The 54,647-nt window shown below is 32.9% G+C and overlaps 4 protein-coding genes across 5 annotated transcripts; 2 read left to right on the top strand and 2 right to left on the bottom strand.

Annotated features, from left to right (window-relative positions):
• Positions 1 to 1,521: 1,521 nt before the first annotated feature.
• On the bottom strand, positions 1,522 to 3,357 carry LOC126890294 (heat shock protein 27-like). Its single transcript, XM_050659152.1, has 2 exons — positions 3,239 to 3,357; positions 1,522 to 1,744 (listed from the first exon to the last, which is right to left on the bottom strand). Exons 1-2 carry the CDS (start codon positions 3,355 to 3,357, stop codon positions 1,522 to 1,524), a joined length of 342 nt encoding a protein of 113 aa, XP_050515109.1.
• A 7,294-nt stretch (positions 3,358 to 10,651) lies between these two features.
• On the bottom strand, positions 10,652 to 32,698 carry LOC126889697 (protein lethal(2)essential for life-like). 2 transcript variants are annotated; one of them, XM_050658222.1, is made up of 4 exons: positions 32,480 to 32,698; positions 23,138 to 23,380; positions 15,123 to 15,218; positions 10,652 to 11,075 (listed from the first exon to the last, which is right to left on the bottom strand). In XM_050658222.1, exons 2-4 carry the CDS (start codon positions 23,378 to 23,380, stop codon positions 10,740 to 10,742), a joined length of 675 nt encoding a protein of 224 aa, XP_050514179.1. In that variant the 5' UTR covers positions 32,480 to 32,698; the 3' UTR covers positions 10,652 to 10,739. The 2 variants fall into 2 exon arrangements, with proteins under 2 accessions (XP_050514179.1, XP_050514180.1); XM_050658223.1 differs by lacking the exon at positions 15,123 to 15,218.
• Positions 32,699 to 42,862: 10,164 nt separating this feature from the next.
• On the top strand, positions 42,863 to 43,285 carry LOC126890293 (P-granule-associated novel protein 1-like). The gene has a single exon (XM_050659151.1). The coding sequence runs from the start codon at positions 42,863 to 42,865 to the stop codon at positions 43,283 to 43,285; it is 423 nt and encodes a 140-aa protein (XP_050515108.1).
• Positions 43,286 to 43,297: 12 nt separating this feature from the next.
• LOC126889695 (decorin-like) lies at positions 43,298 to 44,159 on the top strand. The gene has a single exon (XM_050658221.1). It carries the CDS (start codon positions 43,307 to 43,309, stop codon positions 44,141 to 44,143), a length of 837 nt encoding a protein of 278 aa, XP_050514178.1. The 5' UTR covers positions 43,298 to 43,306; the 3' UTR covers positions 44,144 to 44,159.
• Positions 44,160 to 54,647: the final 10,488 nt, after the last annotated feature.

Here is a 54,647-nt window from a genome sequence, read left to right as displayed (position 1 = left end):
CATTTATTTTAAATTTAAATACTTCTATACAATTTATATATAAATACACATAATATACCTATATATGTACAACATTTATTTCGCCGAAGCGAAATGAAAAGAAGTTTTCACTTCAAAAATTGTTTTTATTCAATAATTCTTGATACTACTCAAGATATTTCGAAGCACGATCAGCTTAATTTTATTTTCCGGTATGTAACTTGCGATGAAAATAATTTATCTTCTAAAGCAGCAGTTGTTGAAAGTTTTTTGGGATTTATTCGCATGTTAGACCAAAGTTCAAAAGGTCTTGTAAATGAAATTTTAAAATTTATACAATCAAAGCACCCTTCCGTACACAACTGCAGAGGAAAGGAGTATGATGGGGCATGGGTTATGAGTGGGGTATATTCAGGCGTACAAAGGCGTATAACTGACATTGAAAAAACAGCTTCCTATGTTCATTGTGCATCCCATAATTTAAACCTAGTGTTGAATGGTGCCGTTGTTGGTGTACAGGAGTTGGTTTTTTTTTAGGATATAATTAAAAAGATTATGTTTTTTTAGTGCAAGTATTAAAAGATAGGATGTGATAAAAGAAACGGCAGAGGTAACGGTCGCCCTTCAACTTTTTGAAAAAACTCGTGATAATCTTCTGCTAGTAATGAGAAATTCGATTTACGAAATTTTAGCAGAAGCAGCAGGAATAGCAGAATAGTGGGGTATTACACCGGAATTTAAAAATAAACGGATAAAACTTATAAAAAAAATTACGATGAGCTCAGCTGTGACGAAAAAATAACTTTTAGCAAAAAAAGTTTTGTAGTTAATGTTTTCAATGTAAATTTAGATATAATATTGCAACAACTTACTAATAGGTTTGTCGGATTACGATACATGTATAAGAGGTTTTCATGTCTATTCATAAACTAATGAAGACTTATTAAAGAAAGGCCAAATATTGTCATTTACTAATACGGGGGCCCACAAAAACTGTCGCGGCGGGGGGCCCGCTATCTTCAGCTACGCCACTGATGCGGACTGATTCTCCGCGACAAATGAATCGGAAGAGCCCAAAGAGGATAGCTCCGCTAGGAGTTTAGATGCCATGATGATGATGACAACATGTCTTGATTTCTTCAGAAAACCGAGGAACTGTTTGGAGGTTGGATGACCAAATAAATTGATCGAACAATTAACGCATATACTGACTTTATTATTTAATTTTGTTAGATTAATGAATATAATAAATGAATCGGTGAGGAGAGAAAGCGGACATGTCCATAAATAGGCTTTTTTGACATTTTCACAGAAATCCATTTGACACAAAGTATTCTTAGTAGGAAGATACATATGTCCGGTTGTCCATGATGAAGAGGATTTGTCTTGATTTGTTCGGATAACCGAAGAACCATATGGATGACCAAATAAATTAATTTAAAAATAAACACAAATTTCTATTTTATTATTTAATTTTGTTAGTTTAAAGAATATAATAAATAAAAAACTAAATTAAATATCAGCCTTATTAGACAAAATCTATTAATTCACTTGTGGTTGGGGAGACTCTACAACGGGTGTTATAGTGCTCTTGGCTGGTATAGTTTGTGTGATGGGTACTACCCTTTCTGAGGCTACAGGTTTTTCGGTTTTCTTTAGTGCGCTTACTGTCAAAACTCCGTCTAAAGACAATGGAGAAACGGCATTTTCGGCATCGTGGGTTTGTGGAAGAACGTATCGTCTGACAAAGTGTCTCATTATCAGAGTCAGGCAAATACGCAAGAGTGCATATGCATATGCATTTGCATATTTTTGTATTTTCTTTTGAATTTTGCATATGGTGGTATATTTAAAAATACGGTGCATATAATAGGTTTTCAAAACGAATTGCGCATGTTTCTTGGAATAAAATACTGCAAATGGAATATTCCAAATAAAAGAAGCTTAAGAAGAAACCAGGTCGATTCTGTATATTCTGCGGTACTGTACTGAGTAAAATAAAATTAGATATAGGAGATAATTATTTTTATGTATGTGTGGATGAAACAATTGACTCTTTTGGACGTTACATCGCACATTTATGAATCGAATCTTTTAAAAATGAGCAAACTTGTAAATCGCATTTAATTGCTTCCAAGCAGTTGGATAAAACCAACGCACTATTTCAAGGTTTTGCAAGACAGTTTAGTTAATTTTTTTCTTCCTTTGGTTGTTCCCAACGAAAAATGTTTGCTTTTTCTTTCAGATGCTGCACCTTACGTGGTTAAGTGGGAAACAATTTGAAACAATTTTTATCCACGTTTAGTACATACAACTTTCCTAGCACATGGTTTAAATAGGGTCGCAGAAGAAATTAGAATTAAATTTCTTCGTGTTAATAATTTAATTTCAAATATGAAAAAAATATTTCTTAAGGCACCTACAAGAACTAAGTTGTATAAAGAACATTTACCGAATCTTCCCCTTCCACCAAAACCTATTGTTAATGGAGAACTTAAGTTCCCCAGTAAGAAAGTTCCCCCTTAAGTAAGAAAAGCCAGTAATAATGGAATTAGCTGACGATTCTTCCGAACCACTTACACTTTCCAAACAATTGCTAAAAAATAAAATAGTACCACAACAACTTTCATACATAAAATCAAACTATGATTTTGTGCCAAGTTGCATCCTTCAGCTACAGGATACAAGTTTATCTTTAACTGAAGTAGTTAAACTAATAAAAACATTTGAACTATCTTGCAAAATTGTTGTGGGCCAAATTGGCAAAGACATTTTAAAAAAATTAAATTCAGTCATTGATAAAAAGACTGCTTTTATATTTCTATATAAGGTTGCAAACGTCTAGGTCTGGTGTTTGATGAAACACTAAATGTAGAGGCTGAAGTTTTAAATAATTTTTAATACGCTCCTATAACTTCGGTGAATATGTTTTTCACATATTGTTTTTTAAATAAATAATCATGTATATATATTTATCTAGTTAAAATAATTGCTTAAAAGTTTTATTTTATTTTATAATATCAAGCTTACAACTAATATTTTATAAAGGTATTATATTTAAACGGTTTAGGAAGTGCACATTTTGTTTAAATAAATGCGTATACACGCATATTTAACACAAATAATGTATGCATATATATGCATATTTGACATAAATAAATGCATATGGATGCATATTTGACAGGAATAATACGCATGTATATGCGCATAGATCTTACTTTTCAGCCTGCATATTGGCCTGACTTTGCTCATTATGTATTCATGTTCGTCTTGTTTTTCTTTGCGGTTATCTTCTACTAAGATGCTGTTGCCGTTGGTTTTTACAGTGATTTCGTTAGGAGCGAATTGTTCTTTGCAACAACTATAGAGGAATATCATTGTTAAACAGCTGTTACAATATATTGAATACTGAAACTAAAATAGGAGACTATCGGCAGGGATTAAGAGAAAGAAGATCAACAATAGACGCAATACACATAGTCCACAGTCAATTACGAAGTGTTACGAACATGATATCGACTTAAAAATCCTTTTCATAGATTTCAAGCAAGCATTTGATAGCCTAATAAGATCCGACCTAATAAAAGACATGAAAACTTAGATATCCCAATTAAACTTCTTACGACAATGGCAATGAAAGGATCGGCAGCAGTAATAATCACAAATGAAGGTATTACCAAAAATATAGAAATAACAACTGGCTTACGATAGGGCGACTCTCTATCAACGTCACTATTTAATGTCGGTATAGAAAGAACAAGTCGGAGCTACCGAAATTAAAGGTACCTTACTATTATAGAATCGACGACGCAACTGTTACAATATATTGAATACTGAAACTAAAATAGGAGACTATCGGCAGGGATTAAGAGAAAGAAGATTAACAATAGACGCAATACACATAGTCACACAGTCAATTACGAAGTGTTACGAACATGATATCGACTTAAAAATCCTTTTCATAGATTTCAAGCAAGCATTTGATAGCCTAATAAGATCCGACCTAATAAAAGACATGAAAAACTTAGATATCCCAATTAAACTTCTTACGACAATGGCAATGAAAGGATCGGCAGCAATAATAATCACAAATGAAGGTATTACCAAAAATATAGAAATAACAACTGGCTTACGATAGGGTGACTCTCTATCAACGTCACTATTTAATGTCGGTGTAGAAGGAACAAGTCGGAGCTAGCTACCGAAATTAATGGTACCTACTATTATAAAATCGACGACGCAACTTGTGGTATACACTAATAGTCTAAAAGCTAGTGAACCCTCCGACTAACGGTCGTCCTGTAAGGCTAGAAATTTTTCTAGTGATAATTCATAGCACACCAAGGCTAAAAACCATGACCTGGCAGGCATCAGCGGTGCACGTGTATCTACCAGGTGAATCGAAAAGTGCAAATTTAGGGGGTAAAATAAACTTTCTCCTGTAAGGTTTAAATTTAAGTATGTGTTTGAGTAAGTCATTTAGAAGAAATGTGTACAATGACAGGCGATTCTGAAGAGCATAAGACCTTGCCACGCGAGGGGAAAGTTCAGGGGTTTTTCCTAAAATTATTCTTTTTGCATCGAACAATTTTTTTTTAAGTTTTTTGAATCATTCCAAGCAGAAAAGGTCTTTAGTGATTTTTCTCTTAAGGTAATAGTTTTTGTTATATAAGCGATTGAAAATTTTGAAAATTGCGAAATCGGCCATTTTTAACCCTAAATCGGACATTTATCTAAAAATTTACAAGTTGCCAAGGTATGTGTATATTCTTTAAACATTGATTGATGAAATCCCAAAGAGTTTTTTGCAATACAATATCGGAAACGCCTTTGTTTTTTAATTGCTAATCAAGCGGGCGCGACACTGTAGTATAAGTGAGGACGTTTGAGTTGGCATAAATTCATTATCTCGAGAATGGGCAAATTTCAAGAGAAATCCTGAGACAGGTCGATTTTTATTTTTAAATTAGGACTTTTTGGCATATATATATAATACTAGTGACGTCATCGATGATTTTTTTAAATGAGAGTAGGGGTTGTGTGATAGCTCATTTGAAAGGTTATTTAATTATTTATTCTCAAATATAAGCATTAACATAATTATTAATACAGGGTGTACAAATTTTTTTTATTAAATTAACTTTGATTAAATTTGACAAATAGAAGTAAAAATTTTTTTGTGCACCCTGTATAAATAATTATGTTAATGTTTATATTACTAAATAGAGAATTAAATAACCTTTCAAATAAGCTATCACTAAAGACTGGATTATATGCAAAATGCATATGCATATATATGCTGCATATTTCTCATGTTTTTCATAAATGCATATGCCTTGCATATTTGGAGATTTAAGAGCATATAAATGCATATTTTGATGGGAATTTACTCTACCCCATTTAAAAATAAGGTATATATTAGTAACATCAACATCCATTAAAATAAAATGTGAAAGTAAATATTTTGCTGTTAAGCTCCTTTGTTGTTGTACCCATAAACATAATGGGCGTTATTTATAGCTGCAGGTATCATTATCCGGATATTTAAGATTTATAGACTTCTCAGAATTTACAAATTACCTAAGTAAATACCGATTATATTTTGAATAACATTACAAATATTACCTGTACTTTCTGCTGGTGTCGGCCAACTATGAATTATTCTGGGAAAACCAACCAAAACGAAATTTTAAGGCAGCGTTGCCAATTTAGCTTATTTTATGCTAGATTTGGCATATTTTTGTGTTGTTTAGCTTATTTATTTCTTGTTTAGCATATTCTAGCATATTAAATAATATAAAAATTATTTAGTAAAAATCGAAAATCTTCTAATTCAGAACAAATTTTTATGTTGGCCTTACAATTACTAAAACAACTTAGGAACTCTCTCACAGGAACTTGAAACTGATATCAGTGAGTCAAATCTGATTCCTAACAAAAAATGTTTAACCATTCACACATACACACACTACATCAGCAAATCCCTTCGCCTTCAATAATGTTTATATTAGTACTTATGTCTGTGGACCATGAGATTACTATTAACTACAGGATCATGTTTCAGCATTTTTTAAAACAAATAATTTATCTGTACTGGGTTATGCTTGCTATAGGGATTTTTTATTAGTTGATAATGGAATACCTACTGTTGAACTGATCATTCCATCATTCTTGTGAGGTTTGGCAAATACTATATTGGTCGAGTTGGCAACACTGTTTTAAGGGTAGGATAGATTATTTTATTTTATGAATGGTTAGTCTTAAATCAATCAATTTTGGAAACTTCGATGAAAATATTAATATGGATCCGTCTCTAATAGCAAAGTTTAAATATGCCCCAATTACATCTTGTGACGTTGAGAGATCTTTTTCTGCCTATAAACAAATATTAACAGATAGAAGACATAATATTAGTTTAGAAAATATGAATCAATATATGATTATTTATTGTAACAATAAAAATATGTAAATTTGTTTTATTGTACTCTTTTTATAATATTAGTTTAGAAAATATGAATCAATATTGTAACAATAAAAATATGTACATTTATTTTATTGTACTCTTATTTATCTTGTGGTCAAAATAAAATATTTTGCCGTTTTATTTGTCACAAAACCTGAAGTTAAAAAAATATATTAAGAAATAATAATACAATTTGGTTTAAATTCAAACCTATTTATTTATTTTTATTATTTTTTATTTATTTATGTATTTAACGTAAACCATAAAATTATTCATATAAAAATAAGTGCATATATAAATGCATATTTGCATGTTAATTGTGCATATTCAGCTTGTTTTAAAATGCATATTGCATGCATATTTTAGACATTTTTTAGTGCATATTTTCCAGTCTCTAGCTATCACACAACCCCTACTCTTATTTAAAAAAATCATCGATTACGTCATCACGCCCAGATGGATGACGTAACTAGTATTATATATATGCCAAAAAGTCCTAATTCAAAAAGAAAAATCGACCTGTCTGAGGATTTCTCTTGGAATTTGCCCATTCTCGAGATAATGAATTTATGCAAACTCAAACGTCCTCACTTATCCTACAGTGTCGCGCCCGCTTGATTAGCAATTAAAAAAACAAAGGGGTTTTTGATATTTTATTGCAAAAAACTCTTCGGGATTTCATCAATCAATGTTTAAAGAATATCTACGTACCTTGACAACATTCAAATTTTTAGATAAATGTCCGATTTAGGGTTAAAAATAGTCGAATTCGCAATTTCTAAAATTTTCAATCGCTTATATAACAAAAACTATTAACTTAACAGAAAAATCACTAAAGACCTTTTCTGTTTGGAATGATTCAAAAAACCTAAAAAAAATTTGTTCGATGCAAAAAGAATAATTTTAGGAAAAACCCCTAATCTTTCCTTTCGCCTGGCAAGGTCTTATGCTCTTCAGAATCGCCTGTCATTGTACACATTTCTTCTAAATGACTCACTCAAACACATACTTAAATTTAAACCTTACAGGAGAAAGTTTATTTTACCCCCTAAATTTGCACTTTTCAATTCACCTGGTAGATACACGTGCACCGCTGATGCCTGCCAGGTCATGGTTTTTAGCCTTGGTGTGCTATGAATTATCAGTAGAAAAAATTCTAGCCTTACAGGACGACCGTTAGTCAAAGGGTTCACTAGCTCTTAGACTATAATGAAATAGCATTGATTAGCAGAAAGGTAAACAGTTTAAAGGAAGAATTTGCGAAGTTGTGCCAGGAAGCATCCAAGAGGGGTTTGGCAATAAATCGAAATACAACAAAACGCCTAATATGCTCAAGAACAAATACAGTTAATGTGATGAGGTTAAATGTTTGACGTATATATGAGTTTGAAAAGGTAGAACACGTTAAATATCTAGGTGTTTCAGTTAATGAATCTTACTATAAAAACACAGCTATCTATGAAATAATAAGTACTGACAAAAAATAGAACCCACTGGAAATATAATATATAAATTCGTTGTCTCTGACGTTGTCCGATGCCTTGTTGCCAATATCTTCTATCATTGCAGCTTTCATCTTCTAATCCTCGTACACTCATTGATCGTCTTACTCCTTGTATTCATGTCGTCCTTGGCCTTCCTCTTTTCCTGTTTTCTGTAGATATCCATTTCATAAATTTCTTTGGCAGTCTTTCCTCCCCCATTCTCTGAACATGTCCGTACCACGTTAATTGTTTCTTCTCAATGCATTCTACAACCGTTTCTTGTAAATTCATTCTTCGCTTTACTTCCTTGTTAATTTCCTCAAAAAAGACAAAATGCATGGTTATAACAGCGGATCCAATAAGATGTAAATTGGAGCTGGAAGGTCAGATAATAGAACAAGTGATGGAGTTTAAATATCTAGGCATCACACTATCTAGCTACGGAAGGCTCGAAACAGAAGTGGAAGATCAAGTGAATAGAGCAAACAGAGCCATAGGTTGCCTGAATGACACAATATGGAGAAATAAAAATATCGGAAAAGAAATGAAAGGCAGAATTTACAAAACAGTCATCAGACCAATAATGACATACGCGGCAGAAACACGACCCGACACAGAGAGGACAAAAAGATTGCTCGAAACAGCTGAGATGAAAACCCTTCGAAAAATCTATGGTAAGACTCTATGGGACAGAGCTAGAAGTACAGATATACGACGGAGATGCAAGATGGATAACATTAATAACTGGGTAAGAAACAGAAGAATAGAATGGAATGACCACATAAGCCGAATGACAACAAATAGGGTAGTCAGGACAGAGAGAGACGGTTCCCCAATAGGAAGACGATCAGTGGGAAGACCACGAAAACGATGGAACGACAACTTACTAGAGGCACATTGAAAAAACAGACAGAGTCATGTCTATACAAAAAGAAGAAGAAGAAGAAGAAGCTTTACTTCCTCATTTCTAACCCGGTCCAATTTCGATGTTCTACTTGCTCTTCTTAGGGCGCCCATCTCAGTAGCTTCTATTTTTCTTTTTTGTTGTTCCTTTATTCTCCATGTTTCGGATTCGTATACCAATGTTCTCTTAATCATGGTGTTGTATATTCTCATTTTTCTTTGTTTCCCTATCTCGGTACTCCACAAAACTCCGTTCAATGATTTAATTATCATTCTTGCTTTATTTATTCTGCTCTTAGTTTCTGCATCGTCAGTACCTTCCTTGTTGAAATTAATTCCCAAATACTTATATTTATCACATCTAGTTATTTTCTGATTATTGTCCAATATCATATCAATTGAATCCTCACCTAGGCATAAATATTGTTTTTTCTACATTCATCTGCAGTCCCTATTTTTCGTATTTTTCCTTCAATTTGCAAGTCATATATTCCAAACCTTCTTTATCGTTTGCACATATTATCTGATCGTCTGAAAACTTAAGGGTGTACAGGCAGGTGTTGTCGTCGATTTGGATGCCCATTTCAATGCATTTTCTTTTCCATACTGTAAGGGCTTTGGCGACATAAATCTTAAACAGACTCGGTGATATGCAACATCCTTGTCGTAGAGCTTTGTTGACTGTAAACAAATCTGTTATTTTCTTTCCTAATTTTACTGCAGATTTCATGACACTGTATAAGTTTTGAACAGCTTTTATGAGAGTAAAGTTAATGTTGGAGTTTTGCAGTACTTTCCATAGTGTCGGTATCGGTAAATTGTCATATGCTTTTTGCAAATGTATAAAAACTAGGTGTATTGGCCTATTGCGTTCTAATTTTTTTTCGATGATTTGTTTTAATGAAAATACATTATCCGTACAGGACCGTCCAGCTCTAAACCCGCATTGTTCTTCTTCTTCGTATCCTGAGTATTCTTGTTCAATCAGTTCTCTTGAAATTTTTGTATATACTCTGCTCATTGTATTTGTTACTGATATTCCGCGACAATTGCTACATTTTAGTTTATTGCCCTTTTTATGAATCGATGATACCTATATAAGCTATTTTCCAGTCACTGGGTAGGTACATTTTCGCCATTGATGTACTTTGTAAATACATATTATAATAATGATGTACTTTGGAAATATAATAACTTCCTCAAAGATAACTCAGAACACTAAACTGAAAGTCTACAGAAAAGCAATTAGACCAGTAATCACATATGGTGCTAAGGTAATGTGCCTGACACAAAAAGATGAAGAATTATTGAGGATCCTCAGAAGAGAAATAATTCGACAAATAGCAGGCCCACTAAACTTAGGTAATAATTAATTTAGAAAACTGATTAACTACGAAGTAAGAAAACTTTTGAAAAGAGAAGACATCGCCAGATTTGTCAAGGCGCAGAAACTCAGATGAATGGGACATATAATAAGGAGAAATTCAGAAGCAATTATGAAGAAATTGCTAAGTGGAGACCTGTATCAAGCAGACTAGGACCTTAAGTTAAGATTGGAGTTAAAGAATAGGTAACCATAAGCAAAAACTGAAACGAATTGAGGAATATTGTAAAAGATGTTAAGTCACACAACCAATTCTAACCCAAATGTTAATGCCGACTGATTCTCCGGTACAAATGAATGGTAAAAGCTCAAAGAGGGTGGCAATCACTCCGCCAGGAGTGTAGAAGACATTATGATGATTATGTGTCTTGATTTCTTCGGATAACCGAAGAACTGTTTGAATGACCAAATAAATTGATCGAAAAATAAACACATGTATTTAATTTATTATTTAATTTTGTTAGTTTAAAGAATATAATAAATAAAAAATTAAATTAATAATATCAGCCTTATTAGTCAAGATCTCTTAGTTCACTTGTGGTTGGGGTTGGGGAGACTCTACAACGGGTGTTACAGTGCTCTTGGCGGGTCCAGTTTGTGTGATAGGTACTACCCTTTCCGAAGCTACAGGTTTTTCGCTTTTCTTTGGTGCGCTTACTGTCAAAACACCATCTGAAGACAATGAGGAAACCACGTTTTCGGCATCGTGGGTTTGTGGAAGAACGTATCGTCTGACAAAGTGTCTCATTATATATCCATGTTCGTCTTGTTTTTCTTCGTGTTTACCTTCTACCAAGATGCTGTTGCCGTTGGTTTTTACAGTGATTTCGTTAGGAGCGAATTGTTGGACGTCTAAAATAACCTAAAATAAAAGAAAGAACTTGTTAGAATTACAGAATGAAAAAATTAATAAAAGATAAATAATATAGTTTGTGTGATCGTCAGTTGAAGTGAAAATTGTTCTCCTGTATTTTCTGTTTGTTTTCTTGATATAATATTAGATTGAGCATTATACATATATATGTAAGTGGGTAAATACGTAAATTTTAATGTACGAACATACACTCACCGGCACAAAATTCCGGGGTCCAAAATTTTTGATTAAGTTTGACAATCTATAACTTTATTATTTGTACACCGATTTTCAAGATTCTTGCATCAGTTTTTAGGTACATGTATTAATGTCGTTTTTTATTATTCTGGTAACAAAATTTTTTTGTTTAGATGGCATTATGCGGGGGTGAATGGGTGAATGGAATCGTTGTATTTTCTCTTAATTTTAAAAAATTCTGTGGAAAAATTTTGAGGGCTGATTTTGTTTCATACTCCTTTTTTATTATCCTGGAAGTATCACTAAGGTTTGTTTTTTTGAATTATCCAAATACCTCTTTTCTTGTAAGAGCTGTAAATAAAAACACTGCTTTGAAGGTTTTTTTAATTAAAAATATCAAACTCACTAAAATTAACAAAACAAAACAAAATTAACAACAAAACCAAACAATTCAATAGCGGGTATGTCCACCTCTTGCAGCAACGACTGCTCGCAATCTGCCATCGAATAAAGATGTGTTATCCTTGCCTCGGAAATAGCCCGATATTCCTCTACCAGGGCCATAACTGTACCAAATTTTCTGGAGGCCTAGGATGACGGCGAATAGCTTTTTTTTAATTTATCCCATAAATACTCAATAGGATTGAGATCTGGGCTGCATGCTGGCCATTCTAATCTTATCAATCCAACCTCTATTTTATGAGTAAATCAGTGTTTTTATTTACAAAAAATGGTACAGCTCTTACAAGATAAGAGATAATCGGATAATTCAAAAAAAAATTTAGTAATGCCTCCGGAATATTATGACAGGACTATGAAATAAAACGAGCCCTTCCATTTTTCCACAGAATGTTTTAAAGTTAGGAGGAAATACAACACTTCCATTCACCCCCGTATAATGCAATGCAAGCAAAATTTTTGTGTTACCGGAATAATACCAAACGATATCAATACATGTACCTACAAACTGGTGCAAGAATCTTGAAAATCAGAGTACAAATAATAAATAATAAAGTTATAAATTATCAAACTTAATCAAAAATTTTGAGTGGCGGAATTGTGTGCCGGTGAGTGTATATTTAAGTTATCAACGACAGTAAAAGTTAATAAGTCTGACAATAATTGGAGAAATACACTTATTATTCTATTTTTCACAAACAAAGTAGCAAATTTCTAGATTATATATTATAGATATAGATAAATCTATATCATAGCAAGAAGAAAGGCTTTTAAGTCTGGTCCAATCGTTTACGGCATTGGAAGCATCAGCAAAAAGAATGGGGTTACACGTTAATACCAGTAAAACAAAGTATATGAAAGTCATGTAAAACAATATGCAAGTAACAAAACCCGAAGATCTAACGGTTGGAACATTAAATACTTTCGAAGGAGTAAGAGAATTCATATATCTATGCTCACAAATAATCAAAGTAACACCAGAAATCAACAAACGTATATCTAGCAAATATAGCATACTATGGATTAAAGAAACTTTTAATATCAAGCATGTTACAAAAAGAACGAAAATATTCATATTAAAGAACTCTTATCAAGCCCGTAATTGCTTAGTCATTCAAACGACTCGTGTACTCGGCAAATACACAATTATTTGCCTACTTGGTAAGTATGCAAGCTTTGCGATTGCGATGATAAGCAGGGCGCTCACAAGACGTGTACAATTTACAAGTACTCCAGCGTGAACATTCGGCTTAAAAACCTTGACAAATGAATTAGTGTGTGAAACTAAATAAATAGTCACAGTAAATGCCAATTACTTGTGCCATTTCTTGCCATTTCGTTTGAGCGCCTTTGCAAGTATAGACCGGTATGTACCTACTTGGCAAGTGTACGAATAAACGTGATCTCTTATTGGATTATTTTTACCGACCAACGAGTGGAAACGGGTGACAAATAATTGTACTAGTAACCCACTTTAGTAGGGGAGGGAAGTACGCTAAATTTGCAGTCACTCAGCGTTATGGGGACCTATTGGGTTGTGATTATTAGGTTCTAAAACCAAAGAAAGTTAAGTTAAGTTTTCCATAAAGTGGGGAATTTCCCATTTTTAATTAAAGTTTTCATTTCCAACAATCGTTTTTTCCGATTATAGCGCCATCTATCCATAATTCGAAAAAATGTCTCGAATAAAAGTTACTTATTTTTACGTAAAGAATCCAAATCTGCAATAAAAATTTGGGGCTCCTATTTAAGATTTTTTCGATCTGATGTTAATGAAATATCGCGGGATTCGAAGGAACGGAAGCTGGTTGTAGAACAGGCTAAGATCCACTAGGGGTTGTAGATCCAATGATGATGATATAGCTATCGATAAAATGATATAAAATATCATCAAAGATATTCAATTGTGTGCTTACCAGAAAATTTTAAATAGAGTAATTTATGATGGTGATATTATATTCGTATAGAAAAAAAGGAAAGGACACATTAAAATATTAAGGATCTGAATTACCGTTCAGAAAAAAATATAAGACTACAGCCTAAAAATAAACCAATGACAAATTAAAAACATGTCTTTTAGTACATTAGCAAAAAGAAAATTAGGCATAATTGCAAAACTAAATTACGAAAATTAGGCAGATGAACTAAAGAATGATTAACTTGAGCTGCATTTAATAAGCAACTTTACGTATTTTAATTTATACATATATATTATACGTAATCAATTGTCAAAACGAACTAATTTGTTAAAACCGGAACTGATTTTTTGTTGTTAGAATAAATCAGTTAATTATATCAGTGTGTCCACGGTTGGGGTGCCCAAGAGGAAAAACTTTGTTATTTTCAATTTTAGCGAAAAATGTCATTCTTCATAAAAAGTTTTGCTTGTTCTAAAACCCCATAAAACGAAATAAAATTCAAGTTTTTCAAATCCTGCTTAATTTTGTAGCTAATTTTATGTAAATCCCTATCAATTTTTGCACTAAGTTCGAAATCGTAACAATAATCTAGTGTTGCCAAACCACAATGTAGCTTAGTAACTGTAAACTCCGATAAATAATTTGCGAGTTGTCATTTTTTTCGACATTGTTAAGCGTTCAATAAAGAATTTAACTTGTGTCAAATTTCATTATTAAAATTATTGGATTAATAATTATTTAATTAATAAATAATTTGATGATTCAAGGAGAACGACAAAGTCTGGCTTCATAATTCAGAGAAGCGAAAGGGTTGTTCTCCCAAGTTATTATTGTTACAATTTCGAACTTAGTTCAAAAATTTATAGGGATTTACATCAAATTGGCTATAAAATTAAGTAGGACTTGAAAAACTTGAATTTTATTTCATTTTAAGGGGTTAGAACAAGCAAAACTTTTTATCAGGAATGACATTTTTCGCTAAAATTGAAAATAAAAAAGTTTTTCCTCTTGGGCACCCCATCCGTGGACACACTATATGGTAGTAGTGTAACGTTTAACCAAAATTGGAGACACATCGAGCTCAAGGTTCACGAATGACGAATATAAATATCAGTAAAATTTCACAACTCGATCTGTATACTATTAAATAATGGAAACTATTATAGACCATTTGTTATTCCCCATAGGGGCCTCCATACGAGGTAGAAGTATGTTCAGTTCCTTATGACTCACCCTATATACTAACGGAAAAATTTTAAAGTCTTGGCTATTGCGATGCCCTGATCACGGTTAAACTTTGATTATTTCCCTGGAGTAATATGCTTTTTGTCCAAAATAAATAAAGAACGCATTATACATAATTCAAATAGGTATTTCTACAATTATGTCGAACCATATATTTCATAAAAAAATATATTTTTTCGTTCAAGTTAAAGCCAGAAAGTAAAAAATTTCATTGGCACTCCTTAACGCCACTGACCTCAAAATCCTGACTTTTCTCCTCCATCCTAATACTTTCGGATTCTAACTGATTACCCAATGTGGTATCTTCATGGTAATTCGAGCTGACCCTCTCCTGCATTACAAGAAAACTTTGCAAGTAGATATTGATAGATATTTCATCACTACTCTGTTTATTAGTAGTGAAACCATATAAGTAATTGTGTGAATTTATTATTTACTGTGTGAGTCTCACGCCTTAATAATATAGAAGAAACGTGGAAAGAAATAAAAGATCACATTTTGACAACAGCATAAAATGTAATAGGATATATAATGAAATAAAAAGGAAAAAAGATGGTAATTCTTTACCATTAGTATAAATGAAAATAGCAACCAGGGAAAAAATCAGCACGAAATAAATGGCTGAAGACACGTAGAGAAGAAGACTTGGAGGAATATATGAGAAAAAAAGAAAGACTCAGGCAAATGCTGTATAAATAAAAATTATGGATTGATTAACTTAGAGAAGAGTTGAAAGTAGTAAACAGGAAACACAAAACAAGAAAAAGCAACAGTTAAGATTGATACCAAGATAAGGAAGAAACATTACAAAGAGCTATCTAAGGTTAAAGAAAGTACCCAGGAATGCACAGAAGAAACATACCTTGATGATAAATTCGACATTGAAAATCCGTCAAATGAGGACTTATTCTTACCCGTGATAAAAAAATCTAAAGCAAAACAAAGCAACATGCTCAGACAAAATCCCAAACGAGGTACTTAGTAAAACTAGGCGGAGAAGAACTGCAAAAAATATATATAACGACCTAATAATAAGGATTTGGGAAGACGAAAGAATGCGAGAGGAATGGAAATCAGGGCGGATATTTCCTAGACTAAAGAAATGTCACAACTATAGAGAAGTAACATTGTTAAACAGCTGTTACAAAATATTGACATCATTAATAAAACAAAGACTCTCAAAATACATTTAAAATAAGAGACTACCAGCAGGGATTTAAAGAGGGAAGGTCAACAATAAACGCAATACACATAGTCAGACAGTCAATTCAGAAGTATTAAGAACATAATATCGACTTAGGTACATATTCATTTCGTAGATTTCAAGCAAGCGTTTGACATTTTAATAAGATCCAACCTAATAGCCCGATCAAAAAACAATCTGAACCCAAAAAAAAATAAAGGAAGGATGAAAATTTGGGAATAGGTAGTTGAAATTGTCTATTATTATATAAGAAAAAGTTTACAATTCTACATCCCCTCTTGAAGGTAAAAAATATACATTCAAAATAAGTCCGGAATTGGATAAAATGAATTCTATGCAACTTTTGTTTTATCGAGTTTTTTCCCTAAATCAATACTTTTCGAGTTATTTGCAAGTGAATATGTTCATTTTCAACAGAAAAAACATGTTTTTGGGCAGTTTTTCGGAGATAACTCAAAAAGTAAGTATTTGAGCGAAAAAATATTCTTAGCAAAAATATAGCTTATAAATAACTGAAAAAAATTAATGTATGCTTGAGGTCTGTAGACTCAGTAGAAGCAGAGTTGTAGCTAATGAAAAGTAGGTTCTTCTTAATTAAATTAAAAATCGAATATTTTAATGTGAAATAACCCAAAAATGGAGCACTTTTCGGGGAAAATTCGTTTCAACTTTTTTAAAGTGTTTAAAAAAGGTTTATTTTTGTTTTTTAAAAAACCTGTAACATTAAAAGTAAGTGAGTTACGCTCAAAATATTGTTGGTCCCTTTTATTTTTTGGTAAAAAAATCGCGAAAATCACCCCCTAATTAGCATCACAAATAAATTTTTTCATTACTACTTCACAAGTTACTTTGCTTATGTATTATTTATATGATCTGTAAGTTTCATCGGTTCAAAGTGCTTATTTTTGAAAAAGCTGTAGTTAAAATGGCTTGAACGAGTAACTAATCACGAGTTTAGGCAAATTTTGAACAGCCATAGCATAACCAATTTGTGTCTAACAAGAAAACAAAAAAGCAAAAATATTCAGAAAAGCAAAACGTACATTTTATTACTTTTTAAGATTTTTGGTATTACTAATAATTTTTAAGTTAATTCCATGAACAATTCCATTTTTTTTTCAAAATTAAAAAAATGTTTTATTTTAAACCCAATTTTTTTCAAAAATGAGCACTTTGGACCAATGAAACTTATAGATAATATTATAAACAATACATAAGTAAAGTAACTTGTGAAGCGGTAACGATTAATTTCATTTTTTGAAGCTAATTAGGAGGTGATTTTTGTACCAAAAAATAAAAGGGAACAACAATATTTTGAGCGTAACTTACTTATTTTTAATGTTAGAAGTTTTTTTACCAAATAAAAATAAACCTTTTTTAAACACTTTAAAACAGTAGTAATAAATTTTCCCCGAAAAATGCTCTGTTGTTTGGTTATTTCACATTGAAATATTCGAGTTGGAATTTGACGAAGAAGAACCTATTCTTCATTCTTCAACTCTGCTTCTACTGGGTCTGCAGACCTCACGCGTACACCATTTTTTCAATTCTTTATAAGCTATATTTTTACTAAGAATATTTTTTTCGCTAGAATACTTACCTTTTGAGTTATCTGCGAAAAACCGTCCAAAAATATGTTTTTTTTTTGTTAAAAATGAACATATTCACTCGCAAATAACTCGAAAGTATTGACTAAGTGAAAAAAATCTATAGAACAAAAGTTGCTTAGAATTAGTCATTTTATACAATTTCGGACTTATTTTGAACGTATATTTTTTCACTCTTGAGAAAATATTTTTCGCCCCGTATTTCCCATTTTTTGTAAAATGGAGGGGATATAGATTTGTAAACTTTTTCTTATATAATAATAGACAATTTCAACTACCTATTCCCAAATTTTCATCCTTCCTTCATTTTTTTGGAGGTTTTCGTAAAATTTTGTGTTCCCTGATCGGGCTATAATAGAAGACATCAAAAACCTAGATATTCCAATGAAACCTATAAAGCTTACGAAAATGATAATGGAAGGATCGGCGGCAATAATAGTAGATGACGGCAGCTCCAAAAATATAGAAATAACAACTGGAATATGACAGGGCGACTCTCTATCAACGTCATTAATTAATATCGCTATAGAAGGAACAATAAGGGCTACCGACATAAAAGGTACAATTAACATCGACGTCACAACTTAGGGCGTACGCTGTCGACAAGGTATTGTTTAGCAAAAACCTAAACAATTTAAAGGAAGAATTTGCGAAGTTGTGCAAAGAAGCATCTAAGCATCCAAAATACCAAATACATGTGACAAGGTCAAATATTGACGAATATGAATTTAAAATGGTAGAGCACTTTCAATATCTTGGGATCTTAGTTATTGGAACTAATGAGATACAAGAACCTAATGGAAATACAAGAACTTCCTCAAAAATAAGAAGCTTACTCAGAATACTAAACTGAAAATTTACAGAGCAGCAATTAGACCAGTAGTCCCATATGGTGCTGAAGTAATGTGCTTTGCACAGGAAGATGAGGAAAGATTGAGGATTCTATAGAGAAAAATTATTCAAAAAATAGCAGACCCACTAAACTTAGCAATAATGAATTTATAAAACTGATGAACAACATGTGCGCAGCTATTGAAACAAGAAAAAGTGAAGAAAAAGGAATGGATGACTGAGGATATCCTTGACATGATGGAAGAGAGACGGAAGTACAAAAAACAAAAACGAACCAAAGTATCGAGAAATACACAAAAAATAAGAACAAAAATTATAGAAGCTAAAGACGAATGGCTGTCGGAAAAATGCAAAGAAATTGAACAATATGAAAAGAAATACGATTACCAAAACATGCACAAGAAGATAAAAGAAATGACAAATAAAAGAAAATACAACAGCTCAGCAATGGACATACTTTGACACCAACGGAATTTTGATCTCAAAACCAACAAAGATTCTATAGTCTAAGAGCTAGTGAACCCTCCGACTAACGGTCGTCCTGTAAGGCTAGAAATTTGTCTAGTGATAATTCATAGCACACCAAGGCTAAAAACCATGACCTGGCAGGCATCAGCCGTGCACGTGTAGCTACCAGGTGAATCGAAAAGTGCAAATTTAGGGGGTAAAATAAACTTTCTCCTGTACAGCTTAAATTTAAGTATGTGTTTGAGTAAGTCATTTAGAAGAAATGTGTACAATGACAGGCGATTCTGAAGAGCACAAGACCTTGCCAGGCGAGGGGAAAGATTAGAAGTTTTTCCTAAAATTATTTTTTTTGCATCGAAAAAAGTTTTTTTAGGTTTTTTGAATCATTCCAAACAGAAAAGGTTTCTAGTGATTTTTCTCTTAGGTTAATAGTTTTTGTTATATAAGCGATTAAAAATTTTGAAAATTGCGAAATCGGCTATTTTTAACCCTAACTCGGACATTTAACTAAAAATTTCAATGTTCCCAAGGTAGGTAGATATTCTTTAAACATTGATTGGTGAAATCCCGAAGAGTTTTTTGCAATACAATATCGAAAACCCCTTTGTTTTTTAATTGCTAATCAAGCGAGCGATGACACTGTAGTATAAGTGAGGACGTTTGAGTTTGCCTAAATTCATTATCTCGACAATGGGCAAATTTGAAGAGAAATCCTCAGACATTTCGATTTTATTCTTAAATTAGGACTTTTTGGCATATATATAATACTAGTGACGTCATCAATCTGGGCGTGATGACGTAATCGATGATTTTTTTAAATGAGAGTAGGGGTTGTGTGCTAGCTCATTAAAAAGGTTATTTAATTCTCTACTCAGTAATATAAGCATTAGTATAATTATTTATACAGGGTGTACAAAAAAATTTTTTTTATTAAATTAATTAAGACAAAAAGAAGAAAAAAATTTTTTGTACACCCTGTATAAATAATTATGTTAATGTTTACATTACTGAATAGAGAATTAAATAACCTTTCAAATGAGCTATCACACAACCCCTACTCTTATTTAAAAAAAATCATCGATTACGACATCACGCCCAGATGTATGACGTCACTAGTATTATATATATGCCAAAAAGTCCTAATTTAAAAATCGACCTGTCTGAGGATTGCTCTTGAAATTTGCCCATTCTCGAGATAATGAATTTATGCCAACTCAAACGTCCTCACTTATTTATACTAGTGTCGCGTCCGCTTGATTAGCAATTAAAAAACAAAGGGGTTTCTGATATTGTATTGCAAAAAACTCTTTGGGATTTCATCAATCAATGTTTAAAGAATATCTACCTACCTTGGCAACTTTGAAATTTTTAGATAAATGTCCGATTTAGGGTTAAAAATGGCCGATTTCGCAATGTTTAAAATTTTCAATCGCTTATATAACAAAAACTATTAACTTAAGAGAAAAATCACCAAAGACCTTTTCTGTTTGGAATGATTCAAAAAACCTAAAAAAACTTTTTTCGATGCAAACAAAATAATTTTAGGAAAACCCCTAATCTTTCCCCTTGCCTGGCAAGGTCTTGTGCTCTTCAGAATCGCCTGTCATTGTACACATTTCTTCTAAATGACTAACTCAAACACATACTTAAATTTAAACTTTACAGGAGAAAGTTTATTTTACCCCCTAAATTTGCACTTTTCGATTCACCTGGTAGATACACGTGCACCGCTGATGCCTGCCAGGTCATGGTTTTTAGCCTTGGTGTACTATGAATTATCACTAGACAAATTTCTAGCCTTACAGGACGACCGTTAGTCGGAGGGTTCACTAGCTCTTAGACTACTAGAAACATGGAAGCAATATGTTGAAAACCTCTTTGCTTCAGACCGCCCTAATAATTACTCAATTGAAATCACCGAAAACAGTCCTTCCATTCTCAATTCAGAGGTAGAAAAAGCAATATCCTCCCTCAAAAATAACAAATCTCCAGGACCTGACAATATTCATGCTGAAGTGCTAAAACTCTTATGCGAAACGCACAACTCATTCCTAGAAACCCTAACCACTCTTTTTAATAATGTATACGACAGCGGCAGAATTCCGGAAAATTGGTTACAATCAACCTTCGTGGCCATTCCTAAAAAACCAAACACTAAATTGTGTGACCAACATAGACTGATAAGCCTAATTAATCATATCACTAAAATCTTCACCAAAATCATATATAACAGAATCTACAAGTGTGAAGCGGAAATCAATGAGTCACAATTTGGTTTTAGGAGCGCTTTGGGCACAAGGGATGCAGTGTTTTGTCTGCAAGTATTAGTACAGAGGTGTAGAGATATGAACAAGGATGTTCACATGTGCTTTGTAGATTACTCGAAAGCCTTTGACAATGTGAGACATGACCAACTAATTGAAACTAACGCTCTACAAAGCATAGGAATTGATGATAAGGACATCCGAATTGTGACAAGTCTCTAATGGAATCATACAGCCATGGTAAAAGTCGGCAATGCGTCCACAGAGAGCATTGATATCAGAAAAGGTGTGCAACAGGGATGTGTTCTCTCCCCTCTCCTTTTTAATATTTACTCCGAACAAAATTTTAAAAAAGCACTGGATGAAGCAAACGAGGGCATAAAAATCAATGGAGAATTGACAAATAACATCCGATATGCGGACGATACAGTCGTAATTGCCAGTAGTATCGATGAACTTCAGTATCTTATGGACAGGGTACAAACAGCGAGTGAAGAAAAAGGAGTTAACCTCAACATAAATAAAACAAAATGGATGCTGGTCAGCAAAACTTGAAAACCTGCCAGACAATTGAAAATAAAAAGCCAACTAATTGAACACGTTGACTCGTATATATACCCTGGAACAGTCGTCAACTCGAAATGGGATCAAACAACCGAAATGCGATCTAGAATTGAAAAGGCCAGAGCAACATTTAACAACATGAAAAATATATTCACCCATTCCGACATATCTCTCCCACTAAAAGTACGGCTGCTAAAGTGCTATGTATTTCCAGCTGTATGGCGCAGAGGCATGGACACTGACGGAAACATTAATGACAAAGCTGGAGGCATTCGAAATGTGGGTGTATCGACGTATCCTCAAAATATCCTGGACGACTCACACCACCAACGTAGAGGTACTGCGCCGAATGGGAAAACAAAAAGAAATCTGTTTCACAATTAATTAAGAAACGGAAACTTGAATACCTCGGTTATATTATGAGACATGATAAATATCCTATACTCCAACTGATAATACAGGGTAAAATAGAAAGCAAACGCGGACCCGGAAGAAGAAGACACTCATGGCATCAAAACTTACGCCAATGGTTTGGACTAACATCGATCGAGTTATTCAGAAACGCCGCAAACAAAATTAAAATTGCTATGATGATAGCCAACGTCCGCAACGGACAAAGCACTTGAAGAATAAGATGAACTACGAACTCAAAGAACTTTTGAAAGGAGAAGACATCGTCAGATTTGTCAAGGCATAGAGACTCAGACACATAGTCATACAGAAAGGAAAATCTAAAAGTAGTTATCAAGAAAATCCCCAAATGGAGAGCAATATTAGACAGACCTCGAGGAAGGCCGAAAACGGGATGGGAAAACCAGATAATTGCGGACCATAAGAAGATGGGAGTTAGAGAATGGATAACCATAAACAAAAACAGGAACGAATGGAGAAATATTGTAAAAGATGTCAAGTCACACAACCAATTAAACCACAATGTTAATGCGGACTGATCCCCCCAACAAATGAATCGGAAAAGTGCAAAGAGGACGGCAATCACATCACCAGGAGATGATGATGATGATATTTAGATAAAGTTAATAAAAACTTATACAAAGACTATCAAATACACGATAAGTAAGTATTGATGGGTACGGACTGTCAAGAAGAGTCTTACATAGATAAATAATTAAATAAGTGTTAGCCCAGACGCAAAATATTATGGGCGTCAGAATTCGGAGGCGAGCGGAGAAGGCTGTCAATTTGACTCGATTTGGAAGAAGAATGAGATTACTAATAAATATATTAATTTTAGTAATACAAAAAATCTAAATTTGTGTATCAAAATAGTTACCTGAAATTTATTCTGGTCTTGTGTAATGGTTGAGCCGGAATCTTGTCTTTGTAGGGCAGTGGATGTAGCCCATGGTCTAATATATCTGGACGACAATGCAGATCTTCTGGGTATATCTCTTATCGAGTTAAGAAGATCATCTCTTCTTAATCCCAAACCGAATTGTTGGTCGAGAAGTCTGGAAGGACGCATGAGGTCTTCTTCATCCCACCAGTCACGGAAAAGAAGTGGAACCATGGACATCTGAAACATAAGTAAACGACGTAATTATAAAAAATTTTCGATGAAAAGACTGCTTTTTATCAGACAGAATGCTGCTATTTTGACATTATTTCATAAAACTAACAATAGCTTGACCTTGATTGAAAAGTTTTGTAAGATAAATTGTATTAATGAGTAACGCTGACAGTTGTTTTAGGTGTTTAAAAGCTCTACAATAAACATGCCTTTTATTGAAACTAGCGAATTGCTTTTCCAAACCATTCTCCAATCCATAAGACGACGCTGCAAAAAATTTGTAAAGCGCTTTGAGAAAACTGGAGGAGTATCATGTAAGATCCACTTACATCATCGTGCAGAGCTGCACAAATTATGATGTAGGTTAGGTCTACTATGATCTTTAGTCTTGTGTATATTCTATAAGAAGTCTAAATTTTACAAAATCCAGTTTGTTGTTAGAATAATTAAATGAAGATGGGTACTACCGTACAATACAGTTAGTGAGATAATAAAGAATATAATAATTGTAACTGAGGAGGACTTCGTTAACATAATATGTTTTTCCAACGAAGCAATATTTTTACACTGTTTATCAATGTAAATCACTAAAATTTTAGGTAAGTACTGGAGTTATGTAAATCCAAAATGGATATCTGAAAAACGTAGATATTCATAGTCCACAAATACAAGTTTAGAGCCAATTTTAATGAGATTTGGTTTCAGCCTAGCTCCAGCTCAGGTTGGTGTGAATGTTCGGCATTATTAAAACATATTTCCCGGAAGATGGATTAATATAGTAGATATTGAATGGCCTCCTCGTTCACCCGATTTGAATCCTAGAGATTATTTTATTGGGAATACATACTTGAAAAGTAGAATTTATAAAACTAAACCAGCAAGTGTGACAGAGCTAAGGCAAAGAATTATCGATGAAACCGTATTAATTTCTAGAGAAACGTGGAGAAATGTAAAAGGTGCGTTCTACTATCGTTTAGGATACTGTAAACAATAGAGAAAATTTTGAACACTTGATTAGATAGACATTCGTTTAACAATACAGTAAATTTTGAATTATGTTCAAACTTAGTTGTATTGGGTGTCCCAATAAGAATGGCTCTTGGCCATATCTCAGGAACCGTTTATAGTACAGCTTTGAGAAAAAAATATTTATAGCAAAAGTTGCCTCGGGAAAAGCCTGGAAATTATTTCATAATTGTAGGTTGACCGCTAGAGGGCGTAATTGAATATCAAAAATTAAAAAATCAAAATGTTACAAAATTCTTCTTATGAAGAAATGGCTGTAACTCCGGTTCTGCTAAATCGAATTTTGCATACTTGGTCTTGATGAAATCATATCTTTTTCGTTAATATAGGTGTCTTATTTTCGAAAAAGCCTAATAAGTAATATGCAAGCTAGGAGGCGTTATTTAATTACTTTCAGAAATCTAGTTTTCTTTGAAAAACATTAAGTACAGCTATGCATTTTTAATCCTGCATTACAAAATTAGACCAAATTAGCAACATAATACCGAAAACCGCATGTCGATACCTTTTTTCTATCTTGAAATATCTTAAGAAATGTGTAAATTCTAAACATAACTGTTACTGTCACCGGTAAATGAGGTTAAGGAAAAGTAGAGTGCTATGGAAAAAAACAAATAAACATTTTCCAGATGTAAACGTATATAATTAACTAAAACAACAATAAGACAAACAACACTATAAAATATAACACAGGCATAAAAGCAACTACTTACTTAGTCTTAGTGACTGTCTAAATGTTCAAATTGTTGCCCATCATTTTCGATGCAAGCATTTACTCTTTCAAGAGTAGATTGAATAGCAACAAATTTAACTGTTTTAGACTTTTATTTATGGGGACGGATTAAAGACCTTGTTTTTGCCGCTAGGCCCACTACTCGAGAAAACATGATCTAGAATCTAGAGAATACGAAACGCCATTCAAAGCATTGCGAAAGCAGAAATTGAGACTGCTGTTCAATTTACTCTTGAAAAAGTAAATGCTTGCATCGAAAATGATGGGCAACAATTTGAACATTTAGGTCGTCACTAAGTAAGTAGTTGCTTTTATTTCTTTGTTATAGTTTATAGTGTTGTTTGTCTTATTGTTGTTTTAATTAATTATATACGTTTACATCTGGAAAATGTTTCTTTGTTTTTCCATAGCACACTGTTCCTTAACTTCGTTTACCGGTGACATTAACAGTTGTTTAAAATTTACACGTTTCTTAAGATATCTCGAGATAAAAAAGGTATCGACATGCGGTTTTCTGTATTATGTTGCTAATTTGGTCTAATTTTGTAATACAGGATTATAAAAGCATACTTGTATTTAATATTCTCCAAAGAAAACTAGATTTCCGAAAATAATTAAATAACGCTTACTAGCTGGCATATTACTTATTGGGCTATTTCGAAAATAAGACTCTTACATTGAAGAAAAAGAGCTGTTTTCAACAAGACCAAGTACACAAAATCCGATTTAGCAGAACCGGACTTACAGCCATTTTTTCATAAGAAAAGTCCCACTCACCCCCACCCCTTATTTGCAAAGGTAGACTTAAACTTATGAAATCAAATATGCGTTAGGTAAATTATGTAAAATTTTTATTTTTCAATTTTTGATATTGTAGGTTGAGTTGTAGGTCCACCGCCCTCTATAGCGGTGGACCTAAAACTGTGAAAATAATTTCCAGGCTTTTCCCGAGGCAACTTTTGTTATAAATATTTTTTTCTTAAAGCTGTACTATAAACGGTTCCTGAGATATGGCCGAGAGCCAGTCTTATTAGGACACCCGGTAGATACGAGTAGTTTGAATCAAAAAATTTATTTAGACGATATGGCGTTTCTAGATCTTTATAGTATTGAAGTGAAGATTTCAATAAAGCTACAATATACAGGATGTTATATTTAAAAAATGAAAGTTACTAAAGATATCAGAAAAACAGAAATATAGCAACGTTGCAAACATCAAATTGCAAATATTCATATTGCAAAATAGGTGTATCCCTGTTTTTTATAATTCGGTCCATTATTTAAGAGATGACTTCCAAATTTTTGGTCCATTCTATATTAGGAACAGTTTTATTTTAAATAAAAAAAAATCAGCAGTAATATTTAAATATAAAATGAAAATAAACGGTTTCGTTTTGATTCAAATCGGGTCTCTTGCCATCCCCCGATACGTGTTTCTAGGTCTACCTGTTGTCAAGGAGGCCTTGTAAGAATTTGTCGAGTTGTCAAGGAGGCTTTGATTTCACATCGGTCTTCTTGCAAAGCCTCCTTGACAACGGATAGACCTAGAAACACGTGTCGAGGGATGGCAAGGGACCCGATTTGAATCAAAACAAAACCGTTTATGTTCATTTTGTTTTACACCCTACTCTGTATTAGAGTACAAAGATGATAACGTTTAAGATGGGTAATCTGAGATGCATCATCATTCTCTTTGCCTTATCCCTATGCGGGGTCGGCTTCACTAATTGCATTTCTCCACACAATTCTCATATACTCATTTCTAATTTTATACTTCTTTGTAACTCCACTCATCCATATAAGCATTCTCATTTCCGCCACATGCATTCGTTGTTCCTCTTTCTTCTTCACTGCCCAACATTCGGTTCCGTACATCATAGCCGGTCTTATGGCTGTTTTATAGAATTTTCCCTTCAGCTTCATTGGAATTTTTCTGTCACACAACACACAACACACCACTCGCTTCTTTCCACTTCATCCATCCAGCCCTAATTCTACTGCATGCATCTCCATCTATTTCTCCATTACTCTGTAATACCGATCCTAGGTACTTAAAACTATTGCTTTTTACAATCAGTTCACCATCCAAAGATACCATTTTATTTGTAGTAACTCCATCTTTAAATGAACATTCCAAATACTCTGTTTTTGTACTACTAACTTTTAAACCTTTTTCCTCCAGAGCTTGCCTCAACTGTTCCAGTTTTTGTTCTAGGTCTCTTTCACTATTTCATACTAACCCGACATCATCAGCATACATTAAGCACCATGGAATGTTACCCTGTAGTTTCGCTGTTATCTGGTCCAAAACTAATGAGAATGAATACGGACTAAGCACAAAGCCTTGGTGCAATCCTACTTTCACATGAAATTTATCAGTATCTTCCATACCTGTCCTAACACTAGTCGTTACTCCCTCATACATATCCCTCACAATATTTACATATTCACCAGGGACTCCTTTCTTATTGAGTTCCCACCACAGAATCTCTCGAGGAACTCTATCATATGCTTTCTCAAGATCAATGAATACCATATGAGCGTTTGTTTCTTTACTCCTGTATTTTTCCATCAACTGACTTATAATGAAAATTGCATCTGTTGTTGATCTGCCCTGCATAAAGCCAAATTGATTCTCGGATATTTCGGTCTCTTCACGTATCCGTCTATCGATTACTCTTTCCCATGTTTTCATGGTGTGGCTAAGCAGTTTTATAGCCCTGTAGTTTGTACATTGTTGTATATTTCCCTTGTTTTTGTAGACAGGTACTAGTATACTGCTTCTTCATTCGTCTGGCATTTGTCCAACTTTCGTAATTCTATTAAATAGACCTGCTAGCCACCTTGTTCCTGTCTCTCCCAATTCTCTCCATACTTTCCCAGAAATATCATCTGGTCTTACCGCTTTTCTTTTCTTTATTTTTTGAAGCGCTTGAGCCACTTCCTTGTTTGTTATTTTGGTGACCATTGCTGCTACTGTCTCCGTTGACTCTACAGGCTGTCTGTCAAATTCTTCATTTAATAAGCTGTCAAAGTACTTTCAACATCTGTGTTTGACATCCATTTCGTGAACTAGTATTTTATTATTTTCATCTCGGATACATCTAATCTGATTAAAATCTTTTGCTTTCTTTGCTCTCTGTTTGGCTATTTTATATATCTTCGTTTTGCCTTCCCTGATATCAAGTTGATCGTATAGGTTTGAATACGCTTCTGTTTTGGCTTTTGCTACTGCTACTTTCGCTTCTTTTTTCGCCACCATATAGTTTTGAAGATCTGTGTCGGATCTGGTTTCTTGCCAGTTTTTATATAATTTTCTCTTCTCTTTCCTTTTTTCTTGTACATACTTCGTTTGACCACCACCAAGTCTCTTTATCCTCAAACTAAACTGGGTAATCTGAGATGCATTGTCGGAATATCTTCCTAGCGTCGCCCGTTTGGTACTTTAGTATGTGGGTTAACAGATTACTTTATTCGTTGTCGACACTCATTTCACTCGTTTAAATATAATTCATTAGATAAACAAACAGGTTTTATTTTTTCCTAAATTTCAAAATCCGCTTTCACTGCCAACTGTAATTTTTCAAACAAAACATATAAAGCAACAGGTAAATAAAATAGTTTGTATTTTTCCTTAGTTTCAAAAATCGTTTTCATTGCCAAAGTTAATATTTGGCCAAAGAAAACAAAATTAACACCAAATGTATGAGAAAAGCTACTAATTTAGAACTTGGCTACGTTCCAAACAATTATTTTAGACTATTGCTGTTTCGTTTTTAATCTTCCACCAATATCATAAGTCATTATTATTGAGTAATGTATTTTATATAATTTTGATATTGCCAAAAAATAACTCAGGTGTTTATGAGACATTTGTACCTAATTCATAGAATAATAATTATTTATATGGGCAACTTTCCTGATATCTGACTAATATCCCTGGAGATTGGTTAAAGTCCAAATTCATAACAATATCAAAAAACAACGCCCGAAAAACTGTAGCGATTATATATAATGATAAGCCTTATGAGCCGCACTTATGAAAATATTTCTACGTACCTATCATCCACAGCAAAATCAGAGATAAATGTGAAGAAGGCCAGCATGAAACACAATTTGACTTTTCACTAATGTATTATTGCAAAAATGCCGAGATTAAAAGGGAAAGACGTCTTTGCTGTATTTATTGACTATGAAAAGGCCTTTGATCGAGTAGAACACTACAAATTATTTAAAATATTAAAGGGTACAGGAGTTGAGAGCCAAGACGTACGAATCATAGAAAAATTATACTGGCGTCAAACAGCGACAGCTTGCATAAATGGAAAATCAACAAAAATAGGTAAAATACAAAGAGGTGTTTTGCCACCCATCCAATTATGTCTTTAACATTGCAAGCTCTTCTTATGTTTTCGCTTCTCTCCCTATCCAACAGACTTCTCCCTGATATTCGTCAAAGTATTTTCCAAGGAAAGAAGTTTAGACTAAGTGAGAGAACTGAATTTAGACAACTGAAGGAGAGCATCCGAAAAAAGAATCACTTGGAGGTGAATGCAAATACTGCTGCGCTTTAGGGCTCGATTTGACCCGTAGCACCATTGGAGGGAGAAAGAGAGAGAGAGAGAGAGAGAGAGAGAGAGAGAGAGAGAGAGAGACAGACAGACAGACAGACAGACAGACATAGACAAAGAGAGAGAGAGAGAGACAGACAGACAGACAGACAGACATAGACAAAGAGAGAGAGAGAGAGAAAGAGAGAGAGAGAAAGAGGGAGAGAGAGAGACAGAGAGAGAGAGACAGAGAGAGAGAGAGAGAGAGAGAGAGAGAGAGAGAGTGAGAGAGACAGAGAAAGATCTATTACGACGATAAAAATTAAATTTTTTTAAACATTGTATACGTCATTTAATATCAGTTTTTAATATCATTTATAGATTTCATGAGAATAAACTACTATTTTAATTAAAGATGCTTTTAAACCAAACTGTTTAACCCGGGAGTAGTCGCGCTCACTTCTGTAACGTCGATAGTCGTGTGTGAGATTCTATCTCAAAATACGAATTTAAAACAAATTTTTATTTTGTACTATTTTTATCTACTTTTTATATTGAAAATATATATATTTCTAACAATTTTATTAAAAAAACCTGTGTTAACGGCCACCTGCCAACATCGGCCACCCGTCCTAACGGCCAGTTTAAAAATTTCCTTCTTCATTTTTAGTGGCCGTTACTGACAAATTTTACTGTACATTACGTATTTTTTATGGGAAATTTAAAAAATTACACTGTACATATTACGAAAAAGGATGAAATATGAGATTGTATCTAACGGCGTGACTACTCGCGGGTTAAAGCTAATTGGCTCTCCTCAAAGCCATAAATTCCACAAAAAGAAGAAGAAGAAAAAAAATTCCTACGCATTACTACACCCTTCCTTGAGGCACTTACGAAATTTTTTCAAAATTGCAAAATTTTTCATCAAGTTAACGTGAAAAGGATAAAAATTGAGATTCTATCTCACCGCGCGACTATTCGCGGGTTAAAAACAGTTTGGTTTTATGTGCCTGACTTAATGAAAATTTATACATATTATAATATATCTACATTTTAAAACAAAGGATTTGGAAATTATATTGTCAGTATTTTTTATGTCTTTCTGGACGACTTTATTGGGGGTAATCCATTTGAATACATGGAATTAATTTTAATTTAGATAATCTGTCCTCTAATAAAAGCGTCTCAGGAAGGCACCTCGAAGGCAATTTTAAAGCTCTTATATAAAATGGCAATGAATTTAGTATTGGTAGCGGGTGAAAAACAAAAGCTAGAAGTAACACTAAGTTGACAAGAAAAGTAAACAAAAGAGGACTAATAATGAATCAGAATAAAACAAAATACTGAATATAAGAGACGATGTAAACAGAACAACAAAAATCAATGAAAATAAATTCCAGAAATTCGACTACTTTAACTACTTAGGGGATGTCAATGCACAAGGACATAGGCGAAAGAATTAAAGCGGGGAAGAAAGTGTATTGGAAATATCTCCGACTACTTAAAGACAAAAACTTGAGCAAAAAAACAAAAACCAAGACAAAAATGAGACGCAATTAACAATAATTGAAAGAAAAATTATGAGAAGAACATACGGTCCAATAAAGGCAAGAACAAGGAGAATGTAGAAGACTGATCAACCATGAAATAATAAATATAACCGAAGGGGAAGACATAGTAACATTTTTTAAAGCACAAAGACTGAGATGACAATAGACACATACAAATAATAGAACAAGATGTACTAATTAGGAAGATATCAAACTGGAAACCAGTAATAAACAGACCAAGAAGAGGACCATTAGACGGAAATAAGATGGAAAGACCAACTACTCTAGAGATCAACTGCATATTATCAAATATGAACATTTCAAACTGGAGAGAAAATATTCAAGACCAGAGAGAGTGGAAGAAATAGTAGACAAAGCAAAAAGACATAATAATATTTGAGAAATAGCCTAAAGGATATAAGCGGGCTAATCCCTAATCCACCACGTTAAATTGATTAAAAGAGCTCAAATATAAAATGTATATTATATGCATGATTTGCCATTATAAATGAATCAAATATAAATAAAATATTAGTATATTTTTATATCCACGTAACAAAACAAAATAATTTGTTTGATGTGTAGGTATTTGAGAACGACTTCCGAGAAAATCAAAATGTCTAATTGAATTTAATTCAAAATGTGCTTTATTCCCATTATATTGTATAGAAATTAATATAAATATACCACCAATAAATTCTTTTAAAATCTTTTAAAAATTAAGTGCGTCTAATAATTATAGTATAAGCCATTTCAAGCACCCCGAAATTGTTATGTCAGTCCGAAGTGGAAATCGAAACATCAAATAAACTTAAATATGAAGTAAAATTGTAGCTCATTCCCACCAAAAATACTAAATTGCAATAAGATGCCACAAGAAAATAACTTCAGAAAAATATTAAAAATGTGTATGTGTACGTACTACCAGAAATTTTGAAAATAAAATAATATATTAATTTTAGGCCCAAAAAACTTAATTAAATATAGGTGATCAATGGGAACAAACTGAGGGATAAAGTGAGCAGATGATAGCTCGAAAAATAATTAAAAGGCAATTGCTAAACTCGTGAAGTATTAAAAGTTGTAGATGATAATATATTAAATTAATAAATGATAAAAAAAGCCCTAATTTGTTTTTGATTAATTTAAATATATGTAAAATATTAAAATATGTTCCTATATTCCTATTATTTCATCTATTTTAAGAATTATAAAATAAATAAATACAAAAAATTATTTTTACCTTGATGGTTTTTGTTCTTCAGTTGCAGCTTACCACAGCAAAGCTAAGCACGATAGTGACGCCCCTCACCTTGGAAAGCAGTATTATATACTCCACAATATGTAAATACTCCTGCTGCAACAGTATTCTCGCTATTTCTAGAAAACTTCGAAAAGATGAATCAAAACTTGGGGATTTGGCAGCGTTTCAGGTTTCACGTTTACGTCTAGTTTTAGTATTTTTCATTTTCATGGCTCGAAAATAACTTTGTGAGTAAACTTAACATAAGTTGGAAATGGAAATATAAAGTATTTTCACTTATTGCTCTCATTGTGTTAGAACGTTATGCGTGGGCTGTAATTCTGAGAGAGTCCGCTTTAATTATTATGCCATAAGGAATATAGTTATATTATCGTATTGCACAGGAAGTTCGTTGACTTCTGGATCAAAATAGATATAGAAAGTTTAAGATTACAAGAGGTGTTCCCGGTAAACTCATTCGCTTAAATTTGAAAGGATTTTATTAAATAACTAGTATAATATGTCCGTTGCCATGCCAAGAGGGATCCAATCTATTGTTATCTACAATCACTCCACCCAATTTTTTCTGCTGTATATAATATTATATTTGACCATATATCAGGTCTTCGCTTTTGACAGATATTAGAACAACTGCCGAATATAATAGACAATCAGATTCAAAAACGACATATTTAAAACGTTAAAAAAATGAGATCTTAAATCATCATCAAGGCATCTACACTCCTAAAGGAGTGATTGCCGCCCTCTTTGGGCTCTTCCGATTCATTGGTCACGGTGAATCAGTCCGCATTAACATTTTGGTTTTACAATCGATTGTGCCACTTGGCATCTTCTACAATGTTTCTCCATTCGTTCCTGTTTTTGCTTTCGGTTACCCATTCTCTAACTTCCATCTTCTTAAGTTCGTCAACTATCTGGTTTTGGATTTTCCTCGTGGTCTGCCTGATGCAGGTCTCCATTTGGTAATTTTTTTGATAACGGCTTCTGGATTTCTCCTTTCTCTATGTCCCATCCATCTGAGTGATCTGAGTCTCTGAGCCTTGATAAATCTGACGATCTCTTCTCCTTTCAAAAGTTCTCTTACTTCGTGGTTCGTGAGTTTTTTAAATTCATTATTACCTAAGTTTAGTGGGCCCGCTAGCATATTTACAGATGCTTGCGTGTGTAGACACCAGGGTGTTGAAATCAGTTAGGGTTTGGAGAAACGGTACATTTACAGATGCTAGCGCGTGATGACACCACGGTGTTGAAACCAGTTAGGGTTTGGAAAAACAGTACGTTTACAGAAGCTAGCGTGTGTTGACACTAGGGTGTTGAAATCAGTTAGGGTTTGTAAAAACAGTACATTTACAAATACTAACAGATTTGGACACCAGAGTGTTGAAACCAGCTAGCTTTTTTAGTGGTTATTCATGCATATATGCTAACGGCTATTGACTTTGATTTTATATACCTACTGTTGTGGAAAAATATTTAAGTGATTTAGATATTAATAAATAATTAAACGTTGTTGGGATACAAACAATAATATATTAACACAAAAAACAACATAAAAAATAATGTTGTTCTGAAGCTATGTGCTTGTGGCATTTTTATAATTAACTATTTAGACGGGAAATAAGCCACAATTAAATTTAAAAAAATAATTTTATTAACGTTTCGACGCCCAGATCGGGTGTCGTTGTCAAAATACAAAATACGTACAACTAAATTAAACAAAAATGTTGTTGTTTAGTAAAAAATACTTTAAAATGTAATATATGTATGAATTCCCAATATAAATGAGTCAGATTAAAAAAATTATTAGTAGAATTTTTTACTATAGTATTTTTACTACAAAAGCGATATTACGTAGGTCAAAATTTTTGACGTAAGAGAACTGTCAAAACATTAGAATGTGACTTTTAATTATTGCCATGTTTATTATAAACATGGCAATAATGAAAAGTCACATTCTAATGTTTTGACAGTTCTCTTACGTCAAAAATTTTGACCTACGTAATATCGCTTTTGTAGTAAAAATACTATAAGCAACAACATTCTTGTTTAATATACAGGGTGTTTGGTAAAGAATGGGCCATAGCTTAACCTCAGGTTCCTGAGGTTAAAATAGGCCGATTTAAGCTAACTTACCTTAGTACAAAGTTTATAATAACCGAGATACAGGGTGTCAAAATTAAACTTTTTTTTATTTATTATTGAATATTTCCTGACAGATATGAGATAACAACATTAAATTTGGTATGTGGGGTTTATTTGGGTCGAGAAAACTAAATTCCCTACCAAAAATTATGTATTGCCCAGAGGGCGCCACATACGCCTTTCAGCACTTATTTATTACGTTAAATTTTTTTTATCCCTCACTCTGTATAATTTTGACATTAAAATTTTTATTCTCCTATTAGTTTTACTTAAAAAAGCTATACTTCTTTCATCTCTCTAAACTCAACCGTTTTCGAGATAAACGCATTTTAAATCTGTGATACACCATCATTTTTAGCTTAACTTAATTGTAGTTACACCCGAAAAATAACTTAAAACCATAATAATTGTGCCAGTTCTCAAATTTATGGCATTGCATCGCAAATTCCATTTGAAGAAATTTGCGATACATTTTTGGATAATTTTATGGTTTTAAGTTATTTTTCTGCTGTAACTACAATGATATGCTAAAAATTATGTTGCACCGCAGATTTAAAATGCGTTCATCTCGTAAACGGTTGAGTTTAGGGAGATGAAAGAGGTATACCTTTTTTAAGTAAAACTAATAGGGGAATACAAATTTTAATGTCAAAATTATACGGAGTGACGGATAAAAAAAATTGAACGTATTAAATGAGTGCTTAAAAGCGTATGTGGCGCCCTCTGGGCAACACATAACTTTTGGTAGGGAATTTAGTTTTCTCGTCCCGAAAAACCCCCACAAACCAAATTTCGTGTTGATATCTCATGCCTGTCAGGAAATATTCAATAATAAATAAAAAAAAAAGTTTAACTTTGACACCATGTATCTCGGTTATTATAAACTTTGTACTAAGGTAAGTTAGCTTAAATCGGCCTATTTTAACCTCAGGAACCTGAGGTTAAGCTATGGCCCATTCTTTACCAAACACACTGTAGTAGTATTTTTTATTTTGACAACGACACCCGATTTGGGCATCGAAACGTTAATAAAATTATTTTTTTTAATTTAATTGTGGCTTATTTCCCATCTAAATACTTAATTATAAAAATTCCACAAGCAAATAGCTTCAGAGCAACATTATTTTTTATGTTGTTCTTTTGTGTTAATATATTATTCTTTATATCCCAACAACGTTTAATTATTTACTAATACCTAAATCACTTAAATATTTTTCCACAACAGTAGGTATATAAAATCAAAGTCAATAGCCGTTAGTATCTATGCATGAATAACCACTAAAAAAGCTAGCTGGATTCAACACTCTGGTGTCCAAATCTGTTAGTATTTGTAAATGTACTGTTTTTACAAACCCTAACTGATTTCAACACCCTAGTGTCAACACACGCTAGCGTCTGTAAACGTACTGTTTCTCCAAACCCTAACTGGTTTCAACACCGTGGTGTCATCACGCGCTAGCATCTGTAAATGTACCGTTTCTCCAAACCCTAACTGATTTCAACACCCTGGTGTCTACACACGCAAGCATCTGTAAATATGCGGCCCGCTATCCTCCGAATTATTTTTCTCTCTAGGATCCTGAATCTTTCTTCCTCTTTCTGTGCCAGACACATTACTTTAGCATCATGTAATTATTAACTCCGCCGTTGGCTTGTCCCAAGTCCAAGATGAGAAAGAATGAGGGTTAAGCAAGGGACTAACTATTCCTTGTAAAAAAAACACAGTTATGAAAACGAAGCACGCCTCGGATAAGGACTAATCTTTTAAGACGACAAAAACGACGACAAAGGACAATGAATATAGGAACCTGGAACGTACTAAGCCTATATCGGCATGGAGCCCTAACTCAGGTGGTCAAAGAACTTGAATACAGAAACATGGATATAACTGCCTTACAAGAGATTAGATGGACTGGAGAAGGCACACTAAAAACGAATAAATCAGTAGTATTTTTCAGAGGAAGCTAACAGGATCTTCAATTCGGCATTGGCTTTATTGTCAAGGAAAGTCTTGTGGGGTCAGTCTTAATATTCAAACCCGTTAACGAAAGATTCTGTTATATCAGACTCAAAGGACAACTACATAACTATTCCTTAGTTGCTGCCCATGCACCGACAGAGAAAAAGGAAGAGCATCATCATTCTCTTTGCCTTATCCCTATGCGGGGTCGGCTTCCCTAATTGCATTTCTCCACACAATTCTGTCTTGGGTCATATCAATGTCAATCCCCTTTACCAACATGTCCTGCCTTATCGTCTCCCCCGATGTCTTCTTTGGCCTTCCTCTCCTACTTCTTCCAGGAATCTGCACTTCAGCTATTCTTCGTATTGGGTGATTAACGTCTCTACGTTGAACATGACCAAACCATCTTAACCTATGCTCTCTCATTTTGGCATCAATTGGTGCCACACCTAGACTTCCCCTAATATACTCATTTCTAATTGTATCCTTCTTTGTCACTCCACTCATCCATCTAAGCATTCTCATTTCCGCCACATGAATTCGTTGTTCCCAGTGGTGTCATGGTGTGGGAACGCGTGGGAACGCCGTTCCCGCTCTGGTTAAGAAAAGAAAAAAATAATAGAGAATTTAGGTTTTGTAAACAAAAATTAGCAGTGCGTTCCGGCACTGCGTTCCCGCACTGCTAATTTTGCCATGACACCACTGGTTGTTCCTCTTTCTTTTTCACTGCCCAACATTCAGTTCCGTACATCATAGCCGGTCTTATGGCTGTTTTATAGAATTTTCCCTTCAGCTTCATTGTAATTTTTCTGTCACACAACACACCACTCGCTTCTTTCCACTTCATCCATCCAGCCCTAATTCTACTACATGCATCTCCATCTATTTCTCCATTACTCTGTAATACCGATCCCAGTTACTTAAAACTATTGCTTTTTACAATCAGTTCACCATCCAAAGATACCATTTTATTTGTAGTAACTCCATCTTTAAATGAACATTCCAAATATTCTGTTTTTGTCCTACTAAGTTTTAAACCTTTTTCCTTCAGAGCTTGCCTCCACTTTTCCAGTTTTTGTTCTAAGTCTCTTTCACTATTTTTTACTAACACGACATCATCAGCATACATTAAGCACAATGGAATATTACCCTGTAGTTTCGCTGTTATCTGGTCCAAAACTAATGAGAATAAATACGGACTAAGCACAGAGCCTTGGTGCAATCCTACTTTCACATGAAATTTATCAGTCTCTCCCGCCTGTCCTAACACTAGTCGTTACTCCCTCATACATATCCCTCACAGTCTTTACATATTCACCAAGGACTCCTTTCTTATTGAGTGCCCACCACAGAATCTCTCTAGGAACTCTATCATATGCTTTCTCAAGATCAATGAATACCATATGAGCGTTTTTTTCTTTACTCCTGTATTTTTCCAACAACTGCCTTATAATGAAAATTGCATCTGTTGTTGATCTGCCCTGCATAAAGCCAAATTGATTCTCGGATATTTCGGTCTCTTCAAGTATCCGTCTATCAATTACTCTTTCCCATATTTCCATGGTGTGGCTAAGCAGTTTTATAGCCCTGTAGTTTGTACATTGTTGTATATCTTCCGTGTTTTTGTAAACAGGTACCAGTATACTGCTTCTCCATTCGTCAGGCATTTGTCCAACTTCCATAATTCTATTAAATAGACCTGCTAGCCCCCTTGTTCCTATCTCTCCCAATGCTCTCCATACTTCCCCAGGAATATCATCTGGTCCTACCGGTTTTCCTTTCTTTATTTTTTGAAGCGCTTGAGGCACTTCTTCGTTTGTTATTTTGGTGACCATTGCTGCTACTGTCTCCGTTGACTCTAATTGTCTGTCAAATTCTTCATTTAATAAGCTGTCAAAGTAATTTCTCCATCTCTTTTTGACATCCCTTTCGTGAACTAGTATTTTATTATTTTCATCTCGGATACATCTAATCTGATTAAAATCTTTTACTTTCTTTGCTCTCTGTTTGGCTATTTTATATATCTTCGTTTCGCCTTCCCTGGTATCAAGTTGATCGTATAGGTTTTGAATACGCTTCTGCTTTGGCTTTTGCTACTGCTACTTTCGCTTCCTTTTTCGGCAGAAAAAGGAAGAGCATGTAATGTAAAAGATGACTTCTATGAGAAACTAAAGGAACTGATAAATAATCTCCCCAAACAGGACATGCATATTATCTTAGAAGATTTCAATGCAAAGATTGGGAAGGAAGCAGCGTACAAACCAACAATAGGAACCATAGTCTTCACGATGTCAGCAACGATAATGAAGCAAGGTTAATAGGCTTTGCAGCGTCCCACAACCTACTAATAAAATCGACAATGTTCGAACACAAGAAAATACACAAACAAACATGGGTCTCCAACGACGGCGTCACAAGAAATCAGATCGATCATGTTCTAGTAGATGCCAGGAGGGGTAGTAACTGCCTAGACGTAAGAAGCCTAAGAGGAGCTGATAGAGACACGGATCATTTTCTGGTAAAAACGAAGATAAGAACAAGAATAGCTTCACAAAAACACACAAGAATATACCAACACAATTATGGAATACCGAAGTTCTACGTGATAATGAGACAGACCAGAAATTTCAAAAGGCTATAAAAATAGCTCTAACACAGACAGAGGACTATAACAACATAGATTCAGCTTGGAAAGATATAAAATTAGCTCTGACAAGCGTATCAGATGAAATACTAGGACACAAAAAGAAGACAACAAAAAAATGGTTTGATGATGATTGCCTGAAATCCATAAGAGGAAGAAATATGGCTAGAAGGAACATGCTACAAAATCCATCGCACAACAACAATGAAACGTATAAACAAAGAAGAACAGAGACAAGAAAACTAATGAAAAGAAAGAAGAGGGAGTATCAGGAACAAATAATCAGAGATATAGAAGAAAGCAGAAAGAACAAACAAGCGAGGCAGTTCTTCAAAGGAGTTTCAGATATCAAGGCCAGGTACTAAGCAAGAACAGGAAACTTCCTTCAAAACGACAGTGGGCAGCTTATTATCAATGACAAGGAAATCCTAAAAATCTGGAAGGAATACTTCTATCAACTATTAAACGACCCATCTAGCAGAAATACATCAAACATAAAAGTACACACAGCTGAAATAGAATACCAATACCCGACATACGAAGAAGTAATACAGGCAATTAAAACACTTAAAAATAATAAGACACTAGATAGCGATGGTATACCCGCAGAGTACTTAAAACATGGAGGAGAAGCGTTGTATAGTTCTTTATTAGCGTTATTGTACCAATCCACAAAAAAGGAAACAAAATGCAATGTATTAACTACCGAGGAATAACACTCCTAAACACCACCTATAAAATTCTTTCAAATATCCTGCTAGAAAGAACCAAAATATACCTACACAGAAGAAATTCTTTAAAAACCATACTTTTTCTCATGTAAGAAACAGATTTCAAAAAAAATTTTATTATTAATTTTATTTATCATGGAATCAGATTCCAGTTAGGTATAAATCCCAATTGGCTTACTGAGAAAGAACTCCAAGTATTCGCTGATGCCGAATAAGGTTTATAACAAACAACTAAGTATTTAAAAAATAATAAACAAATCCGCTGTTTTTAAGTGTATTTTCTTGTGACGTATAAAGTACGCCACGCGTGTAGTTATGTTATAACTTGATGCGCGGCTAGTTAAATGTTAAAAACAAACCAAAATCAACAACAAATATCAACAACAAATCAACGCAGGCGTTCCTAATTTTTGATCAGCTGCCCCTCATATAGATAGCATTTAGAACCTTCAAAAATATGTATGAGATTTTTATGTAATATTAATTAATTTTTCACAGATAGACTGGTGTATAATCAGATTTTACAAGCACCGATAAACAGTTTCACCTATAAAACCACCGATAAACAGTTTCCTAGGTTATAATAAATTATATAATAAATTAAGTTCTGGATCAATCTCTACAATTCTAGACAAATAGACTTCAACTCCAAAAATCTATATTTAATACGAATGCGTAGATCAGTGATTATCAACCTGTGGTCCGCGGACCACCTGTGGTCCGCGAAGTGAAAAGTCATAAAATAATCAATTTAAATCTTGGCTCTTGAGACGTAAATTAATGCGTCGGCTTATTTTTTTTAACTTTTTTGAGGTAACTGGACACCAATTTGGTGTCCAGTTACCTCAATGTGTAATTTGTGCTGAGGTATTAAGTAATGAGGCAATGAAGCCGGCAAAATTAACTAGACACTTTGAAACAAAGCATAAAAATTTTGCCGGAAAACATGTAGATTTTTTTAAGAGGAAGGAGAAGGAACTAAAATAGTCAAAAAATATCCTTAAGTCATACTCAACTTATGATAAAGCTGCTTTGAAAGCGTCATATCAACTTTCACTTAGAATCGCAAAAACCAAAAAACCCTTTACTGTTGGTGAGGAAATAGTTTTACCATGTATCGTAGATGTAACTAAAGCAATTTTAGGTGATAAATACGCTAAACAAATGCAAAATATTCCTCTTTCCAATGACACCGTTAGTAGGAGAATTGAAGATATGGCATCAGATGTTGAAAACCAACTTCTAAAGAAAATTCATTCCTCAAAGATTTTTGCTGTACAACTTGATGAATCTACAGATATTACCAATAAAGCTATTCTTCTTGTTTATATACGATTCAAAGATAAAGACAACAAAAGATTATCTGAGGAGTTCCTGACCTCGATTGCGTTGCAAGGTAGCACAACCGGAAAAGACATTTTTAAAGCCATTGACGGATATTTCACACTTAAAAATCTTTCTTGGAAAAACTGTGTAGGACTTTTCTCTGATGGTGCCGCGGCAATGACAGGTCACAAAACAGGCTTGCCAAGTTTTGTAAGGAAACAAGGAAACCGTGATATTGTTTTAACACACTGTATTATTCATCGCGAAATGCTTGCTGCCAAAAGATTAAGTCCCGACCTAAACAAGGTTTTGACTACTGTGGTAAAGGCCGTGAACTTTATAAAAAGTAATGCTCTTAGGTCGAGATTGTTTGCTTTGTTATGCGAGGACATGGGATCCATCCATTACAATCTCCTTCTACATACCGAAGTTCGGTGGCTGTCCAGGGGCCGGGTTTTAGCCAGATTTTATGAACTTCGAGAAGAAGTATGTATGTATCTTAATGAAAAAAAAACATGATTTAGCGGAAACACTGCGTGACGGAGAATTTATGGCCCAGTTAGCTTTTTTAGCAGATATTTTTGAACAGCTCAACATATTGAATCTAGGCCTGAAGGGACCATCTAAAACCGCATTTGACCTTTGGAAAAAAATTGATTCATTGAAGAAAAAATTGTTGCTATGGGAGTCCGAAGCTGGAAAAAGGTCGTTTGAAATGTTCAACTTGTTTTCAGATTTTATCTCTGAAAATGAAGGCTTAAATGATGATGTTTTACATTCACTGGTTAAGTCCTACATTAAATCGCTTCAAGATTACTTTGGGAAGTACGTCCCTGCTGATACAGATGTGAGGAAAAATAATCTGTGGGTGATTGATCCCTTTTTAGCTACCCACGATAATAATCTGTCTATTCAGGAAAATGAACAGCTTATCGAAATTTCATTAGATCATTTAAAAGTGATAGAATCTCACTTCGAAATTGTTGCAGATTTTTGGATAGGATTACTTGATGAAATCCACTGCTAAGTGAAAAAGCTTTGAAACTTCTTCCTTTTGATTCCACTTATCTCTGTGAGGCATCATTTTCAACATTATTATGTCATCAAGAATAAACACAGAAATAGGTTGCTAAATTTGAATGCTCCTATGAGACTGGTGTTAACTTCTTTGAGCCAAATATTGAGAAACTTTCAAGTGAGAAGCAAGACCAAGGGAGTCATTAACGTCTTAATTTGGCGCTATCTATGACTTTTTATTTTGTTTTTTATATTTCTTTGGTCTTTCACTATGTATTTTCTTTTTTATTTTGTAAATAATAAATTTATTAGTAAAATTTCAGTGTTTATCTCATTTTACCTATTATTGGGAAATATTAATAATAATATCTAAGTGGTCCGCCAAGAATTCTGAAAGGTACAAGTGGTCCTCAGTGGTGAAAAGGTTGAGAACCACTGGCGTAGATGATGCCTCACGCTGTATTCTCGCTTTTTTTGCAGTAATATATCGATACTAGAGCCAAAAACATTTTTTTAATTCAGCATCCACTCTGAAAAAAATGCGGCACGAAAAAATAGCAGTTCGCGGGTTTGTTGATTATAACGAGTTAATTTTAGAAGTTACTATCGATTCCATAACACAGCTCAAGAATCTCTTGCTTTTATCTGGAGATCAAGTGCGTATTGTGAGAATTGAGGAACAAGAAATTCCAATTTTGCCGCGTGATTTTCTGGACGAAGTTAATCTTGAACAACTAGATATATCCCGATGTGGACTTTCATTTCTGGAAGAAGGTGCTTTAAGTGGTAGTGTTCTGAAACATTTTTATTTAGAAAACAATGACATCCAAGTTTTGCCAAAAGGTGTGTTTAATGGACATAATATAGAAATAGTAAATTTAATGCAAAATAAAATTTCAAAAATTGAAGATGGGGCTCTTGAAGGCTTCGTTACAAATCAGTTGGCAATGAAAGATAATTAATTGCCAGAGCTGACAGCAGCCATGTTTGAAGGTGCTAGTATTCATACTTTGAGATTAGAATGTAATCAAATTAGCAACATACATAAGAATACATTTAAAAAACTCAATAACCTTACATACCTAATGTTACACGATAATAATATTCATAATTTAGGGAACATATTTTGTCATATAGAAACTAAAGAACTATATAATTTAAGCTTAGTAAACAACAAAATTGCAGCATTGGAACCAGGTTGTTTTGAAGGTTCCAAGATTATCGGCATTTACCTAGAGAATAACCGACTTACAGAAATTAAAAAAGGGGTCTTCAATGGATTAAATTTTGGAGCAATAGACTTGGCAAATAATCAAATAACTAGCATTGAGGAAGGATCTTTCTCAAATCTACCTTTAAAATATCTATATTTAACAGGAAATAAACTGGAAAAGGTGTCAAAAACTCTTTTATCTGGTTTGGACTACGTTATGGAAGATATATACTTAGGAGAGAATCAAATTACAGAAATAAAACCGGGTAGCTTTTTAGGCCTTACTATTCAGGGACTACATCTTAACAACAACAAATTGACGTGTATTAAAAAAGGCTTGTTTACTGGGGAAGATATTGAAGAACTAGATTTATCCAATAACGAAATATCTGAAATTGAAGTTGGAGCATTCAATGAGCTTAAGGGTCTCGTTTCTATTAATTTAAGTAATAATAAACTTACGAAGATTAAAAAAGGGATGTTTAATATTTCATTGGACAAAATCAATTTTGAAAATAATGAAATTGATTTTATTGAAAACGAAGCAATGGAAAATATTAGATTTGAATCCCTTCAATTACAAAATAATCCAGTTTTAAACAAATAAATAAGCCTTATTTAAATGCAAACAGTTATTTATTATATACTTATGTATTTTTGAATAGTTGTTAAATATTATATTTTTATTGTATTTTATGGATTTCTCTAGAAATACGTATATGTACGTGTATATACGTGTATATATACGAATATACATATAGTTTATTAAATTTTTTTTATTTATAAATTAGCATCATCCCGAAGGATATTAGCAAGAAGCAAATTTACAATATTAAATATTAGATATTTACAAAATTTATAAACTTTATAGGGGAGTGCGAGTGCATATAGATTTTCACTTCGGAAAAAATCAAACAAGATAGAACTTTTTGTAATTTGATTAAGAAATGCTTAATAAACAACATATCAAAATGTTCTACTCGAGAAGTGGGTGCTTCATTTTTGAAGTTATACTTCTTTACCGGCGATAGAGGGTGATTTTTTTATATGTTAAAACCTATCAGCCCGGCGCATGCGCATTATAACTTTGTTCTGATTGGATGTTCAAATGACATGTCAAAAATTATCCGATATGGCAGCTGTGGTTTGGAGGTAAAGGTAAAGGTAAACAAATGTATAATATATTAGTTTTATTGTTGTGAGGACAGAAACAAAAAAGTTTATAATATTGTAGTGACTTTTAAAGAGTTTTTAAAAGCAACAGGTACGTAATAATTGTTAATGTATCATGGGTATAAACCTACCTATTTGATCTGCCAAAATACATAGTATGTAATACTTTTATTTATATAATTTGATTACCATCAAAATTTCTATCAATATTCACCTAATATATTGTTTTTTACTCTATGTTTTGTTGTATTTTTTCAATTCTAAATCATTTCAATTCAAAATTAAAATAATTTGATCAATTTTCAAAATATCAAAATATCACAAGTTTAATCCGTTTAGTTAGTCGATCTTCGTAAATAATGACACATAGTGTCCGTGGCTAAGCGGAGAAGGCGAATGAATTCCAATACCAACCGCTCTTATCAGCGCTGGTTCGAGTCCCAATAGAAACTTTCTTTTTTGTTTTTTTTTAATACATTTTATGATTGTAAGTATATTTATTATATAATTGTATTTTCAGAAAATACGTATTTAGTTAAAAAAATTTTCGACAATTAATGTTCAGACATCATTTGTGGCTTGTTTAATGTGTTTGTGTGTTTTATTCTTTTATTATTTTAATTTTTGGCACTGTTCTAATAAAAATGTTTGAGAAGTAGTAAGTATAAATTAGTTTAATATTTAAACAAAATATAAATAAAAAGTATATTAATTTCGTTTAAATCATATAATAGAAGTATAACTTCTTATGTGCGTACAAAGTACACACACATTCCTTTTTTTTATTAAACAAATGAACTGCGAAATTAGATGTTTTTAAGTAACTCTGAAAATATAAACTTTACAAAAAAACTGACTTAACCATTAAAAAATTCAGAAAATTTTACAAAAAACCTTATATAAAGATTTTTCAAAAATTAAATCTGTAGCTTCTATAATTTTTTATTTATAACGTTAAAGTCACACAGTCAGCGTTCGGAGAATTGCACGGTTGAGATATTTTAATGTAATTCTTTAACTAATGGATCAAATGAAATTTTACAAAATGGACATAAAAGAAGAATAATTAGGCTATCTTATGGTTGTAATAAAAAATAATAAAATTTATGGGCATAAGTACGGTGTCGGCGGAAAATGAGACTTACATGAATTTTGTTTAAAAATGATTTAAAAATGTGTAACTAATACAATTTTTCTTATAAAACTCTCAATTTTGCACAACTTACCTTTCAAACTTTTTAATAAACGATGTTTTCTTCAAAAAAAATCTCAAAAATTTAATTCAAATGATATGACGTCTCAAAAAATGTAATTTTTGAAAACTTCGTAGTTTTACAGAATTACCACGAATTTAAGACGGTATTACTTAAGTTTGAACAAATTTATTACAATTTTATAGGTGCTTTTTTAAAGATTAGGATGTAATCTTTAAAATGCATTTTACTTTTGAAATGAAATAAACTATTTATTTTTGAGAAAATTAAGAAAGGTAACAAAAATGTAATACAAAATCCGAAAATTATCAGCTAAAAAATGTTTGTATAAACAAAACTTTTTTCTGTAAAACTTACCTAAATACATTTATTAATAAGCTTCAACAATAATAAATATTCAACAAAAAAATTTTTTTGCTCTTATACAGTATGTCTGCGTAACTTGGAACCTATTAATAACTTTTTTATTATCAGTTTTACGAAAAAAGTTATTCTTTATAAAATACTCTGAAACGTATATAATCTAAGATGCAACCATAAGATATCAAATTTTATTAATTTTATACGAGGTATGTCAAAAAATATGAATTTCAATCAAGAGTAAAGTACCTTTATATTTCACAATATCGAAAATTGTTATTAGAGAAAGTTGTTTCTAATTAAAAAATATGTTTCAGTATTCAATTACATCCTTCTAATTAAAATATTGTGAATAATCAGAAAACTTAGGAAAAATTCATATTTTTTACATACTTCGTATAAAATTGAAAAAGTTTGATATCTGATGGTTGTATCTTAGATTTAGACCAGGTAGAGCATTTTATGAAGAGTAACTTTTTTTCGTAGAATTGATAATAAAATAGTTATCATACCTACTTGTAATAAAATGATGATTGGTATCCGTAACCGAATTTGAGAAAAAATTTATTTTTTTTTTCGATTAGAATGATGTAATTGTATATTAAAACATAGTTTTTAATTTCAAACAACTTTTCCTACCGGCATTTTTAATGTTCTGGAATATAAAGGTACTTTACTCTCTAACGGAATTCATATTTTTGACATAACTCGTATAGAATTGATAAAATTTGATATCTGATGGTTAAGTTTTAGATTTTTGACTATCCAGATCTTTTTATGAAGAATAACTTTTTTCGTAAAATTGATAATGAAAAAGTTTTCCATGTGGTCCTAGCTACGCAAACATACTGTATAAGAGCTTCTGTATAAGAATTTTCAAATTGTAATGCCATATTCGGATTCAGCATATTCAAAAACCAAATAGAAACATATTCGATCAAAGTAAAATGATGAATTCAACTATATTTTTAAAATTATTTATATAAAATAATTGTTATTGTTTGAACAATTAATAAACAATTAGCTTAAACTAACAAAAAAAGTTTTAGGAATATATAAGCTTGATTGAATTATTCCGAAACAATGCATGTTTTCGTTCTAATTGCACTTAGTCCTGTCGCCAGGGGGGGTACAACGGCCTTCTGTATTCAGATGGACTTACCCAAGTTTTTATTATGTATTTTGGCCCGTAGAACACGAATTTTTTGGGTAACAGTTGATCCGGATGTCCATCAGATTGTTATAAACTAAGAAGTTGAGGAATTACATAACAGCGATTTCTCGCAAAACAAAACATGTTTTTGTATTTTTTGGGCCATTCTAACCAAAAAATGTTCCTACAAGTTTTTTCGTAGGATGCATAGTTTTCGAGATAAACGCGGTTGAACTTTCAAAAAATTGAAAAATTGCCATTTTTGAACCCGAATAACTTTTGATTAAAAAATAAAATAGCAATTCTGCTTACCGCATTTGAAAGTTCAAGTCAAATTCTATTGGTTTCGAATATATACATTGCTGAAAATTTATGTGTTTATTGCTAAAAAAAGCTATAAACACATAGTGTTTCCCGTGCCTAATACATGCGTTTACATGCATGCTACGTAGAAATAGCCTCGCTTGCACTTGTACCTACTCTACCTACTCGTTCGATTTTAAATGAGAAATCATTGAAAGCATCACTCCAGCACTATGTGTTTATACTAAATAATAAATTTTTAGCAATGCAAATAACTAAACCGATATACTTTGACTTGAACTTTCAAATGCGGTAAGCAGAATTGCTATTTTATTTTTTAATCAAAAGTTATTCGGGTACAAAAATTGCAATTTTTCGATTTTTTTAAAGTTCCACCGCGTTTATCTCGAAAACTATGCATCCTACGAAAAAATTTGTGGGAGCACTTTTTGGTTAGAATGGCCCAAAAAATACAAAAACATGTTTTGTTTTGCGAGAAATCGCTGTTATGTAATTCCTCAACTTCTTTGTTTATAACAATCTTATCGACATCCGGATCAACTGTTACCCAAAAAATTCGTGTTCTACGGGTCAAAATACATAAAAAAACTTGGGTAAGTCCATCTGAATACAGGAGGCCGTTTTACCCCCCCTGGCGACAGGACTAACTCCCCTATTAAGTAATTTAACATATTGGTGAAAGAACAATTTGCACCAAGTGCTTTCTCTAGGTTTGTTGGGGTACCGTAATTGCGTCTTACTGCAGAGAAAACTGGACAGTCTGTAACGGAAGGGGAGCCCAAGCAGGGATTTTTGCAGTTACTCGAGCGCGTCATATTATCACATAGGGGGAAACCTTGTACCATTGTTTATATAGTAATAGTTGGTCAGCCCAATAGGTAAATTTTTTTTATTCTAATTGAGACAGTTACCAGATGTCACCACCATTACTGTCAGGGTCGCAACGTCACGCGTAATTAAGATACATCCAAAATGCATAGACATCAAGTTAGATACGATCCTATAACACCCCAACTTGCATACATATTACGAAAAATAAATATATGGAAGAATATAATATTTAGAAATTGAATTAATGATGTCGTGCTACTATACATTATAGATACAATATAATAGTATGACATCATTAATTCAATTTCTAAATAGATTATATTCTTCCATATATTTATTTTTCTTAATATGTATGCGAGTTGGTGGGTTATGAATAGGATCGTATCCAACTTGGTGTCTATGCATTTTGGATGTAGGTATCTTAGTTACGCGTGACATTGCAACCCTGGCAGAAATGGTGACTGTCTCAATTATAATCAAACACATTTACCTATTGGGCTGACCAACTATTACTGTATAAACAATGATTGTACCATGTAAATGTGCCCCTACCATATATTGGCTCGTAATAGACGGGAGTTCGTAAAGGGGGTCCGAAAAAAAGCTATCCTGAGAAAAAGTCGAAATCGTCAGATTAAGATAAGGTAAGTTAAGTGCTTGGAAAACAGTGTATATTTCAAAAATCTGACGATTTCAGCGAAATGTAAGGAGTAATGAGTAAGGAAATGGGCGAGTCACAAAGTTTCACAAAAAAAGCGAATATTTCGCGAAATGAACGTCAGATCGAAAAACTAAAAAATATGTAAATATAAAATAAAAATTCCATTTTTATTCAGTTGAAGTGCAAAGGCAAAACAATCTTATTTTTCACTTAGAACAGGGATCGCAGTCCAACACCCTGAATCGACGATTTTCGACTCTTAATTGGAGTCATCATCGGAGAGGCGTAGGCCTGCTGCTCTCTGCTCGAAGTGACCAACCATGAAAGTTTATCCCCACACTGAAATAGCTTCAATCCTAATAGCAACATTAATAATATCGAAAAATATTAAAAATATTACGAAAAGATTTTTAAATTAAAAACGTATTGGTCCATTTCCCAGGTAACACCTCCATGGCTTCTATAATTTTCAAGCCAGATCGATGCTGAAGCGAAGAAGACAAGAGGGAATTCAAAAACTTGCAATTCACGACCCCGTCAGTTCAGCTGGTAAATTCCAACGGAAAATGGACCTAGTTACTCAAAGGAGTAAAGACCAATATAAAAATAAAATAAAAATTCCATTTTTATTCAGTTGCAGTGCGAAGGCAAAATCATATTTTTCACTTAGAATAGGGAGCGCAGTCCAGCACTCTGAATTGACGATTTTCGACTCTTATTGGAGTCATCTTTACCTTTACCTTAAAAAATATGTGTTCAATATTTTTCAAAAATCTATCGAATGGCACCAAACACGATCCTCCACGGAGGTGAGGTGGGGGTTACTTTAAAAATCTTAAATAGTAGCCCCCATTTTTTATTGCAGATTTGAATTCCTTACGTAAAAATAAGTAACTTTTATTCGAGACATTTTTTCGATTGTTGAAATGGAAAATTAAATTAAAAAATGGAAAGTCCCCCACTTTATGAAAAACTTAACTTTTTTGGTTTTAGGACCTACTCTTCACAACCCAATAGGTCTCCATAACGCTCGAGTAACTGCAAATTTAGCATACTTTCCTCCCCTATTATAATAATATGTTTCACCGAGCATACAGTTTGAAGTGACACTGCATACATTTTGGTCCGGGTTCTTTTGTGATTAAAAACTTGTGTGTTGCATTGGTATGACCTAATCTAAGACAGGTTATTGACACTTGATATCTTCTTTTATTGGGAAAACATCTCCAAGGTTTAATGTTTTGGTTTACCTAATATTCCGAAGATTGGACACTGAAAATTGCCACCGGTTTTGCCACTCACTTATGTCCAGTTGCACCAACAAACAAACGATTGATTTGGATTGCCCGTTTATTTTAAAATATAATTGACAAAAAACTGTCAAAATAAAAACAGAAATTTTAACGATTCTCTCAAAAAAATATTAAAGTTTAACCTTTTTCGAAAGAAAAAAAAGTGTTATGTTATTATATTTGATGGTAAAAAATTTACTATTTTTCGGGAGACTCGTTAAAATTTCTGTTTTTAATTGACAGTTTTTTGACAATTATTATATTTTAAAATAAACGGAAAATCCAAATCAAAAAATCAATCGTTTATTTGTTGGTGAAACGACATTAGTATTCGTGATTTGATTATAACTGGAACATCACTAGTTACTTATTAAATTTTATTATACAGGGTAGCGAGAAAGTATGGAAACACGGTAATTTCTCGGAAACCGCTTGACCGATTGTTATAAATTTTGGTATGTAAGGGTAATAATACGGTCGATATTATAGTGGTAATTACATTGTTGTCAAATCTTCCGTTTTTCTGGAAATCTAATGAACTTTCTTATTTTAAATAGAACACCCTATCTATTTTTTGCGTTTTGAAGTCCTTAAGAAATATTGATTATTTTTCATGTTATGTTCCCTATACCTAAATGCCATAATTTCGGAGTTATTGCTACATTTATTAAAAAAAAATTTAACAAATTATACAAATTTATTTTTTGGACCAGGTAGATATTATTTTAGGTTCTTTGGGTCATTGGAAACAAAAAAGGTCTTTTGTAATTTTCCTCAAAAGTTAATCGTTTCTGAGTTATAAACATATTAAAACTGAAAAAAATCAAAAAGTGACGATTTTCTGGGTTCAAAAACATAAGTAAAATATATTATTTTTGAAACTATGAAATGCCTAAATTCAAGTTCAAACTTTATTTTATCAGATGCTGATAAGTGATTTGGTATTGTTTCATTTTAAAACATTATTTTTTAGTTGTTAATGCAGCTCGATAGCCCGTCCTCTCATATGAGCTTTATTAACAGTTAAAAAAAAAACAATGTTTTAAACTAAAATATGCCAAAAATTCTTATAGGGATCTGATAGAAAAAGATTTGAGCTTGAATTTAGGTACTTCGTAATTTTAAAAATGATTTTTTTACTTATGTTTTTGAACCTTGAAAATCGTCGTTTTTCGATTTTTTTTTCAGTTTTATATTGTTTATAACTCGGAAACGATTAACTTTTGAGGAAAATTACAAGAACTTTTTTGTTCCCAATGATCCAAAGAACCTAAAATAATGCCTACCTAGGCCTAAAAAATTTGTTTTTGATAAATTGTTAAAAATTTTTTTAATGTAGCAATAACTCCGAAATTATGGCATTTAGGTATAGGGAAAATAACATGAAAAGTAATCAGTATTTCTTAAGAACTTTAAAACGCAAAAAATATACACGGTGTTCCATTTAAAATAAGAAAGTTCATTAGATTTCCAGAAAAACGAAAGATTTGACAACAATGTAATTACCCCTATAATATCGGCCGCATTAGGACACCGCTACCCACCAAAATTTATAAAAATCGTTTGAGCGGTTTCCGAGAAATCACCGTATTTCCATACTTTCTCGCTACCCTGTATGCTAATGTTATTTCTTATTGTTAGTTAATTTGTATTTACTTATCTGGCCATTTTCTTATTCTTGACCTTAATAAAATGCTTTTTAAATGCATTAATTTTTTTCGAATCCTGAGAAAACTAATAAATATTTTTGAAAAATTTAAACGCAGAATAAAATATTACATTATTACCGAAGGCCGAAAGTCCGTTAAAACTTCTATAATGTTTATTTTAATAAGCTACAGGGTTGAAAGAAAAAACAGAAAAGTTATTGTAATTTTTAATTTCAAATATCTCATTCAAAAGAAAATTTTTGTTTATTTTGTTTATTTCTGCCATCGGTAATGATGTAATCTTTCATTCTGCGTTTAAATTTTTCAAAAATATTGATTAGTTTTCTCAGGATTCGAAAAAAATTACCGTATTTAAAAAGAATTCGTCCGAAATTTTGCACCTAAGCACTTCTTCTTCTTCTTCTTCTTCTTCTTCTTCTTTTTATATAGACGGTCTGTCTGTTTTTCAGTGTGCCTCCAGTAAGTTGTCATTCCATCGTTTTCGTGGTCTTCCCACTGATCGTCTTCCTATTGGGGAATCGTCTTTCGCAGTCCTTACTCTATTTGTTGTCATTCGGCTTATGTGGTCGTTCCATTCTACTCTTCTGCTTTTCACCCAGTTATTAATGTTGTCCACCTTACATCTCTTTCGTATATCTGCACTTCTAGCTCTATCCCACAGCGTCTTACCATCGATTTTTCGCAAAGTTTTCTTCTCTGCTGTTTCTAGCATTCTTTTTGTCCTTTCTGTATCAGGTCGTGTTTCTGCCGCGTATGTCATTATTGGTCTGATGACTGTTTTGTAAATTCTGCCTTTCACTTCTCTTCCGATGATTTTATTTCTCCATATTGTTTCATTCAGGCAACCTGCGGCTCTGTTTGCTTTATTCACCTGATCTTCCACTTCTGTTTCGAGCTTTTCGTAACTGCATAGTGTGATGCCTAGATATTTAAACTCCATGACTTGTTCTATTATTTGACCCTCCAGCTCTAATTTACACCTTATTAGATCTGCTGTTATAACCAAGCATTTAGTCTTTTTTGAAGAAATTAACATGTTAAATTTTCTAGCGGTTATATTAAATTCGTGCAGCATACGTGGTAAATCATCTTCACTTTGAGAGATTAGTATTGCGTCGTCTGCATAGCAGATTATTTTAAGTTGTTTTTCTCCCATTTGGTATCCTTTTTTTGTTCTTACTTTTTTCATTATTTCGTCCATGATTAGGTTGAACAACAGAGGACTTAGGGAATCTCCCTGTCTTATCCCATTACCAGCTTCAATTGGGTCAGTTAGTTCTTCATTTAATTTTACTTTTATTGTGTTGTTCTGGTAGATATTTTCGATCGTTTTATTTATTCCTAGAGGTACCTGTCAAATGCCTTCTTAAGGTCCACGAAACATAAGTATGTCGGTTTGTTGAATTCTAACGATTTTTCTTGAATCTACCTCATTATAAATAGAGCGTCGGTGCATGATCTTCCCGAACACCTTGTTGTTCTTCTGCTAATGTTATAATTTTATTTAGTTTGTTTGTTATTACTTTGGTCGTTAATTTTAGTATTGTGTTTAATAAATTAATTCCTCTGTAATTATCCGGGTCCAATTTTTCTCCCTTTTTGAAGAGAGGTATTAGGATGCTTGATCTCCATTCTTGTGGTATTCTGTTTTATTCTATTATTTTTTGGATTAGTTTTAATAATTGTTTGGTCAGGTCTTGTCCTCCATACTTTAGGAGTTCATTCGATATTCGGTCGTCTCCTGGTGATTTTCTACTTTTTAATTTCCTTAATGCTTCCGTTACCTCTGCTTCTTCAATATTTATTCCTTCGTTTGTTGTCACTTCAGGTGTTGGTGGTTCGTTATCGTTATCTTTAGCAAACAGAGATCGAAAATAGTCTGCCCAGTTTCCTTCTGGATGTGTTTCGTTTTTATTAGTTCGTTCATCTCTTTTCTTTTTCCTCTGATCATTCTCCATATTTCCTTTTGTGTTCCGTAGAAGTCGTGTTCCATCTGTTTTGAGAAACTCTCCCAGTGTTCTCTTTTTATTTGTCTGACCAAAGTGTTTGTTTCGTTTCTAATTCTTTTATAGTGGTTGTATGTCTGTTGTGTTTGTTGTGTTCTGTATTGTAAAAAGGCTTTCTTCTTTTCTTCAAATTTTATCTTCACTTCCTCTCGAAACCATGGGGTTTTCTTTTTTGATATATTGGTATTCGTTACTTTCCTCTCTCCAAGTGATTCTGTTGCTGCGTTAATTATGTTACTTTTGAGTTTTTCCCAGCTTTCCTCGATGTTATCGTTTTCTAATATTTCATTATCAGCAATCTTCTCTGATATTCTTTTTCTATATAAGTACTCCGTGGATTCCGTACTTAGTCCTTCGACTTTGATTTTTGTTTGTGTTGGTGCCACTCTCTTAGGTGTGAAGCATTTCATGGTGATTCTAATTTTAC

Source organism: Diabrotica virgifera, chromosome 8, assembly GCF_917563875.1.
Source record: "Diabrotica virgifera virgifera chromosome 8, PGI_DIABVI_V3a".
NCBI lineage: Eukaryota > Metazoa > Arthropoda > Insecta > Coleoptera > Chrysomelidae > Diabrotica > Diabrotica virgifera.
The sequence above is the reverse complement of the archived record's forward strand: the minus strand, read 5'-3'. Positions and strand labels throughout refer to the sequence as shown.

Coding starts and splice junctions, on each gene's coding strand:
- LOC126890294 (XM_050659152.1), bottom strand. CDS start 3,357: ATGATATTCCTCTATAGTTGTTGCAAAGAACAATTCGCTCCTAACGAA. Junction 1,745..3,238: donor GAAAAACAAGACGAACATGA/ATACATAATGAG, acceptor TATTTGCCTGAC/TCTGATAATGAGACACTTTG.
- LOC126889697 (XM_050658222.1), bottom strand. CDS start 23,380: ATGTCCATGGTTCCACTTCTTTTCCGTGACTGGTGGGATGAAGAAGAC. Junction 15,219..23,137: donor AAGACCAGAATAAATTTCAG/GTAACTATTTTG, acceptor CTTGTAATGCAG/GAGAGGGTCAGCTCGAATTA. Junction 11,076..15,122: donor AGAAAAGTCAGGATTTTGAG/GTCAGTGGCGTT, acceptor CTTTTATTTTAG/GTTATTTTAGACGTCCAACA.
- LOC126890293 (XM_050659151.1), top strand. CDS start 42,863: ATGCGGCACGAAAAAATAGCAGTTCGCGGGTTTGTTGATTATAACGAG.
- LOC126889695 (XM_050658221.1), top strand. CDS start 43,307: ATGTTTGAAGGTGCTAGTATTCATACTTTGAGATTAGAATGTAATCAA.